Here is a 72,089-nt window from a genome sequence, read left to right on the forward strand (position 1 = left end):
TAACTTACATACAGTTAAAGATCCAAACACAATCATGTCGGACACAGAAACTCCAACTAAGCCTACCACAACCAAGGAACCACCAAAGACACAAATTCAGAGTCGGTATGAGACCATCAGAGTCCCCATACTCAGACCATCTGAATATCCCATATGGAAGGTAAGGATGACCATGTTCCTGGAAGCAACAGATCCAGAATACCTGGATAGAATCAAGGAATGTCCTTACAAACCAACCAAACTCGCTGTTGCAGTTGCAGGTTAAGCAGTAACGACCGTACCAAAGGAGAAGAGTGATTATACTGCTGAGGACATAACATCAATTGTTAAGGATGCTAAGGTACGACACTTACTGCATAGTGCCATTGATAATGTAATATCAAACAGGGTAATCAACTGCAAGACTGCTAAGGAAATATGGGATGCTCTGGAAACAAGATGTCAGGGAACTGACACAATTAAGAAGAACAGGAAGACAATACTCACTCAAGAGTATGAACACTTTGACTCAAAGACTAATGAGTCATTGAATGATTTATATGATAGATTTGTCAAACTTTTGAATGATTTGTCATTGGTTGATAAAGAGTATGATCTTGAAGATTCAAACCTTAAGTTCCTGTTAGCTCTTCCTGAATGCTGGGATTTGAAGGCAACGACAATAAGAGACAACTACAATCTTGATGAAACAACTCTTGACGAAATCTATGGAATGCTCAAGACTCATGAGCTGGAGATGGAACAAAGAAGCAAGAGGAAAGGAGGAAAGTCAAGGACAGTTGCTCTTAAGGCTGAAGAAGAATTCCCCAAAGCAGCTTCCTCAAAGAAAGACAAGGGTAAAGCTCTTTTCATAAAGTCTGATACTGAGTCATCAAGTTCTGAGAGTGATGATGACTCAGATTCTGAAAGCTTGCCTGAGAGTGATGCTGATGAGGAGATGATGAAGCTGTGTGCTCTTATGGTGAAAGGAATCACAAAGATTGCATACAGGAAGTTCAGGAAGGGAAAGAAGTTTTCCAGAAAAAGCATAAGTTCTGATAAGAAGAATTTCAGAAGATCTGAAGGCAGAGGAGGAAAGTCTGACAGAGGAGATTACACCAATGTTAAATGCTATAACTGTGGTGAGAAAGGCCACATATCTCCTGACTGCAAGAAGGTAAAGGGTGACAGAGGCAAGGCTCTTGTCACAAAGCAGAAAAGCTGGACAGACACTTCAGACTCTGAAAGTGAGGAGAACTATGCATTGATGGCAAATGCTGAGAGCAGTTCTGAAGCTGCTGAAATAAAGGTACCTCAGACTACTTATGCTTTTCATACTGATGATATTAATGAGTTGAGAAGATATCTTAAAACCATGTTTGTTAGTTATAGAGATCAAACCTTAACATGTGAAAGATTAACTTCTGAAAATCTTGCTTTTAAGAAAAGAAATGATTTCTTAGAAAAAGAGTTAGTTATATTCCATCAAACTCAGAAGGATAGAGATGATGCTTTTTATGTTAGGGATGAAGTGCTAAAAATGAATGAATCTCTAAAAACTGAGTTAGAAAAGGAAAGAGAGATAATCAGGACTTGGACTAACTCTGGCAGAACAACTCAAAATTTGCTAAGTAGTGAAAATTGGAAAGAGGGCTTAGGTTATGGAGAGAATAAGAATGATAGAGGAACTGAAGAAATTAAGCCTGTTGTTAAGCAAAAGCCAAAGTTAAAACCTGTTAAGTTTGTAACTGTAAAGTCTGATAATGAGAAATCAGAAGTTAAAGAGGAATTAACTTCTGACAAACTAAAACAGGAAAAGACAGCTGAACTAAACATAGGCTTAATGACAAAGAAGCAGCTTAAACATAAGCTGAAAGATGTCAAGAATGCAAACAAGGTAAAATCACCTAGGAAAAATAGGAATGGAAAGGAAGGTGTGAATAAAAGCAATGATTATAAACCTGTTCCTGATGCTCCTAGGAAAACATGTCATAACTGTGGAAGTTCTAACCATCTGGATTCTTTTTGCAGGAAGAATAAGAATATTAACTCCTTACCTTCAAAATCAGGAGTTAAGAGTCAGTCTGTTAGATACAAACCACAAAATCCTTGTTTTCATTGTGGTAGTTTATGGCATTCCATTTATACTTGTAAGGAATATCATAGTTTGTACTATGATTATTATCAAATAAAACCTTCTTTGAAGAAAGTTTCCATTGTTCCTTCTAGTGTAAATTCTGATTCAAAGTCTGATAGTGTAAATTCTGATAAGCAAAATGTTAACATAAACTCTGATGCTAAATCCGCTGCAAATGTTAACAAATTTAATAAGGCCAAAGGATCCAAGCAAGTCTGGGTCCTTAAAACTAATAATTAGTGGTCTTTGTGATTGCAGGGCAACAGGAAAAATATTCTAGTTCTGGACAGTGGATGTTCAGGACATATGACTGGAAATAAGGCCCTGCTATCAGACTTTGTGGAGAAAGCTGGCCCAAGTGCTTCTTATGGAGATGGCAACATTGGAAAAACATTGGGATATGGCAATATCAATCTTGGAAATGTCATAATTAAACAAGTAGCTCTGGTATCAGGACTTAAACACAACCTACTGAGTATAAGTCAAATCTGTGATAGAGGTTATCATGTTGATTTCTTTGAAGAACACTGTGAAGTTGTGAGTAAATCTAAAGGCAAAGTTGTTCTGAAAGGATACAGACGTGGTAACATTTATGAAGCTAAGCTTTTAACAAGTACTGATGGTTCTGCAATCTGTCTGATAAGTAGAGCATCAATTGAAGAAAGCTGGAATTGGCATAAGAAACTCTCTCATTTAAATTTCAACAATATAAATGAACTGGTCAAGAAAGATCTTGTGAGAGGATTGCCAAACACAGTATTTGCTCCTGATGGTCTTTGTGATTCATGTCAGAAAGCCAAACAAAGAAAATCTTCATTCAAGAGCAAGACTGATTCATCAATTCTTGAGCCTTATCATCTTATAGATGTTGATCTATTTGGTCCAGTAAATGTCATGTCTATTGCAAAGAAGAAGTATGCGTTGGTCATAGTGGATGAGTTCACCAGATACACATGGGTGTATTTCTTGCACACAAAAAGTGAAACTGCATCTATCTTGATTGATCATGTCAAACAGCTGGATAAAATGGTCAAAGATTCTGTGAAAATTTTAAGGAGTGATAATGGCACTGAGTTCAAGAATTTGATAATGGAAGAGTTCTGCAAAAGCCATGGAATAAAGCAGGAATTTTCTGCTCCTGGAACTCCACAGCAAAATGGAGTTGTTGAAAGGAAGAATAGAACTCTCATTGAAGTTGCACGTACAATGCTTGAAGAAGCAAAGCTTCCAACCTATTTCTGGCCTGAAGCTGTGCATACTGCTTGTTTTACTCAAAATGCAACACTCATTAACAAGCATGGAAAAACACCATATGAGATGGTGAAGAAAAAGAAGCCAAATCTAAAATATTTTCATGTATTTGGATGCAAGTGTTTTGTTCTCAAGACTCATCCTGAACAACTATCAAAGTTTGATCTAAAAGCTGATGAAGGAATCTTTGTTGGATATCCACTTTCCACAAAAGCCTTCAGAGTCTATAATTTGAGAACAAAAGTGGTCATGGAATCTATCAATGTCTCTTTTGATGACAAAAAGATCACTGGTCTTAAAGATTTCATTGACCATGATCAGCTGAGATTTGAAAATGAAGACTGATATTCTGATACTGAAAATCCTGACAGTCTAAGTCCTGATACTTCAAACTCTGATGGATTAAACTCTGATGTTATTGAAACTGTGGTGACTACGTTAAAGGAAGATGCACCTATGCAGGGGGAGCATACTCAAGATCCTACCACATCTCAAGAAACATCCGAACATGCATCTGGCTCTTCAAGTTATGATTCGTCAAGTTCTGATAAGCCAAGTTCTGATAGTGCTGAAAATCTAAATACTGAAGAATCCAACTCAGAGAGCATAGTTTCAGGGGGAGCATCAGAAAATGAAAATGAAGATAGCATGGATCATGGGGGAGCATCCAGTTCTAGAGAAAACCTTCCATCTGCAAGGAAGTGGACAAAATCACATACACCTGATTTGATAATTGGAAATCCTGATGCAGGTGTCAGAACTAGAACAGGTACTTCAAATGAGTGTCTTTACAATTCTTTTCTCTCTCAGACTGAGCCAAAGAAAGTGGAAGAAGCTCTTCAAGATGCTGATTGGGTGCAAGCAATGCAGGAAGAGTTGAATGAATTTGAAAGAAACAAAGTCTGGACCCTAGTACCAAGACCAAAGAATAGATCTGTTGTTGGTACAAAGTGGGTATTCAGAAACAAAACTGACAGTGATGGCATAATTACAAGGAATAAGGCAAGGCTGGTTGCAAAAGGATATTCTCAACAGGAGGGAATTGATTATGATGAAACATTTGCACCAGTTGCTAGGTTAGAAGCCATAAGGATATTTTTGGCTTATGCTGCTCACAAAAAGTTTACTGTCTTTCAAATGGATGTGAAAAGTGCTTTTCTCAATGGAGAATTGGAGGAAGAGGTATATGTTGAACAACCTCCAGGTTTTGTAGATACCAAATATCCAGACTATGTCTACAGACTTGACAAAGCACTTTATGGACTTAAGCAAGCTCCTAGAGCATGGTATGAGACTTTAGCTCAGTTTCTTCTGGAAAGTGGATTCAACAGAGGGACAATAGACAAAACACTGTTCTACCTCAACCATGGAAAGGACTTACTTCTGGTCCAGATTTATGTTGATGATATCATTTTTGGATCTACAAATGACAAACTTTGCAAGAAGTTTGCCAAACTCATGCAGTCAAGATATCAGATGAGTATGATGGGGGAACTTAGCTATTTTCTGGGCCTTCAAGTCAAGCAGAATGAGGAAGGCACTTTTATTTGTCAAACCAAGTACACCAGAAACCTGCTAAAGAAATTTGGAATGCAAGATTGTTCAAGTGCATCCACTCCAATGGCCACTGCAACAAAACTAGATAAGGATACCGGTAAATTAGTAGATATTACTGACTACAGAGGTATGATTGGCTCTCTACTCTATCTAACTGCTAGTAGACCTGATATCATGTATGCTACCTGTCTTTGTGCAAGATTTCAAGCAGATCCAAGAGAACCTCACTTAACAGCTGTAAAAAGAATCTTTAAGTATCTTAAAGGAACAGCTGCTCTGGGATTATGGTATCCTAGAGAATCAGATTTTAAACTAATAGGTTACTCAGATGCAGATTTTGCAGGTTGCAAAATTGACAGGAAAAGCACAACTGGAAGCTGCCAATTTCTTGGAGGCAGATTGGTTTCTTGGTACAGCAAGAAACAAAAGTCAATTTCCACATCAACTGCAGAAGCAGAGTATATTGCTGCAGGAAGTTGTTGTGCACAAATTCTTTGGATGAAGAATCAGTTACTGGATTATGGGTTAACATATTTCAAAATCCCTATTTACTGTGATAATCAAAGTGCTATTGCTATGACAGGTAATCCAGTTCAACACTCAATGACAAAGCACATCAGCATCAGGTACCACTTCATCAGGGAACATATGGATGAAGGTACAGTGGAATTGCATTTTGTTCCCACAGATCAACAGTTGGCAGATATCTTCACAAAACCATTATGTGAAGCTACTTTTACAAGATTGGTAAATGAACTTGGAATGGTTTCAGGTTCTTTCTCTAAATCTGCTTAGACTTGTTCTGTGTTATCAGACTTTATGCTCAGTATTTACAGAATTAATCTCATTGTGTATTATGTGCTTAATTGATAAATGTCTTTAAGTACTGACTGTTGTCTGATATATGTTTCTAAACTCTAATAAGTGATATGTCTGTTCTAGTACCTATTCAATCCTATGAGGATAACTGTGCTAGATACTGACCTAGTAGTCTTCAATAAACAAATGATTCCATGGAAGAAGTAATTATTTCAGTGGAAATCTTATGACACTAGCAAATTCTGATAACTGAGCTTAGTTAAGTTCACTTTGTATATCTTATTACTAAGTCATAAATTAGAATAATGCTACTCATCTGTTAAGTTCTGATACTAGTAAAACTGCTGAATGTACTAAGTGCTGATAGACCTCTCTTATCAAAAGAAAAAGCAAAAAGATCAAAGATTAAAATCAGGTACTCCTTTGAGATCTAGAGTAAAAATGTGGAAGGGACGACCCAAGTGCATTGCTGGTATTAAGTAAATATGCATCAGAAAAGCAAAATATTTTCTTGGTGACTTTTCACACTCTATGATTACTGGAGAAATACTCTGAAAATAGCATAAATTCTGATAAACAGTCGTGACTCACTTACACTGAGAAGCCACTGTAAAATAGAATTTCAAAAGATGCATAAAATTAGCACAAAACAGTTGAGGTGGACTCAAGCATAAACTCATTCTTCAGTAGGTTTCAGGACAATGACAGATCTTTAGCAAAATTTTAGTTATGCCTTATTTCTAAGATGTACTGAAGTGAATCAGACTTTACTCTTTGTCTGTTTTTAGCTTAATGCACACACTAATCACTCCATCTGAATGATGAAAATTTCTGTGGTGGTCTATGTTATTTTAGATAAACAGTCATTGTGTCATTATTGCACAAATTCTGAGGACAAGTTCTAAGTTACACGTTCTGATGATTAAGTTCTGACGTCCATAACTCAGAACTTGTATGAGTATTTACTAAGATAGGCATTCCTTTTTCGAGTTAAGAAATGTTCTGATGACTGTTAAGTTCTGGTATAGGTCTAAGTTCTGATTTCTCAGTCTAATCCTTTACTTGACTTATCTGTGAATAAAATTTGGTAACAGTCTCAGTTCGAACTAGAATATGTTGAAGTGGAAGAGTAATAGTCACTATGATTAGGATTAATGGTATTTTTCCTTGAACAGTCCACTGTTTCTTGTGTCTTATGCGGTCTAGACCATGATTCCTCTTTCCAATGACTGTTATTCTTTTTCAAAGTCTAGGGAGACGAGGTAGAATTAATTCTATCTGTCAGTATTAAACATCTTTGCGTCTCATGCATTCTCTTGCCTATATAAGCAGCCACTTCACATTAGTCTTCTCATCACACTTTTATCACAAATTCAGTCTTGTTTTTCTTTTTCTATCACAAATGGCTGAATTTGGCTGGTTCTACAATTACGGTGATGAGACTGTGCATGTCTTTTTAAATGGAATTCCAACTCCCTACCCTATCACCAACATCCCTCACAATCTCTGGATTCAATTTCCAGAGGTTATCAAACGTGATCTGGTGGCTGTTCGAAGAGACCTTCACCTTCGTCGTATCTATCAGCAAGAGCGAATCATACGACTCGCCATCTTGTTCGTCGAAGATAGGAAGAGGAAGATGACTTAATCTCGTCTTCTTCCTATTCTTCTTCATCATCAGCTTTGTCAGGCTTCTTAGCTAGGACTAAAGCTGTTGACGTTAGGATTAGAAGCTTAGGGAAAATCTTGTATTGATGTAATTTCCATTTCATAAATGTATTGACTTGATATATTAATGAAAATTGTTTTTACTTCAAGATTTTGTCTCTGAGTTATTTTATCTTCTGTTGATAAATCCTGATTGATATTCTGATGACCATTTAAATTTTGTTTTTATTTAAGTTCTGATTCTCTGTCAGCACTTATTCATCGAAATTATCTCGGTCATTTTTAACATGATTTATTTTCAGAATATTAATGTTGCAGTGAAAAATAATTCAATCAGTGCTAATGGTTTAAATTTTGAATTAAAACTGTTTCTCTTGATTAATGGAACGGTTTTTCCTTGAAACAAGGCAACTGGGTAAGTAATCATTCTTGTTTTCTCGAGCCCAGTAACTATCCGTTATTACTGCATGTCTGACAGGTGTTCAACGGTAATATTTTTTTGTATAAGTACAGCAGAGAGAAGATTTCTTTAATCTTTTTAATTTCTTCATCTTTTATCTCTCTTCTTACTTTTACTCTCATTCACTTTACTTTTTCCGTTTTTTTCATACAGACATTATCTCAAACACCTAACAGGCATACTTAATTCTCAATTTTTTTTTCACATGGCACCAAAGGATTTAATTATTGATGGAGCAAAGTTTGTTCCAAACAACTATGCTGCAATTCTTGATCATGCTGACGCTCCATCTGAATTGCACTTTGTGCAAGATCTTCTTGCACATAGTGAGGTTGGGTACGCTCTAACTCAGCCTGAATTATTTTCAAGTCAACAAGTTCTGAGGTTTTGGAGGACTGGAGTTTTTGATGATGGTGGTAACCGTGGAACTCCCATTATTATCTTCCAAGTGGGTGATTCATCTTTTGTAGTCACTCCTGGTACAGTACGCAGGGCTTTACATCTTCCAGAGGATTGTACTTTCTCAGTTCCAGAGGACTCAGCCCTTCGGGAGTTAATGGCTGAATTGGGATATGAAAAGAGTCTGACGAAACTTGGACAGTTGAAACGGGCTAATATCAGAAGAGAATGGAGTTTCTTCTTTGATTGCATCACCAAAGCCTTTGGGAACAAATGTTCCAATTTTGATGTTATCCCAATTCTGAGTCAGCACATAGGGTATGCTATTATCCATCAAACTCATTTTGATTTTACAACCGGAATAATTGGTTTTATTGGGGATAGGATGACAGAGGATCGAGATGTTGTTTATTTTGCTCGATTCTGTCAACTTATTTATACGTATTGTACTGCCGAACCCCAGTTAGTCAGCACTCAAACCCCACCTTTTAAGGTTGCAAAAAGGTACTTTAACGACCTGATAAATGCTGACACAAAGAAATCAATGGTGAGACCACTACAGATTCCTCAGTCTGTGAAACAGATTCTGGTAAATGATGATCCTGCTACTTACAAATCTGTTTACTCAAATGTTCAACCAACTCACCATAACCAAAATCCATCAACTTCAGTACCTACTTCTCATTCTACTCAACCTACCCTCAGAACTTATCTCAAATCCTATCTCTCCACTTCACATACTGCTCAACCTTCTTCTTCAGCACCTACTGAGAAGTCTCCATCCTCTAAGCCAAAGAGAACAAAGACTGTTCCTCAAACACCTCAAAAGAGGAGGAGATTTACTTTGAGAGATGAATCAGATTCTGAGGAACAGATTCCTTCTTCAGAACCTGTGGTGGTTGAAGCTGAGAAAGCAACTTCTCAGAAGGATTCTGAAATTGGGGGTTCTAGGCTTCTCAAGAGGCTTAGACGTATGATAGTTCCTGAAACTCCCAAGGAATCCAAATCAACAAGGAAGTACAAGAAACAGAGGGCACAAAGGCCAATTTCAGATGATGAGGAGGAAGCAGCTAAGGAAGGGGATCAGGAATCTCTGATCTCACAAGACAAGGAATTTGCTCCAGTCACTTCTTCTCCATCAACTCCATCTCAGGAAGCTGTATCTGACAAGGCTAACTCACCATCTGTGTCTCTTGTTGATCCAGGCACAAGTGCTGAAATTGATATTCAGAACCTGGTTGTGCCTACAATACTTTTCTTAGAAGCTCCAACAGCAAATAATCCTTCCACAACACCTGTTACTGATGCTGTTCAAACTCCAGAGTTATCAACAACACCTTCTCTGCATCAAGATGCTGATGATCAGATTTTAGGTGAACATCAGGATATGGCTGTTGATCAGAACTTAGTATCAGATCAGCAATTAGAGGATGTTGAAGCCTCCATTGCTACTCACACTGTTGTCTTATCAGAAGATACTGATTCTTTAAGTTCTGATGCTGCAAATGTTGGAGATACTGGTGAAGCTGCTACAACTGTAGATGCTGATGAAGCAGGTCCTTCAGGACATACTCCTCCACCGACTCTTCCTAAGTCTGAACTGGTAAAGGAGTTTGTTATCAGGGATGCACCAATGCCTTGGAGTGAAACTCCTGCAGGTCAGGAGTGGACTAAGGAATGGAACTCAGTTTCATGTGTTCCAAATGCTTTACATCTTGCTGAGCACTTGACTAAAGCTGATGAAATGTTAAATTCTGATGATTTTAAAACCCAGCTTAGAGTCACTGCATTGAGTACTAAACATCTACAAGGTCTTCATTCCAATACTCATGCAGAGCTACACAAGATTCAAGAGAACTTTATTAAACAGGAACAAGTTTGGAAAATTGATAAGAAAAAGTTCTTCCAACCTACCATTGACAGGGTTGCTTATATTGAGAAAACTCAAGAGAAACAACAAGCTCAGATTGATCAAATTCTGACAAATCAAGCTTCTCAGCAATCGCAACTTACTGAAATCCAGACCTCAGTGGAACTACTTATCTCTCTTTTATTACCTGTTGATGCCAAAAAGGGGGAGAAGGTAATTAAGTCCAAATGCAAAACCAACAAGACACTGCAAGGAAAGGATGATGGAAAAGATGACCAAGGAAACTCTGGAATGGGTAGTGGTCATAGTCAAGGTAGAAGGTTTACATCAAGACAAGCTAGTCACAGAACAAGTTCTGATACTGGGAAAAGAATAAGTTCTGCTGCTGGTAAAAGGATAAGTTCTGATGAACTTCTAGATCTTGATGAGGAAATGTCAAGACAGTTATTTCTTCAAGAAAATCCAGGGATGGACTTGGAAAGTTTAAAGGAAGAAGAAGCCAGACTTAAATCAGAGAAAGTCACATCTAAATCTGAAGCTTCTGGTAAAAAGTTACTTCCAAAACTTAAAGGCATTGTGATCAAAGAAAGGACACATACTGAAGCAACATTTGCTAGATCACAACCACAGATAGATCCAAGATCCAAGGGTAAAGAAAAGGTTGGTGAACCTATCAAGCCTTATGTACCTCCTGAGGAAGAAGAAATTACTGATGGAAAAGATGATCTTGCTCTGACTTCAAGAAAAGTTCTTAAAACAACCTCTGACATGGCTCAAGTTGTTCAGAGTCAAGAAATTGTAAGTTCTGATATTCAGAAGAAGCCAAGTCGAAGATCTACAACTGCTTAAATTCTGATATTTATACAGATTGAAGTTGTTATCAGAAGTTGAAATTGGTAAAAACTTTAAGGACTGTAAGTTGTAGTTATCTAGTCTATTTCTCATACATTTGTACTTAATGTTTTTGACATCATCAAATATCTGTTAAACTTGTATATTTTGTTAATTTACAAGTTGGGGGAGATTGTTAGATATATTTGATAATGTCATGGCTAATATGTTTTATGTTTAGCTTTCAGATCTTACGTGAACAGGATAAATCAGTACTTAACTGTTGATCAGTACTTATACTGGAAGTTAGGATTTAAGGATATCAGTACTTATATTATCAGGAGATAATCATCAGAAGATAGATATCAGAACTTAAGTGCTAAAGGACAATCAGATAAGGACAGTAGCTGATTAAAGGAAAGAAGATCGAGATAAACATAAGAAGAGATATGCATGAAGAAGGAATTCCGTGAAGAATGGAATACTTGGAAGAAAAGATATCTGATTGATATATTTTAGGAAGCAGAATTATATTCCATATCAATTAGCGATTATCTTGTAACTGTGTAGTATATAAACACAGACATAGGGTTTACACTATAAGTGTTATCATTATTAGAAAAGATTATTCATTGTAACCCTAGCAGCTCTCGTGATATTTGTTCATCACTGAGAGGTAACAGTTCCATACTGTAACAAAGTTTATTGTTTCAATAAAGTTTGTTTTATGTTAATTAAGTTCTTAAAGTTCGATTTGAGTGTACTATACACTGTATTCACCCCCTCTACAGTGTGTGTGTGACCTAACATACTTATTTCAATTTCATCTCTGAGACTATAACGGGTTGTGGTGTGTGTTAGTGTGGGGTCACAGCATAAGGTTATTTATTATTAATTAAGTGAAGTGATATTGTGGAAAGAAAGACCGAGACGACCCGGATCCCTGACCCCGGATCTGGGGGTGTTACATAGAGATTCTGGTTTTGATCTAATTGGCTACTCAGATGCAGATTATGCAGGTTGCAAAATATACAGGAAAAGTACAACTGGCACCTGTCAATTTCTAGGGAATAAGCTTGTGTCATGGTTCAGCAAGAAGCAAAATTCTGTTTCTACATCAACAGCTGAAGCTGAGTACATTGTTTCTGGTAGTTGCTGTACACAGATACTGTGGATGAGGAATCAACTATATGACTATGGACTAATTGTTGACAAAATTCCTATATTCTGTGACAACATAAGCGCCATTGCCATTACTGAAAATCCAGTGCAGCACTCAAGAACCAAGCATATTGACATCAAGTACCACTTCATAAGGGAACATGTGATGAATGGTATAGTGGAACTTCATTTTGTTCCAAGTGAAAAGCAGATTGCAGACATATTTACCAAGCCACTTGATGAATCAACATTCACAAGATTAGTAAGTGAGCTAGGTATGCTTAATTATTCATAATTTCATGGTCCTATTGCAATTTTTATTGTAGCCTGAAATGAATTTGTTACAAGAACAAAGTTGGCTTTGCATATAGTTTATTTCATCAATGGATATTCCCTATCCGTTGAAAGCCAAAATTGTTCTATCAATGGATGTTCATTATCCGTTGAAAGACAAATACATTTCTGGTAGTTTCATCCTTCAACGGATAAAACTGTGTTGATCTTCAACGGATAACCATTTACCTCATCCGTTGAAGTGTTACATCAGTCACTTTAAGTGAGTCACAGCCGTTGATTCTTTTACTTAACCGTTAATACATATATACACAGTTGTATGTATGTGTATTAAAAGCAGTTTTCAAAATTTCTACAGTTTTCTTTATTCTCAAACGGCTGTAATTTACTTAAAAGTATTATTTAATCATTCTATTTACGTTTTAATTCGAGAAAGTATAAAAGCCCCTTGAATTCTTATTTTCACTTTACGCTTTCTTGCAATTTTTTCAAAAGCTTTTATTCTCTTTCTCTTCCAAAACTCTCAATCATTCTCTGCAACCTCTACTCACAACAATGGCACCAGTAGTCAAGATTATGTCTCATTCTGGATTTGTTTATTAAAAGAACAATTTCGTAGCCTTGGTGGAAAAGAATGAAGCCCACTCAGATTATCACAAGATGATGGACTTCATCAAAAACTGCAAACTAAGCTATACAATGCTGGAAGCCCCAACTATCTATTGTGAGGTAATTGAGGAGATTTGGAAAACAGCAGAGTTCAACTCCACATACATGACCATTGCTTTCTCTCTCAAAGGTAAGGATTACTGTATTAACTGTGATGATATACAGTCTTGCTTTAAGCTACTTGAGAATAATGTCATGACACCACACACTGATAATGATGTATCTGCTATGTTAGATTCCATAGGCTATTCTTTTGATTCTGCTAGCTTAGGGAGCATTAGAAGAAAGGGCCTTAGGAAAGAATGGAGTTTTCTTGAAGATGCCTTTATCAAGGTTTTCTCTGGGAAGATTAGCAATTTTGATGCCATAACTTCATCTCTTGTTAATATGCTCTATATGCTAGTTTCTGATAGGTACTTTAATTTTAGCAACTATGCCATGCCAGAATTAGGTTCCAGGTTAGGTAACAAAGCTAACAGACCTCATAACATCTACTATGCTAGATTCTTTATGTTATTGGCTAACCATGTTGCTGAAGGTTTGGTCATAACTAATGAGAGCAATAGACTCAAATTTTAAGCACAAGAGAAAAGGGTCCTTGCAGACCTTTTGAGAATTAACCTCAACAGCCAGGTGCCATTGGTATATTTACCAATAATGAATGCACTTCAGGTAAGTGAGGTAAATATTTCTGCAACTCCTACTTCTTCCAACCCCATTGTTTCTTTGCCTTCTAGTGTGGCAATGGAATCTATGTCTTTGTCCCAACAGATTCCTACCAAAGCCATCAAAACTAAAATTCCAAAACACAAGTCAAAGAAAACCATCTCTATTGTTTCTCAAAAGACAACAGTTGTAACAACTACCATAAACCCTGAAGGGAGTGAACAGGGTGTGAGTGGTGAGGGGAGGGGTGAACATCAAGAAACCCCCCAGGATAAGGTGGGAGAGGTGAGTGGTACCCTAGCCAGCCAAGCCACAGTTTCTCAAAAGACTATGATGGTTCAAAAGGATTCAAACACATCCCTAGTTGCATCCTCCCAAAAGGATGCAGCTATTGAAAATAGTCCCCAACCAGGGACACAAAACAAAAGAGGGAGGGACACTGAAGCCACACATTCACCTATCAAAGCCTTTTCAAGAAGAAAGAAGGCTAAAACCCTAGTTTCAACACAGGGGGCACACACTGCACAGATACATCCACCTGTATCTTTGCCTTCTCAAATTCAGCTTGATGTGGCTCCAGCAAATGTGGAGTCACAGCCTCATTCTCTCATAATAGACACACATCAATCACCAAATTCTCCATCACCATCTCTGGATGTGGATATGATATTCGTGTACTTTTGAATTATTTAAAAATGTGATTATGGGAATTATTGAATGAATAAAATATGTGTATTGGTTTTGACTGCTATATGTTGTTTGATTATTAATGTGTGATTTATAAAGTACCGGGTTGTATGCGTGACTAATTATAGAGTCGTATTGAATTGTTTTCATTTTCAAAAGTGAATTTAGTGCAAATTTAATTGCATAAATATTTGGAATGTCTTTAAAATTATTTTTATGGTTCTATAATTACAATAGTTATTTTTGGGATTTTATAAAATTTAGAAATCAATATTTTATTAATTATTTATCTTTAAATAATTTTCAGATTGCTTTTATTTGTAAAATCCATATTTAATCTAAGAATTCTTCAAAAATTATGAAACTCATATTTATTTTAGTTTGGAATATTCCGAGAATTTTAAAATTATTTTGGGAGTTTTTGGGATTAATTTTACCCGCGCGTTGATTCGTTTATTTGAGAAAAGCGGGTATAAATTACATTTCAGAAATTGTTTTACATTTTTGAAAATTATATTTTTATAAACTTCGGGATATTTCTAACATTTTAAGATTATTTCCATGATTTTCCGAAATTGTTTTAAGTGCAACTCGGATCGTTAATTGTTAAATATGTGTACGAGTTACGATTCAAACATACTTTTAATTATGGGAAAATTTATTTTTAATAACTTTGAATTATTTGTGATATTTTAAAATTAATTTGTAATTTTTCAGGATTATTTTTATTCGCGCAATGGTTCGTTAAATTGTAAAAATGGGATCAAATCAGAAAAGAAATGAAACCAAGACACGTGTTTAGCTGTGGTTTTATATGTTGATACGTGTCAATGATTTTGTGATAGGTGGCTGCAACTCCTAATATTAAGTCTACACTTTAATTTTTTTTTCCTAATCTAATCTAATCTCTCTACTCTCCTCTCATCTCTCTCAATCTCTCACGCGTCTCTCTCCTCTCTTATCTCTCCCTCACTTTTTCATTTCCTTCCTCCTTGTTCTTTTCTTTGTTTCAGAAATCTCCGATCGCCGTTGTTCATTTCTGACGAGGTTCTGCCGCCGCCGCCACGTTCCTTCGGTGAGTTCCGGCCGGCTGGTGTCTGGCTACCCTGGCTCTGTGCTTAGACCGTTACGAATTTGTATATCCTTGTATATATCTGTGTTGATGCATGCAGTTGTGTGTGTGTCTATGCGGGTTTGTGTGTGTATAATGCAGCAGTATAGGCTGTGTTCCTGGACTGTGTTATTTTCCTCTATTGGGCCCTGATTTGGGCTGAGTATACGTGCTACTGTTCACTTGATTATTTTGGACTGATTTTATTTATGGATTTTTTTTATTTTCTGCAGGGTTTATTTGATTATCGTTTCGTGATATAAATAAATTCGTGTGGGAATAAATTGAATTAATCGGGAAAATTCGCGTAGGACGTCCGATAAACGGAAACCCGCGAATTTTACCGATGTCGGCGATGAATTTCGATGAGCTGACGGTGGACGGTGATGATATAATTCTGAGTCCTAATATTTTAAAATAAATAATTTAATTCGTGAAATTATATTTGAAACGAGAATTTGATTTTACATTAAAGTCGAGTATGTAATTTAGTTGACGAATTGTGATTGGATTGTTGTTATTGAATTGACGTCGACTGATGTTTCGACGGGTAGTCCGATAAACAAAGGAGACGCTGCCCGATTTCCGGGAAACTGAATTATGTAAATACGGGAACGTATCTGATGAATATCGGGACGTCGAGAAACTATATATATATGTGTATGTTTTATACGAAACCTGGTTGTACGATGTGATGCAATATTTTGCCAAATCGATAACCCTAATTCCGTAAAATAAAAAGTATATGTATTTTTCCGAAAATGAACACTGAACCGATCTTCGAGATTGTGAACCCTATTTGTTGCATGTGTTATTATGATATTCATAATTACGAGTCGGGTTTGAATATCGTTGGGTAAGAATTAGTATCGAGGATATGTCGAGCATACCTAGACTTCTAACATAGAGTATTTCGACCTTGTAGGTTCTAGTCGGGAAACCGAAAGTGGACGATGGACTAAAGATGACCTAGTAGTCAGTCGACGAGCCCAGTAGAGTTTTAACATAAAAACCTGAGTATTGAAGTCGAATCCAATGTGATCTAGTGGTTAGACGTTAAAGCCTGAGCGGCAGAGTTGGCTCAGAGTTGATCAGTAATAGTTGTAAAGCCCTGTAAGGCAAGTACTTCTAAACTTTTTTCAATATATAATGCAAATGTTTCTAAATTCTCTCGTGAAATATTGTAAAGTATTCAAAATAGCTCTGTTTTATACTGTAAGTACTTTGAATCATACAACCTTGAACCCGAATCACCTCACTTGATTCTTGAGCCATAAGCCTTAAATTTTTCGTAAACCATCCTTTGTTGATTTTCAGATACCAAATCACACAAGTATAACACTACTCCCCAAATGTAAACTATCAAACACCAAACACTGGAACAAAATTGTTTGAAAATGCAGGAACTTTTATGCTCCAACCATTCTTTATAACATCAAAGAACTATACCTTGATAAATCAGTATTCGTCTAATACCTGATCATTTTACAAACTGAAAACCGTTTCCTATACATACCCTGATATACCCTTGAGATATCTATGAGTTTCCTTACGTTTTTATTCAAGTGTCTAACCATCATTGATTATGATCTTGTTTTATCGAATTATATTGTTTATCATATTGAACTGCTTTAGGATTGGATAGTTTTATATATGTGGACCAGATTCGTGGTCAGACCATACCAATGGTCAAGTTAGGCCAATGTGTGCCTTGGATCCAGTAATTAGAGCAGTGCTGTGTGCTTGCTCGGGGTTAGTGCGTGACTGATCAACAGCCTAACCTTGGTTTTTAAAACTTAAAATGAATATCCAATTCTAATGATTGTTAAGCAATAAACTTGATTCCTATGAATCATCTCATTTGATCATTGATTAACTTCAGTTATTGTCATTGTGACTTACTGAGCTAGTTAGCTCACTCTTGCAAATCTTTTTATGTATTCTACAGTTAAGAAGGATACGATTGATAGCGAGGTTTCCCAGTTCAATGTTCGAGCTAGGATTCCAGATTGAGTTGGATCGAGCTAGCAGGAGATTATTGCGGTAGTGAGATAGTAAGATTGTAAGAATAATTTTATTATCAGCTATAAGTTAAATTAGTTGGGATTTGGTACGATGTAATAAAAGTTATGGTTGTGGCTTATTTTCATACTTTAACCTGTTGTGATCCGTGGTTACGTAAAGCAGGGTCATTGCAAATAGTATCTTATATACATGTTTATATGTTGTGTTTGTGTTGTGGACCCCAAACTTCTGATCCGGGTTTGGAAGGCGCCACACTAATACTGCTAAAATCATCACTACATTTTCTGGTATTAAGGGACTTGAATTCAATCTAGAGTCTGATAAAGCCTATATCATCAGACTAGATGAGGATATAAGAAAAGCTAAAATAAATGATCTCAGGGCTGTTATCTTTCAAACTGGTGAAGATACAGTTGAACTGAAAAATGCTAAAAGGAGGATGGTCAATGAACTTGAATATGCTGAGAGAAGTCTGTTGAAGAACTATCTCAGAACAACTCCTGATATCAAAGAGATCAGAAATTGAAGCCAAATCAAAGATCTACAATTGCTTAAATTCTGAAGGATATACAGACTGAAGCTGATATCAAACTTTGAGGATGGTAAAGCTACAAGGATTGTAAGTTGTAGTTATCTAGTCAAATTCTCATGCATTTGTACTTAATGTTTTTGACATCATCAAATATCTGTTAAACTTGTATATTATGTTAATTTACAAGTTGGGGGAGATTGTTAGATATATTTGTGATGTCATGTCTAATATAATTTGTGTTTAGTTTTCAGATCTTACTTAACAAGACAAATCAGTACTTAACTGGAAATCAATACTTATACCGAAGTCGAGACTAAAGATATCAGAACTTAAGTTATCAGAACTTAAGTTATCAGAAGATATTTATCAGGAGATAATATCAGGACTTAAGAAGACGTTCAGATAAGGAAGGTGGTTGATTGAAAGGAAAGAATATCGAGACTAAAACAAGAAGAGATATGCGTGAAGAAGAATTCTATGAAGAATAGAATACTTGGAAGAAAAGATAACTAGTTAATATATTTTAGGATGCAGAATCATATTCGATATCAATTAGAAGATTATCTTTTAACTGTGTGTCTATATAAACACAACATAGGGTTTACACTATATGTGTTATCTTAATTGAGATTATTATTCATTGTAACCCTAGCAGCTCTCGTGATATTTTTTCATCACTGAGAGAGGACAGTTCTATTATAACAGAGTTTATTATATTGAATAAAATTTATGTTCTGTTACTTGTGTTCTTAATTCGATTTGGTTGTAAAAACACTGTATTCAACCCCCTTCTACAGTGTATGTGACCTAACAGTATGTGCAGTGACAATAAGAAGGATTGGTTTTCTTGGTTACACTTATCTGAATGGTGGTGTAATTCACATTTTCATACTACCATTAACATGACACCTTATAAAGTAATATATGGTCAGCCTCTACCACTTCATTTTCCTTACTTTCCTGGTAAAGCTATAAATGCAAAAGTTGACAAAAGTCTGCAGAGATAAAAATAGGTTTTAGTTCAACTTAAGGTGTAGTTGCAAAAGGCTCAACAAAGGATGAAGGCTCTGGCTGATAAGCATAGATCTGACAGGAATTTCACTGTCGGTGCTTTCTCGTGGTTAAAACTTTAACCCTATAGACATCATTTAGTTCAGTATAAAAGTAATTATAAGTTGGATGCCAAGTTTTATGGTCCATTCCAGGTGGTAGCTGTGATTGGCAAAGTTGCATATAGACTCAAACTGCCAACCTCTGCCGGGATCCATGATGTTTATCATGTATCTGAGCTTAAAGCATTTTATGGGAAGGTTCCTTTGGTTGCTACTCTACCTACCTCAGTCTCTTAACATCAGCCTGTCACTGTCTAGCTTCCGGGAGCTGGTATTGATAGAAAAATTGAGAAGTTCCATAATGTGGCTCAAGTTCAATATTTAGTATAATGAGATGGCTTACTAGACTCTGAAGCAACTTGGGAGCATGCTGCTATTTTTGTTCAATAATTTTATGTTTATGTTACCTAGTATGTTATGACTTAAGAACAAGTCTTGAAGATGTAGAGATATATGTTATAGGAGAAAAGGTATTTCCTTCAAGTCGCTGAAGGATTGAAATTTATTTCAATTTTTGAACAGCTGTCAAAATGAACAGAGTGGGAGATTCTGTTTTATTATTTCTTGTTCCATTACTATTTGTATAAATACAGAATTGTGCTGAAACTTAGCAATTAAGAAATAAAATGAATTGTTCTTAGTTCTCATCTCTCCCCCCCTCTCTCTGCCTCTCTATTTCTCTCATATCTCTCTTATTTCTCAAATCTGTTAATCTCTCTTGATAAATCTCTCTCAATCTATCTGAATTGTATTCATTAGTTAGTAAATATTGTTTAACCTTTATCAAAGCGACACGCTTAGATCATAGTTTTTTTATTTGTTTGTGCTTCTGATTCTCAATAGTCTCTTTCTAGGTTACTTGACCAAAGTGTGACCCGTTAACCTATTAGTAGGTATCTCAAAATTCAAAACTCTCTTTTATCTCATAAGTATATGAATTTAGTCAAAGTTATTGGAATTAGTCGGTAAGATTATTGTTCTGATAGATAACTCTTCCTCCTGAAATAATTTTTAAATACAAAAATGGTTGAGAGAAAAGTTTGATGTAATTGAAACTTATAAAGTAAAAATGTTAACCATACAAATGTATATTATTAAAAAAACGGAGGTATTGTTGAACAAGACAGGAGCACAAAACAACATGCAATTTTTTTGATTTTTTCATATTGTCGAAGAGTTTAAACATCTATGTTTTTAACAAGAAAAATATGTTGTTATCTATAATAATTTAAAAAATAAAGAAATATGGTCAAACGTTGTAAAACTAAATTGAGAAAAAAATACTAAACTTTCATTACATGATAATTATAACAACTAAATGTCAGCCTAGACTACACCCCTAACATGGAGTATGTGCCGTGAGGGCGGGTATTATTTGATGTGATAGCCTATTTATCTAAGACTACTTAGGGCAAGTATAGCGCGCGTCCTGGGTGGCCAGCTGGAAGAGAGAGACACAGACCGGAAAGCTTTACACGCACTGGAGGGGAAAAAAATTGGGCAGGCCCAAGTTAGAGGGCTTGACCAACTCTGCCATTTTCAGCAGCTTTTTATTATTATATTAATTTGTTTACAAATCATGCACAATGTTCTGGTTGAGCATATCACAATGTTGATCATATTACAATATTCCATAATAGTGGTTAATTTGTTTATGATGTAATCTTTTATTTGTCATGTTCTTGTAATATTTTCTTTTAATTATGTAATATATTTTAATAAAAAGTAATTTTATTTTCAATCTTATAATTAATATTTATATCTTAACTTTTTCATTTTTTTTTCATTTTTTAATCTTTTCATTTCTTTTAAAATCTTTTTGAAATCATTTCATTATTAATTAATATATATATATATATATATCTTAATTATTAGAAATTAAAAATTATATAAAACTGATTAAATAATAATTAAGTGGGACCTACTAAAAGTTGAACTTGGATTTTACATTGGAGCTAGTTGGCCACTTAATTTACCAAGCGCATGTTTTGCTTACTTGACTTCAAAAAGAAGGAAATGGCACTGGACTTGGGCTCGTCCACCGCACTTGCTCTTAAATAATTATAATTATACATAGCTTATGGCAGAAAAGAGATTTTAAACAGCTGGTTAAAAAATTTAATCTCGACTTGCTTGGTCCTCGAGTGCAGATATAACTAGACACACGGAGTGAATGATTGGTTTTGTTAGTTGTTCCATGCAGTCATGCCACCAAACAACTCAGAGTCTCAGAGTGTGGCATGTGTTTCTCCTACTCTATATTTACCCTGAGATGTTCGCGAACCGAGCCGTTCGCGAACAAATTCGAGCTCGACTCGTTAAGGGCTCGGTTTTGGTTCGGTTCGGCTCCGTTCGTTAAGGGCTCGAGCTCGAACTTGAACACAAAAATGTGTTCGTTAAGAAAACGAGCTCGAACCGAACTTTTGGCATGTTCGGCTCGAGCTCGGCTCGGCTCAATTTTTTTCGATTAAAGCTCGTGTTCGGCTCGTTCGTTAACGAGCTCGAGCTCGAACACAGTTTTATGTTCGTTAAGAAAGCTCGGCTCCGCTCGGTTCGTCAGAAAAAAAAAATTAAAGTTCGGCTCGATTTGAACAAAACTCAGCTCGGCTCGGTTCGTGAACATCTCTATTACCCTCCTATGTTTCTCCTTCCTCTTATTTTCTTTTATATACCAGAAAACTAGAACTCTGGAAGGTTTATATACCCCACAAAATATATGTTTTAAAAAATTTCGAATCATTAACAAATTTTGAATTTATTAATAATTGAAAAACGTGAACAAGAGGATAAACTATACCCCTGCTCTGGAAACTTAACTATATGTGCATTTAAGATTTAAAAATTGTGTCCGGAAAAAAAAAAGATTTAAAAATTGTGAATTAGGACTCCTTTTAACAAATTTCGAAATTAGTGGAAATTGAATTCAGAAACGGAAACGAGTGGATAAACTATTCCCTACCGGTTATGTGGACTTAACTATATGTGCATTTATTTAAGATGTAAAAATTGTAAAATGGGAACCTATTTGATCATGAATTAATCAAATAACCGAATTTAGACAAAAGAAATTAATTAGAGATTATAATCATCTATATTCTTTCTTAATAAGCGAAATGTTATTCCCAAACGATCTAACAAAAAATTATAGAAGGGGGGGTTAAATGTAATTGTGGTTTCTTTTCGAGTTTAAGAACGGTTCTACCTTGAACATATAATTATGTTACATTTAGCTAAAGTGCGGAATGAAAATATTGAAGAAATCAAACACAAAGTAATTAAAAACAAGTATTCAAAAAATTTCTGGTGGATTGATATTTTCCACCAGAGAGATATATATATATAAATTCGAGAACTCTGTGATACAAAGATTGTACACAGCTTCTTACAAGTAGAACTACAAACTTCAGAGAAATTCTTTACAGATTCTCCTTTATCTATTTCTCTAGTTGAATGTTTGCTTACTTGATTGAATCACTAATTTTCTACTCGCTACACTTGGTTTATATATCACCAAGTTACATGATAAAAAGACAAACAAATAAGATAAAATGTTTCTTAGTCTAATTACATGCTTCTTCATTTCTCTATCCAGCATCTTTGAATATCTTCAAGTTAGCATGGAAATGGAAATGCTTATTTATTCTCCAAAACCTGTAAATAGGCTGCCACATTCAATTTGCATCTAATCAACCCATATGACTGTCAAGTCACTATCAACTGTTATTTGAATTAGAAAATCCGTTGAAACTTCATTGGATCATCCGTTAAAAGTGTGTTGAATCATCCGTCAAAACTTCATTAGATCATTCGCTGAATGTGAGTTGAGTCATCCGTCGAAGCCTTGTATAATCATTCGTTGAAAGTCTTCCATAGCAGTTAACTCCATTTTACTTATGCAAAATTACAAGGCATCTAATATTTACAATTAGCCAACCTATTTTGCATATCAAACTAGTAGTCAACATGACTTTGAATATCCTAAAACTTCTAGATCTTTAAGGTATTGTAGAATGCAGAAATATGTTACAAGACTTATTAATACATAAGCTACTCTCCCAACGGATGTTAAAGTGATCATCCGTTGAAATACAAAGTCACTAAATTAAATCTACTAAGGTGTTTTATTTAACTTATCATCAAGTACACAATATATTCCTAACAATCTCCCCCAATTTATGTCTACAGGAATTGTAGGCATAAATTAAGAGAAACTTGATGATAACAAAACACCTTATAAATATAGATTGATTTATAGTAGATAAAATTAACAAGTGCTGCAGTTTATTGAAAATCATACAGAGGAAGGTTTATAGAGAATCTCACAAGCCATTTTTAAGGTGCTCATCTAAACTGAGCAAATTTAATTTATTTCCTTGATTTTCTGAACTTTTTTCCCTGTTTCTCATTATTCTCTTCAATCGGGTTTTGAAGTTTCCTATAGAATTCAGATTCATCTTCATTCGTCTGATCTAGCATCTTTTGCATCTCCATGAGAGTTTCATTGCTTGAAATCTTTAGCTGATCTTCTAATCTGAAGAATCTTCTGATGCTCTTCTCATCCTTGAACGCCATTATCTAGTATGGTCTCAAATGCACTCTATCTCCATTGTAGGGAATAGATAAGACTCTTGGGAGTGCATTTGGATCTCTTCTGCTATTCATTATCTCCTCAATATTATTCAGTACCATCTTTTTGGCAACTATGCTGAACCCAAAGTTCTTCTTTATTCAGGAAAAAATCTTTACTAGAACAGAATAGCCTTCATTGAGAATTCTGTGAAGAGGCCAAGTTAGCTCTTTTCCACCCTTATACCTGAAGACCAATGTCTATGGAAGATGCTTATAAGCATCAATAACTCTTACTTCTTCTAGCTCATCCAGATAGAGATTTAGGTCTGAAAATTCCTTGATGTCACAGATGAAGAGTTGATCTCCCTTTTTGACAGTTGGTTTGGGTTTGGCTAAGGCTTTGGATTGAAGTTTGACAGGCTTGGCCTTTTTGATTGCTCTTGACTTTGTTCTCCTTGGCCTGGCTTGGATTGGGATGTTTAGATCAGGAAGTGGCAGGCTTTCCCAATCTATAGGTTCATCCTTGGGAATTATGGGTTAAACATGGAAGTTTATGTTAGAATAAACTTTAAATTCAGCCTACTCCATTCGGGGCATGGCTAGTTGACCTGAAGTGATAGATTGGGTTGGCATGTACTCTTCCTTGTCTTCGTCAAAATCCAGCTTCCTATTTGGTCTGAATTTCAGTCTCAGTTTCTTTGTCTGCTTTGGTTCTTCTTGCTTTCCTTCATTCAGAGACTCAACTATCACAACAGGCATTTTAGATTCCGTAGTTGCAGGCTTCTTAGCTTGGTTCTTGGCATCTAAAGCAGCTTGCTTTTGCTGTTGTTTGAGCCTCACCTTTTCTTCTTTCTTAGCTTTTGCAAACTGTGGATATCCATCACACAGATCAATTTTCCATTCATGTACATTTTAGCAATTCTTTTCTTCAAGAATGAGTCTTTGGGATCTTTGAAATGAGCAATAGATCTACCAAGCAGCTTCTTTTCATCAGGCTTGGGAGTTTCATAGATTAGGTCCAATGGATTTTTTCTTGAATTCTTTGGATAGTTTCTCTTTGGTTGAAAATCACATTGGCCTGTAGAGATTTTCTTGCTGAGGGTTGACCCCTTTCCATATTCCCTAAGCTCATTTCATTTATTGAAATTGGTCTCAATTGAGAGAGATGTTTCACAGTTTTGTCTTATTTCTCAATTGGACCAAAGTTCTTCTCAATTTTCTCATCAAGCTTCTTCCATTTTACTTTAAGGTCTAGTTCAGCTGCTGCTATCTTGATCAAGTCAATGTTGTCAAGAACTTGTGGCTTAGTGAAAGTAATTGCTGGAACAATTGTTAGGCACAAAGCATGCGCTAATAATTCACGCAAGTATACACGTTCGTAAGTAATATAGAATGATTTCTAGTTCGTTCCCACAGAGAATCTGATTAATTAATTTAATTAACACTTACTCACCAATGTATGATTACTTCTCAATGTCAAGACAATAACACTTAAGGTTGATTAACTAATTATTAACTACTAGAATTAAACACTTAAATTAATACTTGAATTCACAATATTAAACACACATGAGATCATAACTTCATTACTACTTCATTCAATAGTTATTATTATTACCCTTAGCATGTAACACTGATGATGTTAATCAAACAACACGAAACTGAAAAAAGCCAACTTTCATTGCACAAGTACCATTCTACCAAGCATCCACAATTAATATAGAAGTTGAATAGGCATCAATTATGTTGAGACCCTATATGCCTACAGAATTTGACAACGTAACGATTTAAGCGCAAGTTATTCTTTATAATTACACATGGCAAGTAAAACTGTTAGAGTTACCCACTAATCATGCATACAATACATGAACCTATGCTAGCATGGCAAGTTCTAAATCTCAAGATTCACTGTCGCTTCACAAAAGTTTAACAGGCTATCTTATATGTTCTCGGCGCACATAAGACGAATAAGCACAACCTATGCTAGATATCATACAATCATCACATACCAAGGTATTAAACAGTTAACTAAAGAAATCCATAGTAAATCCGCTACGACCCCATGATCACGATTAGCCCATGATAGAACTCATCGTCACCATGGGTTCATATGAAAACATGATAATAACACAACGATATAAACTAATAAAAATACTTAATAAAAACATAGTACGTCACAAGAGCATTAAGGTTCAAAGTAAAGAAAACTAGCATCCACTGTTACAACAAATTAAAAGAATCACAAGATAACGTATGCTTCCTCTTCTTCGTTGTTGCGTGCTAAAACGGTCTTCTTAATCTTCTCTCCTTGTTACTTGCTCCTTGATTGTTACTTGTTGTGAAAACTTCCCAAGATTACTTATATAAGAGTCCACAAGAAACAGCACTGTCAGAAGCCCAATAGAACTCAAATTAGAAAATCCAGAATCTAAAATTCCGACCCCAGGCGGCCGCCCCCAATCCCACGCGGGCACCTGCTCTCCAGGCGGTCGCCTGCACACTCCAGGCGGGCGCCTGCACACCTTCTGGAAAATTCCACAATCTGCTTCTAATTTTTGCTAAATTCTTCGCACAACTCCCCGCAACTGATTCCAAGTACTTCCCTCGGCTTATTATGATGAAATCTCCCTAATTACGCAAGTTATACCCTGAAACGCAAAAACACTAGAAAAACACATCAAATACACCAAATACTTGATTTCAAGACACCAATTCAAGCCATTATAAGACGTTCTAAGTGGTATAATATGCCATTTATCACACCCCAAACTTAAATCGATGCTTGTCCTCAAGCGTCACAGACTCAAAAACAAAATAAAAACATGCATACATGAATGCAGCGATCCCCATCGCGATGACTAAACCCACCAACATATGACATCTCAACAAATGCAATTAGGCGACTAAAGATCAATCAAATCACGTAAGCTAACATACAACTAGAAACGTGGAGTGTGCGAATGCTTAACAGATATGCTTCGAAACTAGATCAATTATCATAACTCAATTATCCTCAAGGCAATCACAAGATTATACGAAAAATATATTCTAGACACAAAATGACTTATAACACTTCAAGATCATGTGAGCTTATTACGTAATCATGCTTTTATTCAACACAATAAAACAATGCTTATTTGATCGTGCAATGAGTGAAGTACACAAAAGACTTATACAATGGTATCCATTTAGCGAGCGTTAGGTTAGCGGATCCCAGATTATAAAAGCCTTAGGTCACTAGGCACAAAGTCCCCTAAGAACTTAATAACTCGAATACCAAAGAGCTCACTCGTGATCAATTATGCATTAAACCATTTTTTTCTTTTTTTTCTTTTTTTCAATTTCTAAGCAAGTGCGTTTCGCTCCATCTTGCTCAACCCTAGACTACTCGCATACAATACGAGCTGGCTACTAGCCATTTGATGCCTAGCCACAACTAGCAATGAATTCCAATTTTTACTCCAATTTTATCTGTTCATGCCTTTTATCATTAAGAGCCTATCATACATTCTAAGCATAAGCAATAGATTAACCTCAAAAACCATCAAACCATGACAACAATCTAGTCCTTAAGCATATTCTAAGACTTAATGAAATTACAAGTGTTTCTAGCATGCGTGCCAACCTAAAAAGATTCAACATCACGCTAACACTATCACTACACTCGCATCAATATCATATATCAACCGGTAAAGCAACACAAAGGGATCATGGTATATGCATGAGCTAAATGACATGATAAATAAGCCATAAAAAACTATATGGCAAAAATATGCAACTGTATGAACTAAACTAACATGAATATACAACTACATAACACACATATATATGTTCGTTAACTACCACCCCCAAACTTAAAATCTTCACTGTCCCCAGTTAAGGTAATAGAAAGAAACACAGGGTATACCTACTCAGAGAAATCATCATCATCATCATCACCCTCGGAGGGTGGAGTGTCAGGAGGTGGATAAGCAGAGTCCTCAACAAAAATAGGCCACTGGATGTCAGCTCCAAGGCCTCTGAAAGCAGTCCCAAGTGCTAGGGTGAGCTCCTGCGCAAACCTACTCTACGACTCGTACATCGCATCCATCATCCTGAAGAGCCTCCTATATTGGACACCAGCCATCCATGAACCATCACCTCCCTGGGCTCTAAAAGAACCTGCCTCGCCATGAGCCTGACTGGGCCTAGCCATCGTAGCACCAGCTATTGGACGTCCTCCTGGGAGATGATATCCCAAACCATGCTCCTCGGGCTCTCCACCCATCCTCTCCTGCATTGCATTCAGCATCGATGAATCAATAGGAGCGGCCGCCATCTACAGCTACTCATAAGAAGGTCAGCGGACTCCAACTTCTTTACACAGCTTTGTGATAATAGAGGCATACAGGATGTTGTAATACGTCCTCCCCCTCAAAAACTTCAAAATCCCTTGGTAGATGAACTCATCAAAGTCCACATAATACTCCTCATTCAAAATCCCCCACAACAACCTGGCTCTCTCAACTGTAACTTCATCTGCATGCGAAGAAGGCAAAATATTAGCACAAATAAAGGCATTCCATGCACGGGCATACCTGTTCATCGCAACAACCGGAAAAGAACGATACTCGTAGGATCCCGTCTTAAACTCCCACACCGTTCCCGGCTAACAGAGAGTAGCAATAATCAAATCTGAGTCAAAATCCTCTTGGGTCTTCTCATTCCAATTCTCCTCCTGGGGCTTTCTTTGTCACTGCCCAATAACACGGCGAACCGCCACAGGCTGATAATCAACAGTAAGCCCACGAACAACATAATACCCATTCTTGTCGGCCTTGGCGTTCGCATAGAACTCGCGAACAACACTCATCGGGACCGCCTCAGGTTACTCGTAAAAAGTAATCCAACCCTTCTCTGCAATCATCAGCAATAACTCACCATCCCTTCCTGATGGCAAAAATCCCCTCTCCTTCAGAATTGGCTTAGTCAAAAGCCTAGCATACTCCTCCTCAGCAGCCCTATCCACCAATCGGGGCAACACAGAAGTACCCCTTGAAGAATCAGCAGTCGGAATGGTACTGCTGCTATCAACAGTTCGAGATCTCTTTGGCGCCATTGAAACTGAGAATAAGAGTTGAAGAGTTGTGGTTTGTGTGTAGGAAAGGGTTTGTAAGTTGAAAGTGTAGTAGAGGTATATGGAGAGGTTGTGTGTATATATAGGGTAGGATTAAGGTTAGAATTAGATTAGGAGGGGGGTTGTGGCTAATTTGTAGAAAGAAAATCGCGGGTAATGGGGTTTGTAGTGTTGTGGTTATGTTTTTGTGTGCTTCTTTTTATAAGTTGAAAACCGAATTTTTCAAAACTCAGGTCCGCAGGCGGTCGCCTGGAACCAGCAGGCGGGCGCCTACCAGCAAGCGGCATCCTGGAACCTGCAGAAGGGCGCCTGCAAGGTCCCTGGAAAAAAAATTCAGCCAGCTTTTTTCTAATTTTTTTGGGTTTTTGGATAGAGAACTAAATTCTAAGGGTTCCTATAGTCTCATATCTTGGGTTGCCTCCCAAGAAGCGCTTCTTTTACGTCATTAGCTTGACGTAAAGTAGTTCGATCAAGTTGACAATAAAACGGCACTAACCACTTCACGGTTTGCCGTATCCCTATAATAGTGCTTCAATCTCTGACCATTAACTTTGAATGCTTGGCCCGAATCATTCTCAAAAATCTCCACCGCTCCATGTTGAAACACAGTTTTGACGATAAATGGTCCAGACCACCTTGATTTCAACTTTCCAGGTAAAAGTCGGAGACGAGAGTTGAATAGAAGAACTTGTTGCCCCGACACGAATAACTTAGGAGATAGCTTTCTTGTCGTGCCACCTTTTTTACTTTTTCCTTGAACATTTTGTTGTTTCCGTACGCTTGAAGTCGAAATTCATCAAGTTCATTTAACTAAAGCATTCGCTTCTTCCTAGCTGCATCTAGATCAAGGTTTAACTTCTTCAATGCCCAATAAGCCTTATGCTCAAGCTCCGCAGGTAAATGACATCCCTTAGCATAGACAAGTTGAAACAGGGACATCCCAAGTGGAGTCTTGTATGCTGTTTTATAAGCCCAAACAGCTTCATCGAGCTTCAAAGACCAATCTTTCCTTGACGGACAAACAACTTTCTCTAGAATGTGCTAGATCTCTCTATTAGACACTTCATCTTGACCATTAGTTTGTGGATGATAGGCAGTAGCGATGCGATGATTCACATTGTAGCGTTGCATCATAGAAGTGAACTTGCGATTGCAGAAATGTGACCCTTCATCAGTTATGGTAACTCGTGGCGTTCTAAACCTTGTGAATATATGCTTAAGAAGAAAAATCAACACTACCTTTGCATCATTCATCAGTAGAGCCTTGACTTCTACCCATTTGGAGACATAATAGACTACCAGCAAGATGTACTGATTATTGCAGGACGAGATAAATGGTCCCATAAAATCGATTCCCCAAATATCGAAGACCTCAACTTCAAGCATCACATTTAAAGGCATCTCATCCTTTCTAGTAAGATTCCCAACTCTTTGGCAACGATCACACCTTAAAACAAACTGACATGCATCCTTAAACAACGTCGGCCAGAAAAACCCTGCTTGAAGAATACGAGCTGCTGTCTTTTCACCACCATAATGTACACCATAAACTGTGGAATGACAGTCTCATAATATCCCCTCCATCTCACAGAATGGGATACATCTCCTGATGATCTGGTCAGCTCCTTGTCTAAACAAATATGGTTCATCCCACATGTACCACTTCACCTAATGCAGAAACTTTTTCTTTTGATCCGAATTCATATTAGGAGGCATTATATTGATGATAAGATAGTTCACAATATCTGCGAACCATGGCTCTTCCTCCTGAACTGCGAACAACTGCTCATCCGGAAAATATTCGTTGATCAATGTCTTATCATGTGAAGTAGAATCGGGATTCTCCAATCTAGAGAGATGGTCAGCTACTTGATTTTCAGTACCTTTTCGATCCTTGATTTCCAACTCAAATTCCTGTAGCAAGAGCACCCAACGAATAAGTCTAGGCTTCATATCCTTCTTTGAGACCAGATAGCGAATGGCAGCGTGATCAGTGAACACTGTCACCTTTGTCCCAAGTAGATAAGATCGAAATTTTTTAAAACCAAAAACTATAGCCAAGAGCTCCTTCTCAGTAGTGGTGTAGTTCATTTGAGCTCCATTTAGCATCTTACTAGCATAGTAGACCACATGAAAGATATTATTCTTGCATTGCCCAAGAACTGCTCTCACTGCATAATCACTTGCATCGCACATCATCTCAAAAGGTTCTCTCCAATCAGGTCCCGTAATAACTGGTGCAGTTGTTATACTCTTCTTGACAGTCTCGAATGCTGCCAAGCATTCATCATCAAATTTGAAAGGCACATCTTTCTCGAGCAAGTTGCACAACGGCTTAGATATCTTAGAGAAGTCCTTGATGAATCGCCGATAAAAACCTGCATGACCAAGAAAACTATGGATTCCTTTAACAGAAATAGGTGGCGGAAGATTTTCAATGACTCCCACCTTGGCTTTATCCACCTCAAGGCCCTTGCTAGAGACTTTATGCCCAAGAATGATGCCTTATTGCACCATGAAGTGACATTTTTCCCAATTGAGCACCAAATTAGTTTCCACACACCTTTTGAGCACCAAACAGAGATTATTCAAACATTCATTAAACGAATTTCCAAAGATGGAGAAGTTGTCCATGAACACTTCGACATTATTTCCAATCATATCAGAGAATATGGCCATCATGAATCTCTAAAAAGTGGCAGGTGCACCATATAAGCCAAAAGAAACTCTGCGAAAAGCAAACGTGCCAAATCGACAAGTGAAAGTAGTCTTTTCTTGATCTTCTGGTGCAATGCAAATCTGATTGTAGCCTGAATAGCCATCCAGAGGATAATAATACTCATGACCAGCCAACCAGTCAAGCATCTGATCAACAAGTGGAAGAGGAAAGTGAGCCTTCCTCGTGGCTTTATTCAACTTTCTGTAGTCCATGCATACCCTCCATCATATGACTGTTCGAGTGGGAATGAACTCGTTCTTCTCATTTGCTACCACAGTAATACATCCTTTCTTAGGTACACATTGCACGGGGCTCACCCAAGAACTGTCAGAAATAGGATATATGATTCATACATCCAGCCACTTTAGAATTTCTTTCTTCACCACTTCTTTCATGATGGGATTAAGTCTTCGCTGTTGCCCAACAGTCGGCTTGCTACCTTCCTCTAGCAGAATTGTATGCATGCAGTACGAAAGGCTGATCCCTTTGATATCTGTTATAGTCCATCTGATGGCCAATTTGAATTCTCTCAAGATCCTCAAGAGCTTATCCTCATCTCTACCTGAAAGGTCAAATGCAATAATAACAGGAAAAGTAGATGCATCACCTAAAAAAGCATACCTCAAGTGTTCAGGCAATGGTTTAAACTCCAAAGTAGGTGCTTCCTCAATAGATGGTTTGAACTTTCCCTCAGCATTCTTGAGATCAGTATTACCAAGAGATTCAAATGGCATGTCTAGCTTTCATTTCCAAGGAGAAGCATTTAAATATTGTAGTTGTTCATTTCCTTCCTCATCTTCACTGTCAAATTCCCCCAATAAGGCTTTTTATAATGCATCAGACCTTAGCATATGATCAAGTTCTGAAGTTACTGCAGAATCAATCAAATCCATCTTGAAGCACTCCTCATCTTCTGTAGGGAATTTCATCACATTGAATACATTGAATACATTGAATGTTACATCCTGATCTTGCACCCTCATAGTAAGTTCACCTTTTTGCACATCTATCAAGGTACGACCTGTAGCCAAGAAAGGTCTTCCCAAGATTATGGAAATCTTCTTATCTTCCTCGAAATCCAGAATGACAAAGTCTGCATGAAATATGAGCTTATCCACCTTTACTAACACGTCCTCCACGATGCCCCATGGGTATCTAATAGAAATATCAGCCAATTATAGAGACATGTAGGTGGGCTTCGAATCAGGCAATTTCAGCTTTTTGAAGATAGTCAATGGCATCATATTGATGCTTGCTCCCAAATCACAAAGGCACTTGTCGAATGACAACTTGCCAATGGTGCAAGAAATGGTGAAGCTAACTGGATCCTTAAGTTTTGGAGGTAACTTTTGTTGCAGCACAGGACTGCATTCTTCCGTTAGAGCAACGGTATCAAGATCATCCAGTTTCACCTTCCTTGAAAGAATACCTTTCATGAATTTAGCATAACTAGGCATTTGCTCCAGAGCCTCAGCGAAAGGTATGTTGATGTGAAGTTTCTTGAACACCTCCAGAAACTTACCAAATTGCTTATCCAACTTTTGTTTTTACAATCTCTTAGGAAAAGGTGGTGGAGGATAGAGCTGTTTCTCCCTTGTATTACCCTCAGGCAGAGTGTGTTCAACAGTAGTCTTCCTTGGTTCCCCCTCTTTCTCCTTTTGCTTTTCTTCTTCATCTACAACTTCAGCTTTTCCATCTTTTGCTTTTTCAGCATTAGCAACTTTTCCAGACCTTAAGGTAACAGCTTTGACTTGCTCTTTAGCTTTCTTCCTGCCTGGCACTTTAGTATCGCTGGGAAGTGTGCCATGTTGACGATTGAGCAAGGCATTGGCTATTTGACCGATTTGATTCTCCAAGGTCTTGATAGAAACAGCCTGACTTTTGCACAACAACTTTAGCTCCTCAAAATTTGTGCTAGAAGATGGAGCAGCACCTCCTTGTTGAGGATATGATTGCCTTTGAGCATTTGCTGAGGTTGCTGGAATCCAGGTGGATTAAACTGTTTACTTACAGCTTGCTGATATGGTTGCTGAACAACATTCTGATTGTTGCTTCAGCTGAAATTGGGATGATTTCCGTTATTCGGATGATAAGTAGCTGGCACAGGCTGCTGCGGTCGCTGATAATTGTTCACATACTGAACAGATTCATTAACAAGAGAACACTGATCCGTAGCATGAGATCCTGTACAAAGCTCACAGACAATAGCTATTTGATTGACTCCATAGTTGGGTAAAGAATCGACCTTCATAGACAGCTCTTGGAGCTGCGCTGCAATAGCTGTAGCTGCATTAACATCCAGAATACCTGCTACCTTCCAAGGCATCATCCTTTGAGTTGGGTTTTGATACTCGTTTGCAGCCATAGTTTCAATGAGATTATAGGCCTCAGTATAGCTTTAGGCCCACAAGGCGCCTCTAGAAGCTGCATCGAGCATGGGCCCAGATTGGGCTCCCAAACCATTGTAGAACCCAGTGATCACCATCCAGTCAGGCATACCATGATGTGAACACTTTCTCAACATCTCCATATAGCCCTCCCAAGCTTCGCATATAGATTCTATTGGTTGCTGCGCAAACTGAGTAAGAGCACTCCTCATAGCTCCAGTCTTGGCCATTGGATAGAACTTCACCAGAAACTTTTGCGCAAGATCTTCCCAAGTAGTGATGGACCCAGCTGGTAAATAATATAACCAGTCCTAAGCTTTATCCCTCAGAGAAAATGGGAAAAGCCTCAGCTTGATAGCCTCATCAGCAACACCATTATATTTGAAAGTACTGCAGATCTCGACAAAATTCCTGATATGCATATTGGGATCTTCAGTCACAACACCTCCGAAAGAAACAGAATTTTGCACCATCTGAATAGTGCCCGGCTTGATTTCGAAAGTATTGGCCTGAATAGCCGGATGAATTATGATTTACTGAATGTCATCAATTTTAGGCCGAGAAAAGTCCATAAGAGCTGGATCTGCTGGAACTATACGATCACCCATGATTACTGGTTCTTTTTTTTTTACTCTCTTTATCCGAATATTCAAAATCTAACTTCTCCGGAATGTCAAAAAGTGAATATGTCACCTCAGCCGTATCTAGAGTCCCCTTGCGAGTGCGAGAATATGTTTGCGCAAACGCTCGCTAGAGTACTTGAAACACAACCGAAAACAGTAAGTAACAAGTCTTAATCAATGAGTCCTAATGACCACTGATGGCAAGTACATAAACTAAACAAATTAACACCGAGTCCCTAGCAGCGGCGCCAAAAACTTGTTAGGCACAAAGCATGCACTAATAATTCACGCAAGTATACGCGTTCGCAAGTAATATAGAATGATTTCTAGTTCGTTCCCATAAAGACACTAATTAATTATATTTAATTAACACTTACTCACCGATGTATGATTACTTCTCAATGTCAAGACAATAACACCTAAGGTTGATTAACTAATTATTAACTACTAGAAATAAACACTTAAATTAACACTTGAATTAACAATATTAAACACATATGAGATCATAACTTCATTACTACTTCATTCAATAGTTATTATTATTACCCTTAGCATGTAACGGTGATGATATTAATCGAACAACACGAAATTGATAAAAGCCAAGTTTCGTTGCACAAGTACCATTCTACCAAGCATCCACAATTAAGATAGAAGTTGAATAGGCATCAATTATGTTGAGACCCTATATGTCTACAGAATTTGACAACATAACGATTTAAGCGCAAGTTATTCTTTATGATTATACAGGGTAAGTAAACGGTTAGAGTTACCCACTAATCATGCATACAATACATGAACATATGCTAGCATGGCAAGTTCTAAATCTCAAGATTCACTGTCGCTTCACCAAAGATTAACAGGCTATATTATATGTTCATGACGCACATAAGACGAATAAGCACGACCTATGCTAGATATCATACAATCATCACATACCAAGGTATTAAACAGTTAACTAAAGAAATCCATAGTAAATCCGCTATGACCCCATGATCACGATTAGCCCATGATAGAATTCATCGTCACCATGGGTTCATATGAAAATATGATAATAACACAACGATATAAACTAATAAAAATACTTAATAAAAACAGAGTACGTCACAAGAGTATTAAGGTTCAAAGTAAAGAAAACTAGCATCCACTGTTACAACGAATTAAAAGAATCACAAGATAACGTATGCTTCCTCTTCTTCGTTGTTGCGTGCTAAAATGGTCTTCTTAATATTCTCTCCTTGTTACTAGCTCCTTGCTTGTTACTTGTTGTGAAAACGTCTCCCAAGATTACTTATATAAGAGTCCACAAGAAACAGCACCGTCAGAAGCCCAATAGAACTCAAATTAGAAAATCCAGAATCTAAAATCCGACCTCAGGCGGCCGCCTCCAATCCCACGCGGGTGCCTGCTCTCCAGGCGGTCGCCTGCACACTCCAGGGGGCGCCTGCACACCTTATGGAAAATTCCACTTTCTGCTTCTGATTTTTGCTGAATTCTTCGCACAACTCCCCGCAATTGATTCCAAGTACTTCCCTAGGCTTATTATGATGAAATCTCCCTAATTACGCAAGTTATACCCTGAAACGAAAAAACACTAGAAAAACACATCAAATACACCAAATACTTGATTTCAAGACACCAATTCAAGCCATTATAAGACGTTCTAAGTGGTATAAAATGCCAATTATCAACAATCACCTTACTGACTTGAATGTTGTGCACTTTCTCCCCTCACTACCTGACTCTCCCTTGCTAACTGGAATGATTACATTTGTTTCCCCTTCACTAACTAAGACAAGTACATCTTTCTCCCCCTTTTTGTTAGCATCAAGTTGAGCAGGGTTGGAAGTTTGTGCAACCACCAATTTCTGAAGAAGGAGTGTTTTTTGAGCTTGGTGGAGTTGGATTTTAGTGATGGAAGAGTCTAGGGCCTTCAGCCTAGTGTCCAAAGAATCAACCTTGCTACTGAGATCAGAATCTTTCCTGAGTTGTGATAAGTGGATTTTATATTATTTTAGAACGCTTCATATCGGCTTAAGTTGATGATTTATGTTGCCCAGTAAAGATATAATTATTTAAGGAGGGTTGGATACAATTGTATAAATGTTTCGAACAAGTAGTAAAATATAACAGTTTTTAATATTTCTGATAAAAACTGTTACAAAACCCTCTCAAGAAATATTGATGTTCTTGAGAGCTGTTAGGTCGAATGATACTCGAGATCGATATACTATGTGATGACCTAAACTGTGTTTATATACTACACAGCTACAACTAAACAATCTAAGATATGCATTATCAAAAGCTAACTAAAACTAATACATATCTTCAACTGAATAGATAAAGTCCTATAACTCAGACGTAAAAGATATCCACTCCATAATACAAGGAACAGAGCAAATCTTCTAAGCTGACTGTCTTCAAATACTGATGACATTCAAATGCTGATGATGTGTTAAATCCTGATGACACATCAAATACTAATGACACCCGAACAACCAGATCCTGAGCTTCTTCTGATCATTGAGAATTCAATATGTAACAATCTCCCCCAATTTATGCTTAATATAATGAAGCAGAAATTCCATTCTCAATGATGCCAAAACCAATCTACAAAATGTACAAGGAGTAAAGCTTACTTCAGCATCTTCAGATAACTGACAGTTGTTTCCAGAAAGTTTTTCAATCTTTCTTCCTCCTTGTCTCGTAGGACTTTAACAAGCTTATTTCTTCAACTCTCTCTTCTCTTCAGAGTCTTCTCCAAGCTGATAGATGGCTGATCTCAACTTAGAAATTGAGCTTTTATTTATCTCAAGATCACCAATCAACATGAAACTTAAACTGACATCTTCATGATTAGGACTGAAGGATAACTGAGGACTATTGAGAAAAAAAATTAGTACTTCAGCTCCCTTTTTTATCTTCATTTCTTGACCAGTATAAGTATGTACTCAGGAACATAATCACCGTTGTATTTATCATCTTTTGTCATGACTCTTTTTTTGATGACTTCAAGTATCATAGATGATCAATTTCTGGTGACACTGTTCTCAACTCTAAGAAGATAGTGAATGTATTTCAATTCTGTCACAGTTTTCATTAAAAGTTGCTGCAATGTAAAGCTCTTTACTTTACCATCTCTGAAAAAGTACAGAATCTCTTCTCTGACATCATTATCATTTATCTTTCTATAAACGATCTTCACAGCTTTAACTTTCTCAAGATGTGAAGGAGAAATTATTTCACCGATATTCTCTATCAGAGTATTTGTATTCAGCAGATCAGTTCTTAAAATCTCCATATTAGAATGATCAATGCCTCCTCTAGTTCGAGATTTGACAAGTTTCAGTTTTTTATTGTATTCCACCCAAGAAGTTTTCTTGATGGACTTATCAATATCTTCCTGTTCTGAAATAGAATCTCTTAACCTGCTGATTCTATCATTCTTGCTGAGAGGAGCATAACTTGTAGAAAGATCATGAATCTTCCCTTTTGCTTTATGCCATAGTTCTCTCTTTGATTTTAAAACTCTCTACATATAATATTTGCATGCTTGATCAGCTTTCCTTCCATCAACATTTTCTTTTTCATCAACCTCTGAAATATGAGAAGTGACTACTCTAGTAAGGGCTGACTTATTTAAGGCTTCGATCACTTTTTCATCAGAGTCAAAATCAGTTATCAGGTTTATAGCATCAGGATCTGCTTTTACCTCAGGATTTGTGTTTGCATCAGGAGTTACATTCTGATTTGCTGTATTAGCTTGATCAATGTCAGTGGCTGACCTTTTCTTCCTTTGTATAATCAACTCTTCTGGCTTTTGAACTTCTTCATCTTCTTCATGTCCTTGTACAGGAACATAACCTTCTCTGGATAGAAAATTCAGAAAAGTAGAGTTAAATGCAGTCACTTGACTTAATTTAGAAGTTCTTCCTCTTGCTCCTCTTCCTCTAGCTCTTGTAGATCTCCCACCTCTTTTTTCTCTTCCTTTAGAAGTGTTAGCTTCAGCTTCAATTTGAGCCATTAACTCCTTTTGTGGCATAACTGCTTCCTCAGGTGTTAGATCAGGAAATTCTTCAGTTATATACCCAAGAGCACTCCTAGCATTCTTTTGCTCAAACCTCTTATCTTTGTAGTACAAGACAATCTCTTCACCTATTTCCTTATGCCTGTAAGGAAAGAATAATCCCTTAGCATCTGCTAAATTAGAGATTGTAACTTCATCATCCTCAGGAGCACCATCAGTAGTCTTGTGCTTAGCTTTATGAGCACCAGTAGACTTCCTCTGTCCTGAAGAACCAGTCTTCTTGGAATGTTGAGGTTGTTGAGCAGTGGAAGCAATTTGAACATCTGTGACTGGATTCTTATCATTTTTATCACCAGGATTCTTATTCTTATCACCATCACCATCAATATCTTTATCCTTTGTCTGAATAGAATTTGGCGCACATTTTGTAGCAACTATCTTCTCCCCATTTTTGGCATCAGTATTTGAAAGAAGAGAAAACAAAGCATCCAGTTTGTCACCTATAGAAGAGACCTTATCTTCTAAGGAGTAAAGTCTATAGGCCATGCTGTGCTGAGATTCAACAACATCTATGATAGTATTTTTCACACTTTTGAATTCAGCTGAGGTAGGTGTGTGAAGCATAAATCCATCAATTTTCTCCTTGACAGCTGATAAGTGGCATTTTATACCACTTAGAACGTCTTAAAATGGCTTAAATTGGTGTCTTGAAATCAAGTATTTTGTGTATTTGATGCGTTTTTCTAGTGTTTATGCATTTCAGGGTATTAGTTGTAATTCGGAGGAGGAATCATCAAGAATAAGCCTTGGCATGTGTTCACCATTGCGAGAGGAAAAGAATGGGCAGATTACAGCGAAGAAACGGAGCAAACCTGGATTTTTTCCAGTAGGGTCCTGCGCGCCCGCGCAGCAATGCTGAGCGGCCGCGCAGCAGCCTTGCGCGCCCGCGCAGAAATGCTGAGCGGCCGCGCAGGGTCGGGGAAAAGGATAAATTATTTTAGACTTCTACTTCTGTTTGGCTTCCAACTTCTATGTAATCTGAGTTTTATGGGACTATTATATAAGTAGATTTGAGACGTTTTCACAGAGAGAAAAAAAAGGAGATTATGTTTTAGATTATGTTTTGCGCAAGAAGCGAAGGAGATAAGGAAGAAGACCGATTTAGCATACCGCAACGAAGAGGAAGCATATATTCTTGTGATTCTTGTTTCGTTGTAACATTGGATGCTAGTTTTCTTGCTTTGACTTATTTACTCTTGTGACGTACTCTGTTTTAATATAATTAGTTTAGTTATTATTTTCTTGTGTTGTTTATCATGATTTCATATGAACCCATGATGGCGATAAGTTCTATTATGGGCTAATCGTGATCATGGGGTTGCAACGGATTTATTATGAAATTCTTTAGTTAATTGTTTAATACTTTAGTGTGTGATGATTGCATGATATCTAGTATTGGTTGTGCGTATTCGTCTTATGTGCTTCGCGAACATATAAGATAGGGTGTTAATCTCTTGTGAAGCGACGGTGGATCTTGAGATTTAGAACTTGCCATGCTAGCATAGGTTCATGTACGTTGTGCATGATTAGTGGGTAACTCTAACAGTTTTATTTGCCCTATGTAATCAAAAGGAATAACTTATGCTTAAATCGTTGTGTTGTCAATTTCTGTAGACATATAGGAACTCAACATAATTGATGACTATTCAACTTCTATCTTAATTGTGGATGTTTGGTAGAATGGTATTAGTACAATGAAAGTTGGCTTTTATCAGTTCCGTGTTATTCGATTAATATCATCACTGTCACATGCTAAAGGTAATAACAATGGCTATAGAAGGAAGTAATAATGAAGTTGTGATCTCATGAGTGTTTTATTATTGATAAATTGAAGTGTTAGTTAAGTGGTTAATTAAGTAGTTAATTATAATTAATATTTAATCAACAATTTTAAGTGTTATCTTAACATTGAGAAGTAATCATACATTGGTGAGTGAGTTTAATTAGACAATAACTTAGTCTGAGTCTCTGAGGGAACGAACTAGAAAGTATTCTATATTACTTGCGAACGCGTATACTTGCGTGAATATTAGTGCATGTTTTCGCCCTAACAAGTTTTTGGCGCCGCTGCCGGGGACTCGGCGTATTTGTTTAGTTTATGTACTTACCATCATTGGTCATTAGGACTCAGTGATTAGGACGTAGTAGTTAATTACTCTTTTCGGTTGTGTTTCAGGTACTTTAGCAAGCGTTTATGCAAACTCGTTCTCGTGCTCGCAAGAGGACCTTAGATACAGCTGAGGAGAAAGACGAAGTTCTTGATACTCCGGAGAAGTTAGATTTTGAGGATTCGGATTCAGGAACTGAGCAGAAAGAACCAGTAAACATGGGAGATCGTATTGTTCAAGCTGATCCAGCTCTTATGGATTTTTCTCGGCCTAAAATTGATGACATTCAGTCAAGCATCCTTCATCCGGCTATTCAAGCTAACACCTTTGAAATCAAGCCGGGCACTATTCAGATGGTGCAGAATTCTGTTTCTTTTGGAGGAGCGGCAACTGAAGACCCCAACATGCACATAAGGAATTTTGTCGAGATCTGCAGCACTTTTAAGTATAATGGCGTGACTGATGAGGCTATCAAGTTGAGGCTTTTCCCATTCTCATTGAGGGATAAGGCTAAAGACTGGTTACATTCTGAACCAGCTGGGTCCATCACTACGTGGTAAGATCTTGCGCAAAAGTTTCTGGTGAAGTTTTATCCAATGGCAAAGACTGCTGCTATGAGGAGTGCTCTTACTCAGTTTGCGCAGCAACCTACAGAATCTATGTGCGAGGCTTGGGAACGCTACAAGGAAATGTTGAGAAAATGTCCACATCATGGAATGCCAGATTGGATGGTAATCACTGGTTTTTATAATGGTTTGGGGGCCCAATCTCGGCCCATGCTCGATGCAGCAGCTGGAGGAGCCTTATGGGCTAAAAGCTATACTGAGGCGTATAATCTTATAGAGACAATGGCTGCAAACGAGCATCAAAACCCAACTCAGAGGATGACGTCAGGCAAGGTCGCAGGTATTCTGGAAGTTGATGCAGCCACCGCTATTGCAGCCCAGCTCCAAGCGCTATCAATGAAGGTTGATTCTTTGGCTACGTATGGAGTTAATCAAATAGCTATGGTTTGTGAGCTTTGTGCAGGTTCTCATGCTACGGATCAGTGTTCTCTTGTCAACGAATCTGTTCAGTATGTGAATAATTATCAGCGACAACAGCAGCTTGTGCCAGCGACCTATCATCCTAACAACAGAAATCATCCAAATTTCAGCTGGGGAAATAATCAGAATGCTATTCAGCCACCATATCAGCAAGGAGTGAGTAAACAGTTTAACCCACCTGGATTCCAGCAACCACAGAAGTATGCTACAAGGCAATCATATCCTCAACAGGGAAGTGCAGCTGCACCTACTAGTGCTGATTTTGAGGAACTTAAGCTGTTGTGCAAGAGTCAGGCGGTTTCTATCAAGACCTTGGAAAATCAAATCGGTCAATTAGCCAATACAGTGCTCAATCGTCAACCTGGCACTCTTCCCAGTGACACGGAAGTACCAGGCAGGAAGGAAGCTAAAGAGCAAGTCAAGGCTATTACCTTAAGGTCTGGAAAAGTAGTTGATGCTGAAAAGGCAAAAGAAGTCGAAGCTGAAGTTAGAGATGAAGAATCTAAGCAAAAGGAGAAAGTGGCGGAACCAAAGAAGACTACTGTTGAACACACTCTGCCTGAGGCTAATACAGGGGAGAAACAGCTCTATCCTCCACCACCTTTTCCTAAGAGATTGCAGCAACAAAAGCTGGATAGACAGTTCGGGAAGTTTCTGGAGGTGTTCAAGAAACTTCACATCAATATACCTTTCGCTGAGGCTCTGGAACAAATGCTTAGTTATGCGAAGTTTATGAAGACTATTCTTTCAAGGAAGGTGAAACTGGATGACCTTGAAACCGTTGCTCTCACGGAAGAATGCAGCGCTGTTCTGCAGCAAAAGTTACCACCAAAACTGAAAGATCCAGGAAGCTTCACCATTCCTTGCACCATTGGCAATCTAACTTTTGACAAGTGCCTTTGTGATTTGGGAGCAAGCATTAATCTGATGCCCTTGTCGATCTTTAAAAAGCTGGATCTGCCTGATCCAAAACCCACATACATGTCGCTACAATTGGCGGACCGTTCCATTACTTACCCAAGGGGCATAGTTGAGGATGTGCTCGTCAAGGTGGATAAGCTCTTCTTTCCTGCAGATTTTGTTATTCTGGATTTTGAGGAAGATAAAAAGATTCCCATAATCTTGGGGAGGCCTTTCTTGGCTACTGGTCGTACCTTGATAGATGTGCAAAAAGGGGAACTTACTATGCGGGTCCAAGATCAGGATGTGACCTTTAACGTATTCAAGGCAATGAAATTCCCTACAGAAGATGAGGAGTGTTTAAAAGTGGATGTGATTGATTCCGCAGTTACTTCGGAACTCGATCACATGCTAATGTCTGATGCATTGGAAAAGGCCTTAGTGGGGGATTTTGACAGCGATGATGAAGATAGCAACGAGCAATTACAATATCTGAACGCTTCTCCATGGAAGCGAAAGCTCGACATACCATTTGAATCTCTTGGTACTTCTGACCTTAAGAATGCTGAAGGGAAGCTCAAACCATCAATAGAGGAAGCACCTACCTTGGAGCTCAAACCATTACCTGAACACTTGAGGTATGCTTTTTTAGGTGATTTATCTACGTTACCTGTTATTATTTCAGCTGACCTTTCAGGTAGTGAGGAAGACAAGCTCTTAAGGATTTTGAGAGAATTCAAATCGGCTATAGGATGGACCATAGCAGACATCAAGGGGATAAGTCCTTCATATTGTATGCATAAAATTCTGTTAGAGGAAGGTAGTAAGCCAACTGTGGAATAGCAGCGAAGACTGAACCCGATCATGAAGGAGGTGGTGAAGAAAGAAATTCTGTAATGGCTAGATGCAGGCATCATTTATCCTATTTCTGACAGCTCGTGGGTGAGCCCCGTGCAATGTGTACCTAAGAAAGGAGGTATCACTGTGGTCGCAAATGAAAAGAATGAGCTCATCCCTACTCGAACAGTTACAGGATGGAGAGTATGCATGGATTATAGAAAATTGAACAAAGCCACAAGGAAGGATCACTTCCCTCTCCCATTCATTGATCAAATGCTTGACAGATTGGCGGGACATGAGTATTTTTGTCTTCTGGATGGTTATTCCGGGTATAATCAGATTTGTATTGCACCAGAGGATCAGGAAAAGACTACCTTCACTTGTCCATTTGGCACATTTGCTTTTCGTAGAGTTTCGTTTGGGTTATGTGGTGCCCCGGCCACCTTTCAGAGATGTATGATGGCTATATTCTCTGACATGATTGGAAATAACGTCGAAGTGTTCATGGATGACTTCTCCGTCTTTGGACACTCATATGATGAATGTTTGAATAATCTGTGCGCCGTACTCAAAAGATGCGTGGAAACTAATTTGGTGCTTAATTGGGAGAAATGTCATTTTATGGTGCGTGAAGGCATTATCCTTGGGCATAAGGTCTCTAGCAAAGGTCTGGAGGTGGACAAGGCCAAGGTGGGAGTCATTGAAAATCTTCCCCCACCTAATTCGGTGAAAGGAATCCGTAGTTTTCTCGGTCATGCGGGTTTTTATCGGCGATTCATCAAGGACTTTTCAAAGATATCTAAGCCGTTGTGTAATTTACTTGAGAAAGATGTGCCTTTCAAATTTGATGATGAATGTTTGGCAGCATTCGAGACTCTCAAGGAGAGTTTGATCACGGCACCAGTTATTACAGCACCAGATTGGACAGAACCGTTTGAGATGATGTGTGATGCGAGTGACTATGCGGTAGGTGCAGTTCTGGGACAGCGCAAGAAAAATCTCTTCCATGTGGTCTACTATGCGAGTAAGACTTTAAATGGGGCCCAATTGAACTACACCACTACTGAGAAGGAGCTTTTGACTATAGTCTTTGGCTTTGAGAAATTTCGATCTTATCTGCTTGGTACGACAGTAACAGTATTCACTGATCATGCAGCTATTCGCTATCTGGTTTCTAAGAAGGATTCGAAGCCGAGACTCATTCGTTGGGTGCTTTTACTTCAGGAATTTGAGTTAGCGATCAAAGATAGAAAAGGTACCGAGAATCAAGTAGCTGACCATCTCTCTAGGTTGGAGAATCCCGATTCTACTTCACAAGATAGGACGTTAATCAATGAATCTTTTCCGGATGAGCAGTTGTTTGCAATTCAGGAGGAAGAACCATGGTTTGCAGATATTGTAAACTATCTTGTCAGCAATATAATGCCGCTTAATTTGACATCCGCTCAAAAGAAGAAGTTTATGCATGAGGTGAAGTGGTATATGTGGGATGAACCATATTTGTTTAGACAGGGAGCTGATCAGATCATCAGGAGATGTATCCCGTTCTGTGAGACGGAGGGGATATTACGAGACTGCCATTCCACGGTTTATGGTGGACACTATGGAGGTGAGAAGACGGCAGCTCGTATTCTGCAAGCAGGTTTTTTCTGGCCTACTTTGTTCAAGGATGCTCATCAGTTTGTTTTAAGGTGTGATCGTTGCCAAAGAGTGGGAAATTTGTCAAGGAAGGATGAGATGCCATTAAATGTGATGCTTAAAGTCGAGGTCTTTGATGTATGGGGAATCAATTTCATGGGGCCTTTTATCTCATCTTGCAATAATCAGTACATCTTGCTGGCAGTCGATTATGTCTCAAAATGGGTCGAAGTTAAAGCTTTACCGACAAATGATGCTAAGGCAGTGCTAAATTTTCTTCATAAGCAAATTTTCACAAGGTTTGGAACGCCTCGGGTAATCATAAGTGATGAAGGATCGCATTTTTGCAACCGTAAGTTCACTTCTATGATGCAGCATTATAATGTGAATCATCGAGTAGCTACTGCCTATCATCCGCAAACAAATGGTCAAGCGGAAGTGTCTAACAGAGAGATAAAGTGCATTCTAGAGAAGGTTGTTTGTCCGTCAAGGAAGGATTGGTCTTTAAAGCTCGATGAAGCTGTTTGGGCTTACAGAACAGCATACAAAACTCCACTTGGGATGTCACCGTTTCAGTTGGTGTACGGTAAGGGATGTCATCTACCGGCGGAGCTTGAGCATAAGGCCTACTGGGCATTGAAGAAATTGAACCTGGATTTAGATGCAGCTGGTAAGAAAAGAATGCTTCAGCTTAATGAACTTGATGAATTTCGACTTCAAGCGTACGAGAATAACAAAATGTATAAGGAAAAGGTGAAGAGGTGGCACGATAGGAAGCTACATCCTAAGTTATTTGTGCCAGGGCAACAAGTTCTGTTATTCAACTCTCGGCTCCGACTTTTTTCTGGGAAGTTGAAATCAAGGTGGTCTGGACCTTTTATTGTCAAAACTGTGTTTCCACATGGAGCGGTGGAAATTTTTGAGAATGATTCGGACCAAGCATTCAAGGTTAACGGTCAGCGGTTGAAGCACTACTATGGGGACATGGCAAACCGAGAGGTGGTTAGTGCCATTTTGTTGACTACTTGAGAAAGGTACGGAACGTCAAGCTAATGACGAAAAAGAAAGCGCTGCGTGGGAGGCAACCCATGAATTGTTGTTACAGGAACCCTTAGAAGTTAATAACCTATCCAAAAACACAAAAAAAATCAGAAAACAGGGGCTGAAAAAAAAAATTTCCAGAGACCCTCTGCGCGCCCGCGCAGCTATGCTGAGCGGCCGCGCAGCTTGCTGCGCGCCCGCACAGAAATGCTGAGCGGCCGCGCAGGGGTCGAGTTCCAGAAAATTTTTTGCAGTTCAGAAAAAAAAAAAACACAAAAAACCCATCACAGAACATAAACCCACGAATTCTTTTCCCATTACCCCATGATTTTATCCCTCAACCCCACTCCTAATCTAATTTAACCTACTCCACACACTATATATACATACACCTATCCTACATATCTCCCACAAACTTCCTACGCTTAAACCCTCTCATAAACATCAAAAATCAGTTCTTACACACTTTTATTCACAAATCAATGGCACCCAAGAGAGCACGCACTATTGACAGCAGCAGCACAGTTCCTACTGCTGATTCATCAAGGGGTACTGCTGCAAGGCCTCGGTTAACTGACAGAGCTGCGGAGGAGGAGTACACTAGGCTGTTGGGGAAGCCGATTCTGAAGGAGAGGGGGTTTTTACCATCAGGGAGGGATGGTGAGTTGTTGCCCATGATTGCAGAGAAGGGGTGGATAGTTTTTGTGAGTCACCCGAAGCAGTACCGATGAGTGTTGTTCGCGAGTTCTACGTGAACGCGAAGGCTGAAAAGAATGGGTTTTCTGTAGTTCGTGGGCTGACGGTTGATTATCATCCTGCGGCGATTCGCCGTGTGATTGGACAGCGAGAGAGGAAGCCCGAGGAGGAGAACTGGAATGAAAAGACTGCTGAGGATTTTGACTTGGATTTGATTTGTGCGACTCTCTGTCGACCGGGCACAGTTTGGAACCGCAGTCCAGCCAATAATGAGTATCGTCACTTTCCGGCGATCGCCATGAACAGGTATGCCCGTGCATGGAATGCATTTATATGTGCTAATATTTTGCCTTCTTCACATGCACACGAGGTCACAGTTGAGAGAGCACAGTTGTTGTGGGGAATTCTGAATGAGGAATACTATGTGGACCTTGGTGAGTTTATCTACCAAGGAATTCTGAAGTTTTTGAGGGGAGCAAAGCATATGAACATCCCTTATGCATCCACGGTTACGAAGCTATGCCGAGCAGTAGGAGTGAACTGGCCGGCTCATGAGCAGTTGCACTTTCCAGCAGCTCCGATAGATTCTGGCACTCTGAATGGGATGCAGGAGTGGACCGGTGGTGAGCCTGAGGAGCATGGGCTGGGTTATCGTCTTCCAGGAGGGCGTCCAGCACGAGGTGCTACTATGGCTAGGCCAGGGCGTGGTGAGGCTGGTTCTTCGAGAGCTCAGGAGGGTGCTGGGAAGGGTGATGCCCAGTATAGGAGGCTTTCACGGCGGATGGATGCCATGTATGAGACACAGAGCAGGTTTGCTCAGGAGCTCACTCTTGCGTTAGGGACTGCTTTTCGAGGCCTTGAAGCTGATATCCAGTGGCCAGTTTTTGGTGAGGACTCTGCATACCCGCCGCCTGATACTCCACCCACTGAGGGTGATGATGATGATGACTCCGAGTAGGTATACCCTGTGTTCCTTTCTACTACCTTCACTGGGGACAGTGAAGATTTTAAGTTTGGGGGTGGTAGTTAAGGAATATTTTGTGTGTGTCATATAGCTGCATATTCATGATAGTTAGTTCATATAGTTGCATAATTTTTGGCCATATAGTTTTTTTATATAGCTTTATTTGTTTGTCATATCATATAGCTCATGCATATACCATGATCCCTTTTGCAATGATTTATTGACTGAATTGTGATATTGATGCGAGTGTAGTGATAGCATTAAAGTGATATTAAGTTGTGTAGATTGATATGCATGCTAGAAGCACTTGTATTTTCACTAAGTCTTAGAGTATGCTTAAGGGCTAGATTGTTGTTATGATCTGATTATTTTCGAGGATAATCTATTTATTATGCTTAGAATTTGATAATAGGTTCTTAGTGGTAAAGGCATGAAAAAGAAAAAAAAAATGGAGTAAAAATGGAATTTGTTGCTAGTTGTGGCTAGGCGTCAAATGGCTAGTAGCCGGCTCGCATGTTATGCGAGTAGTCTAGGGTTGAGCAAGATGGAGCGAAACGCACTTGCTCAGAAAAGAAAAAAAAAATTGCATAATTGATCAAGAGTGGGCTCTTTGGTATTCGAGTTATTAAGTTCTTAGGGGACTTTGTGCCTAGTGACCTAAGGCTTTTAGAGTCTGGGATCCGCTAACCTAACGCTCGTTACATGGATACCATTGTATAAGTCTTTTGTGGACCTCACTCATTGCACGGTCAAATAAGCATTTGAGTTGTAAATAAAAAGCACAATTCCGTAGTAAGCTCCAGAGTTCTTGTAGTGTTGTATATCACTTTGTGCCTAGAATTTTTATTCTTTGTATAATCGTAGGATTGCCTTGAAGATAGTCTAGTCATAGTAATTGGTCTAGTTCCGAAGCATATCTGTTAAGCATTTGCACACACCACGTTTCTGGTTGTATGTCCGTTTGCATGAGTTTATTGATCTTTTGTTATCTAACTGCATTCGTTGAGATGTGACAATTTGGTTGGTTAATTGTAGTAAGGGGGATCGTTGCATTTTCATATAGATTGCATTCATGCATATTTTTATTTGTTTTGAGTCTGTGACGCTTGAGGACAAGCATCGATTTAAGTTTGGGGGTGTGATAAGTGGCATTTTATACCACTTAGAACGTCTTAAAATGGCTTAAATTGGTGTCTGGAAATCAAGTATTTTGTGTATTTGATGCATTTTTCTAGTGTTTATGCATTTCAAGGTATTAGTTGCAATTCGGAGGAGGAATCATCAAGAATAAGCCTTGGCATGTGTTCACCATTGCGAGAGGAAAAGAACGGGCAGATTACGGCGAAGAAATGGAGCAAACCTGGATTTTTTCCAGTAGGGTCCTGCGCGCCCGCGCAGCAATGCTGAGCGGCCGCGCAGCAGCCTTGCGCGCCCGCGCAGAAATGCTGAGCGGTCGCGCAGGGTCGGGGAAAAGGATAAATTATTTTAGACTTCTACTTCTGTTTGGCTTCCAACTTCTATGTAATCTGAGTTTTATGGGACTATTATATAAGTAGATTTGAGACGTTTTCACAGAGAGAAAAAAAAGGAGATTATGTTTTAGATTGTGTTTTGCACAAGAAGCGAAGGAGATAAGGAAGAAGACCGATTTAGCACACCGCAACGAAGAGGAAGCATATATTCTTGTGATTCTTGTTTCGTTGTAACATTGGATGCTAGTTTTCTTGCTTTGACTTATTTACTCTTGTAACGTACTCTGTTTTAATATAATTAGTTTAGTTATTATTTTCTTGTGTTGTTTATCATGATTTCATATGAACCCATGATGGCGATAAGTTCTATTATGGGCTAATCGTGATCATGGGGTTGCAACGGATTTATTATGAAATTCTTTAGTTAATTGTTTAATACTTTAGTGTGTGATGATTGCATGATATCTAGTATTGGTTGTGCGTATTCGTCTTATGTGCGTCGCGAACATATAAGATAGGGTGTTAATCTCTTGTGAAGCGACGGTGGATCTTGAGATTTAGAACTTGCCATGCTAGCATAGGTTCATGTACGTTGTGCATGATTAGTGGGTAACTCTAACAGTTTTATTTGCCCTATGTAATCAAAAGGAATAACTTGTGCTTAAATCGTTGTGTTGTCCATTTCTGTAGACATATAGGAACTCAACATAATTGATGACTATTCAACTTCTATCTTAATTGTGGATGTTTGGTAGAATGGTATTAGTACAATGAAAGTTGGCTTTTATCAGTTCCGTGTTATTCGATTAATATCATCACTGTCACATGCTAAAGGTAATAACAATGGCTATAGAAGGAAGTAATAATGAAGTTGTGATCTCATGAGTGTTTTATTATTGATAAATTGAAGTGTTAGTTAAGTGGTTAATTAAGTAGTTAATTATAATTAATATTTAATCAACAATTTTAAGTGTTATCTTAACATTGAGAAGTAATCATACATTGGTGAGTGAGTTTAATTAGACAATAACTTAGTCTGAGTCTCTGAGGGAACGAACTAGAAAGTATTCTATATTACTTGCGAACGCGTATACTTGCGTGAATATTAGTGCATGTTTTCGCCCTAACAACAGCAGCATGAGACTTCTTCATTTCATCAAGGTCAGAGTGAATTACTTTAACAGAAATAGTGGAGGTCTTAAGATGAAACTTAAGATCAGGAGTTTGAATTTCATCATAGGCACGATGAATATGTTGCAGGCCAACAACAGATGAGATAGAAGTATTTGCAAGTTTCCATTTATAATCCCATTTTGTCTATCGAAAATGATCAGCATCAGTATTTTAATAAGATGGATTTTTATTGAAGTGCGAAGAAGAACCAATATTGGAATTCTTAGATGCATCAATAACTTAAACTGAGCTGTGTCAGAATCATCTGCATTACTGTCATTACCAGAATCAGACAACCCATCAGAAGAATTTGCTGAAGCAGGCAGAATTGCCTTGCCTTTATCGAAATCCTTTGCAAGAGGTGCCTGTGGCTGATAAGATCCTGAAACAGAAACATGGTAACACCTAAATCTCTCTGTTCTTTTCAAGTGATCTCATCACTTCTCACACAATATATTACTTTTAAGAGTAATATTGTTCTCACAGAAGAAACTTTATAATTAAAAAAACTTAAAAGATTTTTTTCTCAAAGCTGCCTCTCCTTTTTCCAGTACAGGAGACTACCACTCAAAAAAATATTGTTTTTATGATATTTTTACACAGTCGCACAGAAAGGCTCAATCACACATTTAAAAAAAAATAAGAGATGGATGATAAGATTAGTATATTTGTCATATAAATAGAGGTAACCTCAAAGAAGAGACTATTTATAATCATACAAACATGAGAATATATGAGGAAGTTAGCAATACCTAAGGTGAGTCCTCAAGTGGAAGTGAAGATAGTGGAGGAACAAACAACACATCAAGATGCTTTTGTAAACTAGTAATTAGTAGGGGATTATCAATAGTAACTAGTTCAGTTGAAGGATGAATCTTAGCAGGAGCTGTTGTAATATCAGGATTTGATATGTCAGGAGAAGGTGAGAGACCGACATCAGTACTTTGAACTGATGGTTCTTGTGGAGTCTGAGAAATATGAGCTGCTTCAGCAATGCTTGGTGAAGGTTCTTGTGTGCTCTTCTTAAAAATAGGATCATTTAAGATTGCATCCACCTTTGACAGTATCTCCTGATGAGTTTGCTTTTCCTGTAGTAGTTGAACAGAGTCAGCAAGAAGATCACTCTGAGCAATATTAACAATGATTTGTGCAGCCTCATTGTCTGCATCTTCCCTTTGAGAAGATGGTTCTTATGTGATTGGATGTGTTGCAGTTGCTAAATCCCTTTGAGACTTAGGTTCTTGTGTACTGACATCCTTGGAAAGAGGCTGAGTTTTTTTCTTCTTTCTGATGTATCCAACTACTTCATCACTTTTTCTTTTCAACTGCTCTTTACAGTTGTCTTGAGTTCAGCATTTGCTTTAATTACTGGAAGCTTGTCGAGCAGAGCACTAGCATCAGTAGTTGGCTTCTTGGTTCCAGTAGTGTCAACAGAGTCATCAGGATGTTGATCAATGGATTTCTTGAATTTTGACAAAGACCCTATTGGCATCTGATCATCTGAGTCAGAATCATCATGTATGATCAGTCTTCTTTTCCTGACCGGAAAATAGTCTTCTTTCTTCTCATTCTCACTCAATGAGGCTTGTTTAGCTTTCTGTTCAGAAGTGCAGATTTCTTATACAGTCTTTTCTTTGTTACAACTGATGTCTTTTGAGAGACAACAGATGAGGCTAATTTAGAAGCTGGGTGTGTTTGCTGTTTGGAAGAAGAAATACTTGGGTTAGAAACAAGATGGGCGGTTTCTTGATTCTCAGCATCAGGAACTGTGACAGAGGTGCCAGCATCAGGATTTGCAGGCACTTGTGTAGGAGTAGGTCTATTTCTTAACAGAAATTGCCTAACCTCTCTAGGCAGAAAGGGAGGTCCTGAGAATTTATTATTTTCATCACTTTAATATGATCAGTGATTGCTTTTTCAGAAATTTGAAAAATATGAAGTAATTCATCATCATTAAAAATAGCATTAGGGCATAGAAAATTGAAAATTAGTTGTAGAAATCTAGTATAACCTATCACTTCTGAAGCATCCGATCTCCTAGCAATTATGAATTGTAGTATAGTATTACCATAATCAAAATTACCAGATTAAGGAAGAGAGTACCCAATTTTCAGAGAAGTGGATGGAAGAGCATCAAAATTTGTTGTCTTATTCAAGAAACACGACTGATGCACTCAAAGAAAAAATTCCATTCTCTTTTCAGTTTAGTCCTTGCCAGTTTTCCAAATGGTTATGATTTCTCCTTGATAGCCTAAAGTCCTTAGCATATCAAACAGCTGCTCAGTGGTATAAGTATCAGGAGCACCATCAAGGGCAAGCAATCTCAAGGCTTGAAGAAGAATATCAGCATCAACTTCATATCTTTGGCCCTCATACTCAAAAGAAAAGCCAGTGTTTGTTGAATTAACCAAAGTTGTATTCTATACCTGCATGACAACCCTGTATGACACCTTGATAGGATTCGTAAGAGCATACCCAATTGGACATTGAAGTAGAAAATCCTGAATATCATGAAAAGATTATGGTAGCTGCTGATGTGTAAGCAGAGCTACGTAATTGTTAGTGCCAAATGTATTTCCATGAATGATTGTGATTTGGCTGAAAAGTGGTGAAACTTGAGACGGTGTCATGATGTGTATAGCTTGTGTGAGAGAGTATAAGTGAGATGTACACAATGAAACTATGTGTATGATGAATTGTGTCATATAATTTCTTCTGGTTATATAACTTTACTACTCCGGAGTATGTATAACGCATTCATATGAAGAAGGTAATTTAGTGAATTTGACTTTGGACAGGTAACAATTACTGAGTAATAGAATTTAACGGTGGGGTAAATTTCGGAAATAAAGACAAAATACATATAGATATGTCAAGACACAACTGTAGAAATTTGTTTATCAGATAATCCACCATTAACCATTAATTAAGTGAGACACTTAATTGCAGCAATAAAACTACTCATAAATTAATTATTACTAATAATCTGAATTAGAACATGCTAACTTGTCGTCGGTATGTGAGACCTCTTTTCTTTCAAGATTTGACAAACTCAGGATATGTTGATTGGAATTTAAAAGTTGTTTGTCAAAGCATCACAAATTATTAACAAACCACAATTTTAATCAAAACAATCATCAAGATATACATTTTAAGTAGACGATGTAAAGATTAACAGACTTCAATTTAAGAACATTCACATGCATATATAGCGAAATAATCATAGACTAAATTTTTCAATCAAAAGAAAGTTCATTAATATATCAGAAGAGTACATTTCATGAAATTTGTGGATTACATGCAAAAGAAGTTACAAGATAGTCATAGTCTAAAAAGATGAACATCAACAACCTTGGTCTAAGAAGCCTGACAAAGCTGATGGTGAAAAGAAACGGACGGAGGATGTTCAATGATTCTTCCTACTTTCAACAAAGAGAACAGCAGAACGAATAATTTTCTCCTGCTGTTGAAGAGTGTGGAGGCGAAATTCTCTTTGGAAAAACAGAAGATCATTTTTTATGATATCTGGAAGTTGAATCCAGATGTCCTGTGGAATCTCGTTGATGGGATATGGAGATGGTGTAATATCCCGTATTTTTAGAATTATTATAATTATTATTTGAATATATATATGTGCTTTTATGATTTGGAAGGAATAAAATGGTGGATATTTTATTCCTATTTGACGAGTTGGTGTTATTAAATGGTAAGGTGCTAATTGTTAAGTGTTATATCGATCCTTGTTAACTTGTAAAAATATTTACTTAAATGTATTATTTTCAAAATTTTATTTGAAAACCGATCATTTTATTGATATCGGTAAATTGAGTTCGTTTAGTAATATTAGAGATTGGATGAATATTATGTCTGCTATGTGTTGTATGTAATATTAATTGTGTGGAACTCAGTTGTGTTTGAGGATTATTTGTATTATTAATTACTGAGTCGTATCGTTTTATTTTTGTCTTTAAAAAGTGATTTTATTGAAAAATTAATTTCATAAATATTTAAATTATCTTTAAAATTATTTTTATGACTTTATAATTACAATAATTATTTTTGGGATTTTATAAAATTTAGAAATCAATATTTCATCAATTATTTAGCCCTATATGATTTTCTGATTTCATTTATTTGTAAAATCCGTATTTAATTCCAAAATTCTTTAAAAATTTTAAAACTCATATTTATTTAAGTTTGGAATATTCCGAGAATTTTAAAATTATTTTAGAAATTTTTAGGATTAATTTCACTCGCGTGTTGATTCGTTTAATTGGTAAAAGCGGAATATTATTTTTAGTTCTCAAGATTATTATTTTTATTATTATTCTTCGAAAATAAATCCAAATTATTTAGTTAATGAATTTTAATTGATTATTTAATTAGAGTTAATTATTTCTTATGATTTAAAATTTCTCAAAAATAGTTTCGAGCTTTAATAATATTTTAAACCTCGATAAATATTATTAAATGATTTATTCTTATTTTATTCGTAGAAAATAAACCGTTCGTCCGTTTAATACGAAACGAATGCGTACAGACTCAGAAAAATATTCCGCTTTCATTAAAAATACTTTCAAGACCCAAATTCTTTTGTTTTGAAAGGTCGCTTATTTTACAAGTCATTCTTAGTCAATTTTTTATCGATAAATCATATTTTTGACCCGATTTCAGTTTAAAACGTACCTAGTCGAATGTTTTGGCGAGACGAGTCATGTGTTATATGAATTATGTGATACATGAGTTATGTGCTTATGTGCTATTTGAATTATGTGTGTACGTGGGTCAAGAGTCTTGTGTTTGACTATCTTCTTTATGTGTGGGCTATCGTATGGGTAGACGATAGGCTTTTGACACGCAGTTCGTTGAGTGATTATCGTTTGGGCGATTAAAGTTCTATATTTTAATTATAGATGCGGATCTTTCGAGTTGATCAGGACAAGACGTTGGATAAAGAATGAGATGAAATGGTATTGGGTATCTAGCTTCTAGCAATCGCAGGAGCAGCATATCAGTAAAATGTTAAAAATAAAGACGGTGATATTTTGAGACAGAATGTCAGAATAGATGTGGTTTTGCGAGTGTGACTAACTGCTAAAAACCCAAAGGCAAGTACCCCTGAATTCACTTATCGTTCAAGTGATGTTTATTTCAAATCATATTATGCAAGTATCCCTATCATCACTTATTGTTCAAGTGATATTTATTTTAAATCTTCTTATGCAAGTATTGCTTTCCTCATTCTCAGTTCTGATTTGATAAATGTTTTACATATCGCTGAATTAAATAATTCTATTTATGCAAGAACTCTTCTGCTATTCTATGTTCAGAATAGATTTACAAATGTTTTGGGTTTTGAGAAAAATGATTTTGTTGCAAATATTCCTGCCCAAGTGAATGGGGGAATAAAATTATTTCGGGTGTCGAGTATTATGACCCCTTTTCAATAAAAGGTTTTAAGATTGGATGGTTACTGGTTGCGTAAGAGGCCGAGGCACCGGTCCAGCGTGAGCTATTATACAGAAGTGTAATACGGAAGTGTAATATCTTACAAGGCTTGTTATGCCTTTTCTGGCGCCCTATAGGTACCGTATGGCTGCGGGATACGGGTAGTACCTATATTTACGGTATGGCTGCGGGATACCAGTGTTGTTTCGTGACTGATCATCAGGAACAGCATAGTTCATAATTGGTTCCAATCTAAAATATTGTTTCCAAATTGTTTTGATAATCATAGAATAAATGATTTATCAACTGTTCTGTTTTGGATTAAAGTTATTCTTTCTTAACACTCAGTTGCGGAAAATTTCAGTGTTTATAAATGATTTTGAAGTTCAGATTGTTGCTGTAGCATTAGTTGCTCAGTGATAATTAGAATCTTGAATGAATTGGGATCTTCTTAATTATTCAACCCGTCCTTATCAGGCTGGTTTAGCAGGCTAAGTCTATGGAAACTTAGTCGATAATGATGGATACTGAATAGTTAGGAATTTCTTGAATGTTGTTTTATGGATAGCTGATGCATTCGTTGCTCAGATATGAAAGTTTTACCAGAGTCTATTTTGAAAACACACAATTCTGAAGCTCTTGCAAATATATTAAGAGTTAAGTTTTGAATAAAGTTTATGATTCAATCCATAATCATTGTTTCATGTTGTTGTGGTTTACGATATTTCCGTAAACACTGTTTTACGAGTTTTAATTTTCGTCAAGATTCAAAGTATTGCTGAAGCATTTCGCTCAAAAATATCAAAATGGTTTGAATACAATTAAGGAATCAATTCTGGGATTCCTCAATTAAAATTTTATGATTCAACAATTATGATTTTAAATGTTCTGCTCTAATGCAGATGTCGGTTTTATATCAAAATGACCATATATATGTTATAATTAACTTGCTGAGCATTTCTTTCGCTCATACTTGCCTGTTTTTAAGTTTAACCTCCAGCGAGGATTAGCTTGCGCTGTTTAGCTGCGAAATTCGAGGAAGCAAATAAAAGCTCTTGGAAGGTGGTTAGTCCAGGGTTTGCGGGCTAGTGTAAGTTTTATTGTGTAAAGTTGTTTATATTATATTATATTATAATTGTGTACTGTATTTGGGCCTAGAATACTTCTTTTCGAAGTTATACTAGTGGGTTTAGTTTTGAGTTGGAATTTATTGAAAAGAGTTTTAAAAGAAAGTAAAAAATTTATTGATGGAATTTGGATTTCTTGTTTCTAGCACTGTAACCTTAAAAGATCTTGGATTAGTTGGGGTCATTTATGATAATTATCTTCCGCTGGCATTTATTTATTGATTTAACAGGTTAATTTGGATTGAAGTTTTATAGTGACGACCAAATCCTCTGACCCCGGATTTTGGGGCGTTACAGGTTGGTATCAGAGCTGAGGTTATAGTAAACTAGAAACGAGAGTGTGTAGGAGTGTGTATAGCTATGTGAGGACGTTTGAGTTCATATCGAGTTCCTGTTGGACTATTGGATATAGTACCAACGAATAAGTTAAGATAGGCGCATTCGTTTCAGATGGTTGTGTTTAGCTGGATAAAACTCCTGGCGCTTGCAAACTTCAATTGTGGAATCTTCCGAGGCTACTACAATTCGACGACGATGAAGATTATCGATATCCGTGGAACATGAAGAAGTGTCTAGAATCAGATGGCGAGTCAACAGAAGAGTTTAAATTGAAGATAAATATTAAGACTTTGGCAATACCTTCTTTTTCAATTAATTCTTTTGACTTCTCTCAAAAAGAAATATCAGTTAGAAGACATAATCCCTAAGACCGGTTTATTCATTTTGTGCCAGAATTTTATTCTCTGGACTTCATTTCCTTCAGAAATATCAGCTTTGAAATCTTTTCAGTTTTATTCATTTGATTTTGAATTCTTTGATATTTTTATTCCGACTGAGATGAACAACCCTAACTGTAGGGAACACAAGGTATACCTGTCTGTGTGATAGGAGTTGGATGGGACGCCATCACTTGTGTGTATTGTGAATACATGAAGGTTAACCACCTTTAATAGTGTCTTAATTTGGGCACGCAATACCAAGTTCATTTGATCATATTGATCTCTCAGTTATTCTTTCATTTCAAGAATACTTTTTCTCAAATTCAGATTCTATCCTGTTATGATATGAAATTCTATTCTCTTTGAAATTCTATGATTTTATCATCTCAAATATTCAAAGGTATGCCAATCAAGTTAAGCTCATTTATCTTGGTCGAGCCAAAGTAAGGCTATGTGATGGGATTACCAACAACAACAGTGGATTGCAATGTGATTAAAATATCAGTGGCGTATACCGAGGTCGGTCTGTTTCTTTACTTCTTTCTCTATTTATCTCTCTCTCTTTCTTTTTCTTTCTCTCTATCTTTCTTCTTTCTCTTGATCAGTAAAAGTGATTCTATTGAGAAATTGGTCAAATGACATGTGGAAGGAACAGTGGTGTGGAGTGAAGCCTCCGTAATCATTATGTTATACCAGGAATTCAAGTTCATCTAAAAGTTTAAGAAAGGTTGCGTATGCAAGAGTGGGAAGTTGGTTAGAAGAACCTTAGTCCGTTCTTCTGCTGATTCCGAGGACGGAATCCTTATAAGGAGGGTAGATTGTAATATCCCGTATTTTTAGAATTATTATAATTATTATTTGAATATATATATGTGCTTTTATGATTTGGAAGGAATAAAATGGTGGATATTTTATTCCTATCTGACGAGTTGGTGTTATTAAATGGTAAGGTGCTAATTGTTAAGTGTTATATCGATCCTTGTTAATTTCTAAAAATATTTACTTAAATGTATTATTTTCAAAAGTTTATTTGAAAACCGATCATTTTATTGATATCGGTAAATTGAGTTCGTTTAGTAATATTAGAGATTGGATGAATATTATGTCTGCTATGTGTTGTATGTAATATTAATTATGTGGGACTCAGTTGTGTTTGAGGATTATTTGTATTATTAATTACTGAGTCGTATCGTTTTGTTTTTGTCTTTAAAAAGTGATTTTATTGAAAATTTAATTTCATAAATATTTAAATTATCTTTAAAATTATTTTTATGACTTTATAATTACAATAATTATTTTTGGGATTTTATAAAATTTAGAAATCAATATTTCATCAATTATTTAGCCCTATATGATTTTCTGATTTCATTTATTTGTAAAATCCATATTTAATTCCAAAATTCTTCAAAAATTTTGAAACTCATATTTATTCAAGTTTGGAATATTTTAAGAATTTTAAAATTATTTTGGAAATTTTTAGGATTAATTTCACCTGCGCGTTGATTCGTTTAATTGGTAAAAGCGGGTATAAATTGTGTTTCAAAAATTGTTTTAAAATTACGAAATTTATGTTTTTATGAAATTCGGGATATTTGTAACATTTTTAGACTATTTTCGTGATTTTCTGAATTTGTTTCAAGTGCAGCTAGGTTCGTTAAATCATATAATGCGGGTATAGTGTGCGAGTCAAAAATACTTTAAAAATTATGAAAAATTTATTTTATTAGTTTTTAATTATTCCGAGAATTTTAAAACTTATTTGGTAATTTTCGGGTCAATTCTACCCGTAAGTCTTCTCGTTAAATTCTAAATTTCGGGACAAAATTAGGCTTGTAATTACAGAAAGGACGTGTGGCAGCCTACCAGAAACCCTGTGCTACGTGTTGGTGTTGTAAAAAAACAAAAGAATAAAATCTTATAAACTACCCTGGCGTACCCCCACCCCCCTTATTCATTTTCTTTCCTCCTGTTCCACCTCCACACCCCTCTCCCTTCTTTTTGTCTCTCTGTCCCTCCCTGTTTATATACTTTTAATTTTCGAAAATTCATATCTTCTCAACCGTATATCCAAATTTCAATTGGTATATATATAAACGATCAGTGCTTCGATACCTACGCATAGGTATATATATTGCAAGGTTTTGAGAAGAAAAATTGCAGGGCATATTTCCGTTATATTTCTGTTTTAATTTATTTTCGGGACATTAAAAAGGAGTATGACGGTGGTGATTACTCCATATAGCATCTCAGCGTGTATATGTCTATGGCTATTAATTTCGAATTTTTCTGGAGATATTTTCCGGACATCAGATATTCTCTTCGGGGTGATCAAAATTTATTTTGGGTAACGATTCTGAACTTCCGCCTTCGTACTTGTGTAAATTATAGCATGTTAGTGTTTATATATTTATTTCATAATTTTTAGAAATTGTTGGAGAAGTCACTTTTGGTCCGAGTTTTGGTTCAAGTGGCTGTGTTATTCATTTCTGGAGTTTTTATACGCGTAAATATAAATTATTGTGTTGATTGTTGTTGGTTGTGTTGATATGATATCGACTGGCAGTCCGAGAAATAGAGGAGGTGTTGTCCGATTTCCAAGAAAATATTGTTTTTAGTTCTGAAGATTATTATTTTTATTATTTTTCTTTGAAAATAAATCCAAATTATTTAGTTAATGAATTTTAATTGATTATTTAATTAGAGTTAATTATTTCTTATGATTTAAAATTTCCGAAAAATAGTTTCGAGCTTTAATAATATTTTAAACCTCGATAAATATTATTAAATGATTTATTCTTATTTTATTCGTAGAAAATAAACCGTTCGTCCGTTTAATACGAAACGAACGCGTACAGACTCAGAAAAATATTCCGATTTTATTAAAAATACTTTCGAGACCCAAATTCTTTTGTTTTGAAAGGTCGCTTGTTTTACAAGTCATTCTGAGTCAATTTTTTATCGATAAATCATATTTTTGACCCGATTTCAGTTTAAAACGTACCTAGTCGAATGTTTAGGCGAGACGAGTCCTGTGTTATATGAATTATGTGATACATGAGTTATGTGCTTATGTGCTATGTGAATTATGTGTGTATGTGGGTCAAGAGTCTTGTGTTTGACTATCTTCTTTATGTGTGGGCTATCGTATGGGTAGACAACAGGCTTTTGACACGCAGTTCGTTGAGTGATTATCGTTTGGGCGATTAAAGTTCTATATTTTAATTATAGATGCGGATCTTTTGAGTTGATCAGGACAAGACGTTGGATAAAGAATGAAATGGAATGGTATTGGGTATCTGGCTTCTAGCAATCGCAGGAGCAGCATATCAGTAAAATGTTGAAAATGAAGACGGTGATATTTTGAGACAGAATGTCAGAATAGATGCGGTTTTGCGAGTGTGACTAACTGCTAAAAACACAAAGGCAAGTACCCCTGAATTCACTTATCGTTCAAGTGATGTTTATTTCAAATCATATTATGCAAGTATCCCTATCATCACTTATTGTTCAAGTGATATTTATTTTAAATTTTCTTATGCAAGTATTGTTTTCCCTATTCTCAGTTCTGAATAGATAAATATTTTACATATCGCTGAATTAAATAATTCTGTTTATGTAAGCACTCTTCTGCTATTCAATGTTCAGAATAGATTTACAAATGTTTTGGGTTTTGAGAAAAATGATTTTGTTGCAAGTATTCCTGCCCAAGTGAATGGGGGAATAAAATTATTTCGGGTGTCGAGTATTATGACCCCTTTTCATTAAAAGGTTTTAAGATTGGATGGTTACTGGTTGCGTAAGAGGCCGAGGAACCGGTCCAGCGTGAGCTATTATACAGAAGTGTAATACGGAAGTGTAATATCTTACAAGGCTTGTTATGCCTTTTCTGGTGCCCTATAGATACCGTATGGCTGCGGGATACGGGTAGTACCTATATTTACGGTATGGCTGCGGGATACCAGTGTTATTTCGTGACTGATCATCAGGAACAACATAGTGCATAATTTGTTCCAATCTAAAATATTGTTTCTAAATTGTTTTGATAATCATAGAATAAATGATTTATCAACTGTTCTGTTTTGGATTAAAGTTATTCTTTCTTAACACTCAATTGCGGAAAATTTCAGTGTTTATAAATGAATTCGAAGTTCAGATTGTTGCTGTAGCATTAGTTGCTCAGTGATAATTAGAATCTTGAATGAATTGTGATCTTCTTAATTATTCAACCCGTCCTTATGAGGCTGGTTTAGCAGGCTAAGTCTATGGAAACTTAGTCGATAATGATGGATACTGAATAGTTAGGAATTTCTTGAATGTTGTTTTATGGATAGTTGATGCATTCGTTGCTCAGATATGAAAGTTTTACCAGAGTCTATTTTGAAAATACGCAATTCTGAAGCTCTTGCAAATATATCAAAAGTTAAGTTTTGAATAAAGTTTATGATTCAATCCATAATCATTGTTTCATGTTGTTGTGGTTTACGATATTTCCGTAAACACTGTTTTACGTGTTTTAATTTTCGTCAAGATTCAAAGTATTGCTGAAGCATTTCGCTCAAAAATATCAAAATGGTTTGAATACAATTAAGGAATCAATTCTGGGATTCTTCAACTAAAATTTTATGATTCAACAATTATGATTTTAAATGTTCTGCTCTAATGCAAATGTCGGTTTTATATCAAAATGACCCTATATATGTTATAATTAACTTGCTGAGCATTTCTTTCGCTCATACTTGCCTGTTTTTAAATTTAACCTCCAGCGAGGATTAGCTTGCGCTGTATAGCTGCGAAATTCGAGGAAGCAAAGAAAAGCTCTTGGAAGGTGGTTAGTCCAGGGTTTGCGGGCTAGTGTAAGTTTTATTGTGTAAAGTTGTTTATATTATATTATATTATAATTGTGTATTGTATTTGGGCCTAGTATACTTCTTTTCGAAGTTATACTAGTGGGTTTACTTTTGAGTTGGAATTTATTGAAAAGAGTTTTAAAAGAAAGTGAAAAATTTATTGATGGAATTTGGATTTCTTGTTTCTAGCACTGTAACCTTAAAAGATCTTGGATTAGTTGGGGTCATTTATGATAATTATCTTCCGCTGGCATTTATTTATTGATTTAACAGGTTAATTTGGATTGATGTTTTATAGTGACGACCAAATCCTCTGACCCCAAATTTGGGGGCGTTACAGATGGGATTCCATTTCAAAAAATTGTCACAATATTTGTGCCATAGTTGTAGAACCAGCTGGAGTTCGCCATTATTTGTGAGAAATGAAAATGAAGAGATGTGTTTGAGTATGAGAAGATGTGATTTGACTGAGGGATGAGTGGTCATTTAAATAGTCGTTAGAGAGAGAGAGAGAAGGAATAATAAGAGACCGGGGATTTGATTAATAATTAACTGAAGAGTTAACTTAATAAATTAACCAAAAATTTTATTAAGGCGCGTCTCCCTAGATTGATTTGTTATGATTACAATGAGATATTTATTCATACATGCATAATTAGCAAATAAATTTATTTAATTTATCATGCATATAATAAAATACATCAAATATTCCTGGCTTAATATATAAAGTAGCATTTACAACATATCAGGATTTGATCAATATACATCAGGATTTAATCAAATATGAATTGAAAAGAATTTATTTGTCCCAACTAACCGTACCAAGTTTATTTACAAGCTTTGTAAATGTTACTTCAGGTAATGGCTTTGTGAAGATATCTGCCAACTGCTGATCAGTAGGAATAAAATGAAGCTCTATGGTTCCTTCCATGACATGCTCTCTTATGAAGTGATATCTGATACTGATATGTTTGGTAAGAGAGTGTTACACTGGATTTCCTGTCATTGCAATAACACTTTGATTATCACAATAAATAGGAATTTTTGAAAATGATAATCCATAGTCCATGAGCTGATTTCTCATCCATAACAACTAAGCACAGCAACTCTCAACTACAATATATTCAGCCTCAATAGTTGAAGTGGAAATTTATTTCTGCTTCTTGCTGAACCATGAGACTAATCTGCCTCCCAAAAATTGACAGCTTCCTGATGTACTCTTCTTGTCTATTTTGCATCCAGCAAAATCAGCATCTGAATAACCACATAATGCAAGATCAGCTTCCCTTGCATACCAGAGTCCAAATAAAACAGTACCCTTGAGGTATTTGAAAATTCTCTTTACTACAATTAGATGTGGCTCCCTTGGATTTTCCTAAAATCTTGCACACAAGCAAGTGGAAAATGTAATTTCTGTCCTACTAGCAGTCAGGTATAAAAGAGAACCAATCATACCTCTGTAGCTTGTGACATCAACTGATGTACCTTCATGAGGATCAAGTTTTGTAGTAGTTGCCATAAGAGTACTTGCAGTTGCACTTTCTTGCAAACTAAACCTCTTCAGTAGATTTTTTGTGTACTTGGACTGATTAATATAGATGTCATTATCAGTCTGTTTAATCTGCAAGCCTAGGAAATAGCTCATCTCTCCCATCATACTCATCTGATATCTTGATTGCATCAACTTTAAAAACTTATCACACAGTGTTTGATTAGTTGATCCAAAAATAATATCATCCATATAAATTTGTACTAAAAGCAAATATTTACCTTTATTCAGATAAAATAAGGTTTTACATATTGTACCTCTTTTGAATCCACCTTCAAGTAGAAACTGAGCAAGGGTTTCATACCATGCTCTAGGTGTTTGCTTCAGTCCATAGAGTGTTTTATCAAGCATGTAAACATAGTCAGGATGTTTAGGATTCATAAATCCTGGTGGTTGTTCAACATAGACTTCCTCTTCAAGTTCTCCATTGAGAAAAGCACTCTTGACATCCATCTGGAAGACTTTAAACTTCTTGTGAGCAGCATATGCCAAGAAGATTTTGATTGCTTCCAGCCTAGCAACAGGAGAAATGTCTCATCATAGTCATTACCTTCATGTTGGGAATAACCTTTAGCCACCAATCTTGCCTTGTTTCTGATGATTGTTCCATCAGAATCAGTCTTATTTCTAAAGACCCACTTTGTGCCTACAATTGATATGTTCTTAGGTCTAGGCACCAGCTTCCATACTTCATTTCTTTCGAACTCATTCAATTCTTCTTGCATAGCCATGACCCAATCTGCATCCTTAAGTGCATCTTCTACTTTCTTTGGCTCTTCTTTTGAAAGTAGATTATGATATAAACATTCATTCTGAGTTGCACTTCTTCTCTTTACAACATCATCAGGATTTCCAATGATCAGATTAGGAGTATGATCTTTAGTCCAATTTCTAGCACCGGGTAGTGTCCTTCTAGAGATAGATGCTCCCCCTGAATTGTATGCCTCATCAAATTCATTTGAGGCTCCCCCTGAATCTGTTGTGTTATCTCCTGATGAAATATTGGGACTTGACTCATGTTCATCTGATGTTGAGTTAGCATGGGATTCTGAAAGATTAGATTGAGAAGAACCTTGAGATGATTCTTCAGTGTTAGTACCATCAGCTGACCCTTGCTGTTGCTCACCCTCAAATGTGCAGGTTCATTAGTACAATAATTATATTCAGAATCTGAAGGAGTGTCAGGATTTCGATCATCAGGATTTGACAGTTCATTAGAGTTTGATCCAGATTCCAACAATGCATTTTCATTTACAAATATTAGATTCTCATGAGTGTCTTCTTCAAAACCAGGAATCTTCTTATCATCAAAAGATACATTTATGGAGACAACTACAGTGTTTGTTCTCAGATTGAAAACTCTGTATGCCCTTGATGGTCAGTATCCAACAAAGATTCCTTCATCAGCTTTTGATTCAAACTTTCCTAGATGATCAGTATGAGTTCTCAAAACAAAGCACTTACATCCAAATACATGAAGATGTTTGAGACTGGGCTTCTTTTCTTTCAGCATCTGATAAGGAGTAACACCGTGTCTGTTTATCAGAGTGATATTCTGAGTATAACATGTTGTGTTTACTACTTCAGCCCAAAAGTAAGTGGTTAGTTTTGCTTCTTCTAGCAGAGTTCTGCCAGCTTCAATCAAAGTTTTGTTCTTCCTGTCAACAGCACCATTTTGTTGAGTTGTACCTGGAGCTGAGAATTGTTGTTCTATGCCTTTGTACTTGCAGAATTCCTCCATTTTTGAATTCTTGAATTCAGTGCCATTATCACTTCTCAGAGTTTTTACTTTATGAGTGGATCTATTTTCAATTTGCCTTATGTGGTCTAGAAGAATTTCTGGAGTTTCATCCTTCCTGTGTAGAAAATAAACCCAAGTATATCTAGTGAAATCATCAACAATTACGAGTGTGTACCTTTTCTTGTTGATGGACATTATGTTCACTGGTCCAAAGAGGTCCAAGTGTAGCATGTGATATGGCTCAGAAATATAGAATTATGTTTTGCTTTTGAAAGATACTCTTCTTTGTTTGCACTTTTGGCAAGCATCACAAAGACCATCAAATGAGTATAGCATATTTGGTAATCCTCTTACAAGCTCCTTCTTGGCAAGTTCATTGAGTGAATTGAAGTTGAGATGTGAGATCTTCTTATGCTAGTTCCAGCTCTCATCTGCTGATGCCTTAGAGATAAGGCAAGTAGCTTCCTTTTCAAGACTTTCATGTAGCCTTGCTTCATATATGTTACCATGTCTATATCCTATCAAGACAATTTTCTTTAACTTGTTATGAATAACTTCACAGCGTGAGTCATAGAATACCACATGATAACCTCTGTCAGTGATTTGACTGATGCTCAGAATATTATGCTTCAGTCCATCCACCAGAGCTACATTCTCTATTACTACCTTTACAATTATCAAGTTGCCATATCCTAGAGTGTGTCCTACATTTCCATCTCCATAAGATATATCTGGGCCAACCTTCTTCTCAAATTCTGACAATAGGGATTTATTTCCAGTCATGTGTCCTGAACATCCACTATCCGAGACAAGTGTATTTTTCTTGTTACCCTGTAATCAGAAGAATAATTAATTAGAAGGATTTTTAAGGACCCACACTTGTTGGGCCCTCTTTTTGGACGACTTAAGCCTTTGTGTGTCAGGAGTACTTCTGACAGTTTTTCCTTTGTCAGGATTTGTCTTGTAAGAAGCAGATTTAGTAGAACCAAAAGAATTAAGAACACAAGCAACTTTATCAAATTTAGGCAAAGGTTCATAATAGTTGTGATACAGCTTATGATAGGAACTACAAGTATAAATCGAATGCCAACTACTACCACAATGAAAACAAGGATTTTGTGGTTTATAAAATATTGATCTACCCCTAACATCAGACTCAGGAATAGCAGTTTTCATTTTCGTACTCCTCCTGCAATCAATAGCAAGATGATTAGTATTTCCACAGTTAAAACAAGTTTTTCTAGGAGCATTGGGAACAACCTTATAATTTGAGTCCTTAGAAATATCTTGCTTACCATTCCTGTTTCTTTTAGGACTTTTTACTTGAGGTTTGTCAGTAACTCAGGTAATTTCTTTTTCAATTGTCTTGCTGACAAAAGTCCTATGTTCTTTTCTTTCTTAACAGTCTTAATAGTTTCCTTGCTTTCCTTTCTTTGAGATTTGTTACTTACCAATTTTTCTTGTGATACTGAGGTTGAACCCTTTTCAAAAATGGATTTGGGTTCATCGGCTTCTGTAGAGATAAACTTAACAGGAGTCTTAAGGGAAATTTTATTTTCAGTGTCAACATCTTTAACTCCATCTTTATAGCCTAGGCATTCTTTCCAGTTTTTCTTTGAGATCATCTCATGAGCCTTTTTTCCTGAATCAGACCAGGCTTTAAGGGTTTTTCTTTCATTTTCTAAATCCTTTTCTAATATACTGTATCTAGACTCAAGGATCTTTACTGTATGTTTAGCTCTCTCATATTCTTTCTTCAAATCAATCTGATTTATTAGGTCAGACTCTAACTGTACATTCCTAGATTTCAAGATCTCAATTTCAGTTATAAATCTATCATTTTCTAGAGTCTTATTCTTAAAAATTACCATGCAGAGATTTAAGAATAGATTTCAACTCAGATTTATCTTTAGTATCAAAAGAGAATAAAGAAATTGGTACCTTAGACTCAGAGGAAGCAGGATCATTAAGGCTAGCCATCAGTGCATATCATGTGTCTTCATTTTCAGAATCAGAGGAGTCCATCCAATTCTTGCTTGATGTGATCAAGGCTTTGTTCTTCCCTTTATCATGCTTTGTTTTCTTGCACTCTGTAACAAAGTGACCAGGTTCATCACAGTTGTAGCACTTGATCTTTGTCATGTCTACCTTTCCAGTTTTAGAGTCCTTTCCATCTCTTCTTCCAGTTGACTTCCTTTCACTTCCAGTGAACTTCTTCCTAAAGCTTCTGCTGTTCTTAGACTTCCTGAATTGCATCCTCCTGAAGCCCTTAACCAGCAATGCAGCCATTTGCATGACATCAGAATCTATCATGTTCTCATTAGTTTCAGAATCAGTATCATCATCAGGATTTGATGATGAATCATCAGTATCTGATTCCGGAAAATTGTTCTTCTTTCTTACAACTCCAACAGACTTTTCTTTTAAAGCTTTATCATTTACTTTCAAAGCAATTGATTTTCCTTTGCTGCTTTTTTTCTCTTTCCTTTGCTGGACTTCCAAATCATGAGTTCTCAGTATGCCATAGACTTCATCCAGAGTAATTATTTCCAAATTATACTGATGTCGTATGATTGAAGTCTGAGTTTCCCATTCTTCACTCAAGGCTCTCAGAAACTTGGTGTTTGAATCCTCTCGATCATACACCTTTCCCACCAAAGACAGATTGTTGAGCAGAGTCAGAAATTTGTCATAGATGTCAGTGAGACTTTCATCAGGCTTGGCCTCAAAGTGTTCATATTCTTGAAATTAGAACAGCCCTTCTTTTCTTCTTGATGGCCATGGTTCCTTGATATTGAGTTTCAAGAGCATCCCAAATCTCTTTGGCAGTCTTGTAGGCTATAACCCTGTTTGAGATCACAGAATCAAGACTGTTATGCAAAATGTTTCTTACCTTTGCATCTTACAGCACATCTACTTTCTCTTCTGGTGTCCACACAGTCTTCTCCTTTAGCTGATAGTGTTCAACAACAGTAGGAGTTGCAGGCACCAGTTTTGTTGGTATGTAGGGTCCATCATTAATCACGTCGAGATAATCTGGATCAGTAGCTTCGAGGTGCATGAGCATCTTCACCTTCCATGTAGGATATTCAGTCTTTTTCAGAATGGGAATTTTGATACTTTCATACTTGTTCAGAGACATGTTTAGATTGTTTCTTATTGTAAGTTTATCAGTGAGCTCTGATACCATATGTTGCTTAGTAAAGATATAATTGTTTAAGGGGGGTTGGATACAATTGTATAAATGTTTCAAACAAGTAATAAGATATAACAGCTTTTTATATTTCTGATAAAAACTGTTACAAAACCCTCTCAAGAAATACCGATGTTCTTGAGAGCTGCTAGGTCGAATGATACTCGAGATCGATACACTATGTGATAACCTAAACTGTGTTTATATACTACACAGCTACAACTAAATAATCTAAGATATGCATTATCAAAAGCTAACTGAAACTAATACATATCTTCAACTGAATATATAAAGTCCTCTAACTCAGACGTAAAAGATATCTACTCCACAATACAAGGAACAAAACAAATCTTCTAAGCTGACTGTCTTCAAATACTAATGACATCCAAATGCTGATGATGTGTCAAATCCTGACGACACCCGAACAGCCAGATCCTGAGCTTCTTCTGATCATTGAGAATTTAATATGTAACAATTTAACCTCAAGTATGTGGTATTTTTAATGCATTTTGTGTTGAGTATGTGTAGGGCTTTAGTTGGAGTTGGAATGGACTTCTATATGCTTTTATGATGATAAGAGATCAGGAAATGAAGTGCGAGCGCTTGCGAGAAGATCAAAATGAGAAACAAGAAAATTGCATAATTTTTTTACAAAAGCCAAGCACGCTCGCACTTGACCTAGGCGCGCCCGCGCCCCTTTTCCAGTAGCAGAGCACGCCCGCGCTAGGTCGGGCAGACAGAATCCTGATTTTAGTACGTTTTGGATATTCTGAGTGGCCAAGTCAACCTGGAGCATATAAATAAAGAAAAGGAGACAAATTAAACAAGAAGGAAAAAGGGAGAACTCTGGAAACCAAAAAGCACACAAGACGGCTAAGAAAAAGAAGATTTAGTTCTACATCGTTCTTTTGTATTCTTCAAATTAGGCAATACTTTGGATGCTTGTTTCGGATTTGTTTTTTAAACCTTAATACTTTAATATTCTCTTGTAGTATTCAAAACCTTTTTACTCTCATGTTTTCATTGGAACCCATGATGACGAGCCGTTCGATTATGAACTAGTCGTTATCGTGGGATTCTAACGGATTTATTTATGGAGTTTAGTAGTTGATTGCTTTAAGTTTTCAGTGTGTGATGAATTATTGATTTCCTAGTATGGTTGTTCTTAATATTCTTGGATGCGTAGCTAACATCTAAGTTGTATTGTTAATCTCTGTTGAATGCGAAAGTGGATATAGGAGTTTAGAACTTGCCATACTAGCATAGGTTTATGGATGTTTTAACATGCATAATTTGTAGTATAATTTTAACCATCTTACGCTGCCCTATATAATCTCAATGGACAATTGTTCTTAAACCGTTATGTTTTCAAATCTTATAGACATATAGGGTCTAAACATAATTGGTGTCTGCCCAGCTTCTCTCTAATTTGTGGATGCTGAGTAGTAGGGTACCCGTATATTGAACGATAAAGTGTACTAATTTCGTGTTGTCTGATTAGCTATCGTAACCATCACATACTATGATTAAAGGCATAAAATCTGAATGAAGTAATTAATGAAGTTAGAATCCCATGTTTTATTTCACATAAGTAACTTGATTTTAATCTCTTAGTTAATTCATTCTAGCATAATTACTTTTAGATAATCAACTCAATTTGATACTTGTCTTAGCAATGAATAATAATCATACATTGTTGCATAAGTGCACATTCTGAATTAAACCAATCTCTGTGGGAACCTAAACTTAATCTTATACTACTTGTGACCGCGTACGCTTGCATATTTTTGTGCGAACAAGTTGCCTGTTAATATCTCTCTTTGTAGTGTCAGGAAAAATAGACTCCAATCTTTCAATGATGTCTTTCTTGACTTGTCCAATTTCTATCTTGATCTCAGACACATCTTGAATGCTCTTACTCAATTTGCATAGCAGTTAGGAGAATCTTTATGTGAAGCTTGGGAGCGCGATAAGGAGATGCTTAGAAAGTGTCCTCATCATGGAATGCCTGATTGGATGGTAATCATTTGCTTCTATAACGGGTTGGGAGCACATTTGAGACCCATGCTAGATGCATCATCGGGTGGAGCCTTATGGGCCAAGAGCTATGAGGAAGCTTATGAGCTAATTGAAATGATGGCTGCTAATGAATATCAAAACCCAACTTAGAGACTGCCACAAGGTAAGGTAGCAGGAATTCTGGAGGTGGATACAGCTACGGCTATAATGACTCAGCTAAAGGCATTGACTATGAAAGTCGATTCTCTGACCAACTATGGAGTTCATCAGGTATCAAGTGTTTGTGAGCTTTGTGCGGGTACACATGCGATGGATCAATGTGCTATATCTAGTGAGTCGGCACAGTTTGTGAGCAATTTTCAGAGACCACAACAACCAGTTCCTGCCACTTATCATCCTAACAACCAAAACCATCCTAATTTCAGCTGGAGCAATAATCATAATGGTATGCAACATCCACAACAGCCTTATCAGCTGTTTGGAGCCAAGCCATTCAACCCTCCAGGTTTTAAACAATAGTATGCACAAAGGCAACAATTTCAGCCACCGGTAATGCAACAAATATCTCATAGAAGTACAGGTTAATCTGCTAATGAAAAATATGAATTGGAGGAATTGAGGCTAATGTGTAAAAGCCAAGCGGTTTCGATCAAAACCTTGGAGAATCAAATAGGACAAATTGCTAATGCGCTGCTGAATCGACCATAATGAACTCTTCCTAGTGATACGGAAGCTAAACCAGGCAATAGGGAAGTTAAAGAACAGTTGAAAGCAATCACTTTGAGGTCTGGAAAGGTTGCTAAACATCAAAAATCAGAATCTGAAAATTTTCGGCAGAAGCC

At 36.8% G+C, this 72,089-nt stretch overlaps 2 non-coding genes across 2 annotated transcripts; both read right to left on the reverse strand.

Annotated features, from left to right (window-relative positions):
• Positions 1-41,445: 41,445 nt before the first annotated feature.
• Positions 41,446-41,552, reverse strand: LOC141694123 (small nucleolar RNA R71). Its single transcript, XR_012563451.1, has one exon. It is a non-coding gene; the product is annotated as a small nucleolar RNA R71 (small nucleolar RNA).
• A 29,572-nt stretch (positions 41,553-71,124) lies between these two features.
• Positions 71,125-71,234, reverse strand: LOC141694963 (small nucleolar RNA R71). The gene has a single exon (XR_012564240.1). It is a non-coding gene; the product is annotated as a small nucleolar RNA R71 (small nucleolar RNA).
• Positions 71,235-72,089: the final 855 nt, after the last annotated feature.

This window comes from Apium graveolens, chromosome 10 (genome assembly GCF_009905375.1).
Source record: "Apium graveolens cultivar Ventura chromosome 10, ASM990537v1, whole genome shotgun sequence".
NCBI classification, from domain to species: Eukaryota; Viridiplantae; Streptophyta; class Magnoliopsida; order Apiales; family Apiaceae; genus Apium; species Apium graveolens.